Consider the following 60,948-nt stretch of genomic DNA (forward strand, 5'->3'; position numbering starts at 1 on the left):
CTAAAAATTTAACTTTTTAGTTTCACAAAAAGTTATTTTATCTATTTTTCCTACTCATTTTACAAAAAATTAATTTTCCTATAACCCACAGCACAACGATAATCATCCACAACCCATAGCAACCATCAGAACCACCATGATCACCCACTAGTTCACATCACCCATAGCACTATCAAAACCCAGAACCACCATGATCCACCATCGACAACCAATCAAAAATAATAATAATAACCCACTATAATCTACCCAACCAAAAGCCCACTAGATCATCCACAGTTGACAAAAGCCACAGTGATCAACCTAACCAAAAACCCAGATCAAACTCAAACGGATCGGCACCGTGGGTTTGAGCTGATCAGCGGCTTGGGACGGCGGTGAAACAGAGGTGAGAGTTTGAGAGAGTGGGTCGGTGATGTTGAGAGAGTTTGAGATCTTGGGACGGCGTGGGTCTGAGGCTGAGAGGGTTGATCGGTGGTGGGTCTCAGCTGATCGGCAGTAGGTCTCAACTGGTGGGTCTGTGACATTGAAGATGACAATGGCCAGCAACGGTGAGCTTGAGAGAGTGAGCTTGAGAGAGTTGAGAGCTTCAAATGGAGATGAGATGAGAGTGACATTTTGAGAGAGAGAGAGAGAGAGAGAGGTGTGACTAAAAGAATGAAAAGAAATAATCCAGCCTATATTATTTTAATCGGGAGCTGAATAAAAAATTGATTTTTTTTTTTTTAGCTTTCAGCTGCAGTGCTCATGTATCTATACATGTGCACTGTAGCAATTAAGCTAAAAAATTTAGCTATACCTCCACTACCGTAAGGGGATTTTTTGTGTTTTGGTGGAGCTAAAATAGCTATATAGCTATTTAGCTCCACTGCTGCAAGTGCTCTAAATGATTGATGTAACGAAAAGCAACGAAAAGCAGAGCTATTTTTTGGCACAACGGATTCAGTGGCTAAGACACTGGAAAAGCATCGAAAATCAATACCAATGGGGCTCTAAGAAAGACGGACCCAACAGGTTGCTTTCATGTAATTCATAAGGAAATCACCACACCTGCTTCAAAGAAAAATGAGAATGGTTAAAGATTTATCATGCGCTAATACATACTACATTGGGAGAGAGGGATAGAGAGTACATTAATGGAGTAAAGGTTGGATGGATTTCGTGAATCTAAGAGAAAAATATATATTAACTTGTTATGAAACAAGAAATAAACATGCAACATCAATAATGGAAGAACTAAAAAAAAAAAAAAATCAAGCACAAAATTTTCACTAAAAAAAAGGGAAAGCTTTTACTCACCTTTTCTTAGGAGTATGTGTTCTTTGCTTCCTCAATCTACATCGTACATTTGTACTATCTAAAAAAAAAAAAAAAAAAAAACAATTTTACATATTGCAATTATATTTTAAGCCGCTTGGTGGGCTAAGAAATTACATCAAGAAATAATGAGACGAAAACAAACAAACATACCTAATTATATTTATAAATTCTTGGGAGTAGTTTAGAATCTTGTAATTGAAATTGACTTTCAAAACCAACAATACTCGAACTAAAGCAATTAACAACATTAATGGATTAGGAAATCTAAATAAAAATCATAATACTCCGTTGTTTCATACTTAGTCGAAAAGAAAGGGAAAGCGTAACTTTTTTGGATGGACTTTTCGCTCTGGGTTAATACCATTGCTGGAGAAGAGCTTGACTCCAATAGGAAGGGAGTTTTTTGTCTCTTCTTTTGTGGTTCTTGTTCCAAAAGACAAAGACCTCTTTTTTTCATTTAGGCTGGGTTTGGATAGCACGTCTACGTCTGCGTCTGTAAGCTTTCCGCGTTTTTTTTTAAAGACCAGCACCTAGTGCACTGTTCATGGGACATGAACAGTGCACCAAGGCATGTGAACAGTAAAAAAAGAGTAAACAGTAATTTTTTACACATTTAAAAATTATTTTGCTACAGTGTTTTCAGACCTCTTGATGTTTAACTTTTAATGGTAGAGGCAATTAAATGGAAGAATTGGAGAAACGAAGAGTTGTATGGTTAAGAAGGGGAAGAGCCGAAAAAGGGGAGAGAGAGAGAGAGAGAGAGAGAGAGAGAGAGAGAGAGAGAGAGTCATTTAAGAGATTAAAAGAACTTGTCAAGAAAATCCATTTGTATGTCATTTATGGAGTCAATAGACACAGATATTTATGGTGACACTAAAATTAATAAATAATTTAAAATAAATGGTGCAAAATTCAACTCTAATTGAAAGTTCTAACCAGTCCCACTTAAATTTAGATAAATGGAGCAAAATTGGACTTGAATTTTAGATTTGAATTAATTATGGTGTAGTCCCCACATAAATCTAGACACATGGCACAAAATTGGAACTCTAATTTGGAATTTTAATTTGAGTTTCTCTAAGCTTCACCTATTATTATTATTATTATTATTATTATTATTATTATTATTATTATTATATAGATATATAGACTAGTGTGTAGCTTGTGCATATACACGGGTACAATTAAAAATAATCACAATTATACAATTCAAATTATACTTTTTTTTTTATAGAAAATGTTCAATTATACAGGATATTAACATACGCTTTTTTTAAAACCATACGTTTCTAAAATATGTAATAGTTTTTCATTTTATATATATATGGTTTAGAATTTAATTGGTTTTAGACTTTTCTATTTTCGCATCCAATAATTCACTTGCCACAAAAATTAAAAAATTAGATGAACACATGGCGGCAAATTAGACTCTAATTGAAATCCAAGTTAGAATCTAATTAGATTTGGATTCTTTGATTTTTACACTAAATAATTCACTTGCACAAAATTAAAAATTAAATGAGACACGTGGTACAAAATTAAGAATCTGATCTAAATTTAATTGAATTTTCTTTGAGTTTTGGCTATTAATATATACTAGCTTGTAACCTCATGCATATGCAATGATATACTTAAAAGATATACATTAAGATGCATAGTACAATTTTTACATATATAATTTAAATATTATCGATAGTCATTCTTATATATTTTTTAACTATTTAAAAAGTCTTGTAAGAATATTATTAGGTAGAAAATATAAATTGTCTATTTTTTTTTTTAAAATTATGTTGATTAATTTTAAACTCTTTTGTTTTTTTACGTAATAACTTACTTGGACAGATATTTATGGTGTAGTCTTACATTTGACTCTAAAATTAAGAAATAAATTTTTTTCTCTAAAAATAAATAATTTTGGACATATAACCCAAAATTGGACTTCAATTGTAAAATCCAATTGAATTTTCTCTCAATTTTACCTATATATATATATATATATATATATATATATATATATATATATATATATATATATATATATATATGTAGGGACATTGGGCCTAGTAATTTATAAAGGAAGGCCCAAGAATATCTCTTGGGCTAAAAGCCCAATCCGAGAACATCAAAATGATGTGATAGCATATGAATAATTATGTCCGAGGAAGACTTTGTCCTCAGATAGTAAAGCCGAGGTAATAGAAGGAGAGGTTTAATATACCCAGGCTATGTTATAGAAATTCCTATGGTTTAGGGAAGACACGGTACACATGTAGGATAATAGAAAGGGTGGTGGAATATCTAAGGTAAAGCTGCTGCCACTGCCCCCGCATTAAAGACTCTGCAATTGATATACTGGCTGCATTAATGGAGAAATGAGACCTGAGCATGAGGTTTGGAACTTGGCCCATGACCCTAAAAGACTTCAGGGAAATCTGATGGGACAAGTATCTAAAACCAGCGTTATAACCATAAGGTGGAAGTTGAGAAGGAGAGGAAGAGGAAGTATAAATAAGAGAAGTGACCTTCGGAAGGGGAGAGGCTTTTCTTTGGAAAAAGAAAGAATAGTATATGATAATTTGACTATCCACAACTGTAATCTATCTTAAGAAGCAATATTATAAAATATCCTCGGACACGGTCCTAGGAGGAGCTTTCATTCATATTCTTACAGATAATTCCTTATTTGTGTCATTAGGTCCAAAGCCCGTTCTTTCTTTGTTGTTTAAACCACCTTTGGAATCTAAATTTCAAGCCCACTCTCTACAAATTTATTGTAAAAAGACCTTTCAAGCCCTTTCCCTTTTGATTGTGGATCGGGAGTTCAAATTGTGTCCTTACAATTGGCACCGTCTGTGGGAATTTAGTCTTTGAAGCGGTATAAACATCATGGTGGGCTCAGGACCACAACACCGTACAGAGTCTATGGGCTCCCAGCATGAAGATCACTCCTTGCATCTTGAGCACGAAGAGAATCGGGAAGGTAGTGTGCATACTACGCACACTACTAGAAGTAGGAGTCATTCACAAGGGGGAAGCAGAGTTCCTCACGAGGAAAATACCAAGGCCATGCAAAAAGAAATTGACAGCCTAAAAAGAAAATTGCGTCATGAAAGGCGAAGGCGAACTCCTTCGGTCTCCGATCCCTCTTCGGAGGGTTCCGAGGATGACAATTACAGGCAGAGGTCCAGAACTCCCTCAGATGAATCTTTCTCTTACGAGGAAGACAACCTGCATGGGCGGCAGGGTAGAAACTATTCCTCAAGGGGCTTGGAAAATGATGCAATGGGTAAGGCGTTACACCAAATCTCTAAGTCACCCTTCACACGCAAGTTGGAAGAAGGGAGGCTACCTCAGCACTTCACACAACCGGCCTTCACTATTTACAATGGCCGAACGGATCCTGTGGAGCACGTGAGCCATTTCAGCCAAAGGATGGCAGTACATTCCAAGAATGAGACTTTGATATGCAAGATTTTTCCTTCTAGCTTGGGACCCGTGGCCATGAGATGGTTTGATGGCTTAAGGGTGGGCTCGATCAATTCTTTCAAGGAACTTACTAGGGCCTTTGGCTCTCGTTTCATCACATGCAGTAGAGTTCATCGGCCTTTAGATTCATTATTATCCATGGCCATGAGGGAAAGGGAAACCCTGAGAACGTATTCAGACAGGTATTGGGAGATGTTCAATGAAATTAACGGGGACTTCGATGATGTGGCAATAAGGACCTTTAAGGTCGGCCTACATACGGAGCATGACTTGAGGAAATCTTTGACGAAAAAGCCTGTCAGAAGCGTGCGTCGGCTCATGGATCGCATCGATGAGTACAAAAGGGTTGAGGAAGATAAGCAGCAAGGAAAGGATAAGGCGAAGGTTATCCCTCAAGAAAGGAGGGATTTCAGGTCGGACAGATACAACAATAACAGGCCTGCAAGAGATTTTTCTAGATAAGCTAGTCTTACGGCCCCACAGGTGGTCAACACCATTTTCAAGGAACCAGTGCAACAGCTGTTGGAGAAAATCAGGCATGAGTCATACTTCAAATGGCCCAATAAGATGGCAGGGGACCCTTTGAGACACAACCAAAATCTCCATTACCATTATCACTAGGAGATGGGTCATACCACTGAGGATTGTCGAACTCTGTGGAATCATTTGGAGCAATTGGTTAAAAAGAGAAAGTTAAAGCGATTCTTGTATCAGCCTAACGGGCAAAGAAACCACTCAGGGGCGGCAAACCACGGTGGCCCTTCGTCATGGCCTCCTTTAGGTACAATCAATGTTATTTTTGCAGCACTTGGAAGGACTGGCTCAACTCCTTTTAGGGTGATGTCTGTGGCTCGGACCTTGGCCGAGGAATCAAGGGATCAGCCGAAGAGGATTAAGGCGAATATCCTACCAGTTTTGGGTTTCTCAGAAGAGGACAAAATCGGGACTATCCAGCCACACGATGATGCCTTAGTTGTTACCCTAAGAATAGGGAATTATGATGTGAAGAGTGTGATGGTCGATCAAGGCAGTGGCGCAGATATCATGTACCCTAACCTATTTAAAGGGTTAAATTTAAAGCTTGAAGATCTTATGGATTATGACTCTCCCTGGATAAGCTTCGAGGGAAAGGCTGTCATACTAAATGGACAAATTAGGCTGCTTGTACAATCAGGCCCAGAGGTGGTAAACGTAGATTTCATCGTAATGGACGCCTATTCTCCCTATACAGCTATTATGGCAAGACCTTGGTTGCATGCTTTAGGTACCGTTTCCTCAACCTTGCATGTCAAGGTTAAATTTCCTTCTGGAGATTAGGTGGTGGAGCTTCTTGGGAGTCAGTCTGTGGCTTGACAGTGTGTCACGGCTGCAATTCTGCATCAACCTGAACCGCAGTCCTCGGCCTCGGCTAGCGGAAAGTCGTAGCAATCAAAGTCTTTGGCCACAACCAAGGTAGATGAACCTGCATGTGAAGAATTGGAAAGGGTTCTCATAGATGATGACCCTGAAAAGTTCTTTTAGGTGGGGGTTCAACTGCCATAGGAGGAGAAGACAGAGCTGATTTTGTTTTTAAAGAGAAATATGGATGTATTTGCATGGAATGCTTACGAAGCCCCGGGGGTCGATCCGAGTTTTATTTGTCATCATTTAAATGTCAATCCAGCTGTGGTACCGAGTAGGCAACCACCTCGGCGATCCTCCAAAGAGCATTCTGAGGCTGTTAAGGAGGAAGTGCTCAAACTCAAAAAGGCGGGTGCTATCAAAGAAGTTTTTTATCTTGGATGGTTAGCTCATATGGTGGTGGTAAAGAAGAATAATGGAAAGTGGAGAGTTTGTGTGGATTTCACAAATTTAAACAAAGCTCGTCCAAAGGATTCTTTCCTAATGCCTCGAATTGATCAGTTGGTGGATGCTACTGTTGGGCATCCTCAGATGAGTTTTCTTGACGCTTTCCAAGGTTATCACCAAATACCTTTAGCTGTGGAGGACCAGGGAAGGACTGCATTTGTCACTCCTACAGGAAATTATCATTATAAGGTGATGCCTTTTGGTTTGGAAAATGCAAGGGCTACCTATCAAAGGATGATGACGAGGATGTTTGAGCCACAGTTGGGAAAAACTATCGAGGTATATATGGATGACATGGTGGTAAAGAGTAAAGCAGTTTCTACGCATTTGGAAGATCTGAGTAACAATTTTCAAATGTTGAGAAAGTACAAACTGCGGCTGAATGCCTCTAAATGTTCTTTTAGTGTAGGGTCAGGCAAATTTCTAGGCTATATGATAACTCACCGGGGAATTGAGGTCAATCCTGCTCAAGTCAAGGCCATTAGCAACTTACACCCACCACGAAATCCTAAAGAGGTTCAGAGACTAACAGGAATGATTGCTGCCCTCAACCGATTTATTTCTCAGTCTGCGGACAGATGCAGGCCTTTCTTCTAGTTGTTAAATAAATGGAAGGGTTTTGAATGAACCAAGAAGTGTGCGGTGGCTTTTCAACAACTTAAAGAATATCTCTCGCAACCACCCGTTATGTCTCGGCCAGAAATTGATGAAGTTTTGTTCGCATATATTGCAGTAGCTAATCATGCAGTTAGTTTGGTTCTTATACGGGATGATGATAATGTACAGAGGCCAGTTTATTACGTAAGCAAGTCTCTGCATGAAGCCAAGGTGAATTATTTACCACTGGAGAAAGCGATCTTGGCGGTGGTGCATGCTACGTGAAGGCTTCCCCATTACTTTCAGTCTCATATAGTTGTTGTCCTAACACAACTCCCTCTTAAGTCTATACTTCGAAGTGCGGATTATACGGGAAGAATTTTCAAATGGGAAACTGTCCTAGGGGCTTTCGATATCAAGTATATGCCTCGCACCTCTATAAAGAGGTACGTCATTGCGGATCTTGTGGCGGAGTTTGCTGAGCCCTCATTAGAAGAGTATATTAAAGGATCAGACATGGATAAAAAATTAGTAGGCATGATTTCGTATAAAGAGCCTCCGTTATGGAAAGTATATGTTGACGGAGCAGCAAATCAAAGAGGATCTGGGGTAGGGCTAGTTTTGGTATCCCCTGAGGGAATTACTTTTGAGAAATATTTGAGATTGGGGTTCTCGACCACCAACAATGAAGCAGAATATGAAGCCGTCCTCGCTGGAATGAACATGGTTTATAAGATGGGAGGGAAAATGGTACAAATGTTCTCGGATTCACTATTGGTGGTAGGCCAAGTGGAAGGGAAGCTAGAGGCAAGAGATTTAAGAATGCAAGGATACCTAACCCAGGTCAGGTATATGCAATCCAAATTTGAGTCCTTTTCTTTATTGCATGTGTCCAGGTGTGGGAATACTCATGCTGACTCCTTGGCCACACTCGCAACGTCCTTGGCGCAAAGCATACCTTGGGTCATCCTTGTTGAAGATCTGTGGAAATCCACTAGGACGAGTAATAACGCCACTCAAATTCTTCAAATTAGGACAAGGCCTAGTTGGATGGATCCAATTGTGACATTTCTCAAAGATGATATCTTGCCTAAAGAAAAATCTGAAGCAGATAAGGTTCACAGGAAAGCACCTCGGTTCTGGCTGTCCGAGAATCAGAAATTATACAAGCGCTCTTTTTCGGGACCATATTTGTTATGTATGCACCCAGAAGCTACGGAGTTACGTTTGGAAGAGTTGCATGAAGGAATTTGCGGAAGCCACACTAGAGGAAGGTCTTTAGCTCATAGAGCCCTTACTTAGGGCTATTGCTGACCCAATATGCAGAGAGAAGTACAGGATTATACGAAAAAGTGCGACCAATGTCAAAGATTTGCTCCTAACATACATCAACCAGGAGGTGTTCTTAATCCTCTGTCTAGCCCTTGGCCTTTTGCTCAATGGAGCTTGGATTTTGTTGAGCCTTTCCCAAAAGCAGCAGGGAATAGGCAGTGGCACCTCGTTGGAACGGATTATTTCACCAAATGGGTTGAAGCCAAGCCATTATCAAATATTAGTGACATGGAAGCAAAAAAGTTTGTATGGAAGAACATTGTCACCAAGTTTGGAATCCCTCATACTCTCATTTCAGATAATAGTCTACAATTTGATAGTAAAGCCTTTAGGAAATACTGTTGTGATCTAGGCATCACGAATAGATATTCCACTCCAGCTTACCCTCAAGGGAATGGGCAAGCCGAGGCCGTCAATAAAGTGATAGTTAATGGGCTCAAGAAAAGGTTGGGTGATGCTAAGGGAAGATGGGTGGAAGAATTGTTACATGTCTTGTGGACATATCGAACTACACCACGAAGGTCCATAGGAGAAACACCCTTCTCCATGACTTATGGAGCCAAGGCAGTAATACCTCTATAAACTGGATTCCCAACACTAAGGAAGAACTCCTTCACTCCAGACAGCAATGATAATCTATTGGAGAGAAGTCTAGACTTAGTTGAAGAACGACGAGAGGATGCCATGGTTCAACTAGCTTATTATCAACACAAACTCAAGCAGGGGTATGATTCTCATGTCGAACTGCGGCCTCTTGCACCTGGGGACTTGGTACTGAGGAAAGTTTTGGGTACAACAAAGAACCCAGCATGGGGAAAATTGGGGCCCAACTGGGAAGGACCTTATCGTATTACCTCGGTCGCAGGCATAGGGGCTTATAATCGTGAAGATCTAGATGAATATGTTGTACAACGTCCCTGGAATGTAAATAACCTACAAAGGTACTATTATTAAATGTAATACACTTCGGCATTTTTATTGACACTATATTGCGTTCATTATCTTCGTTTACCTAAGTATCAAACTGAAACTTGGTATGCCTGGATCCTCAGACCACATACCTCGTCTAAATTGATATTTTTTTTTATCAAGTGTTAAATAGAACCTTAGTTATGCCTGGTCTTCGGATCATCTACTTTGGGGAAATTAACATTTCAATTCTTTTCACTAGGTGTCAAACTGAAGCTTGGTATGCCTGGATCCTCGGACCACATACCTCGTCTAAATTGATATTTTTTTATCAAATGTTAAACAGAACCTTCGTTATGTCTGGTCCTCGGATCATCTACTTTGGGGAAATTAACATTTCAATTCTTTTCACTAAGTGTCAAACTGAAACTTGGTATGTCTGGATTCTCGGACCACATACCTCGTCTAAATTGATATTTTTAATCAAGTGTTAAACAGAACCTTAGTTATGTCTGGTCCTCGGATCATCTACTTTGGGGAAATTAACATTTCAATTCTTTTTATTAAGTGTCAAACTGAAGCTTGGTATGCTTGGATCCTCGGACCACATACCTCATCTAAATTGATATTTTCTATCAAGTGTTAAACAGAACTTTAGTTATGTCTGGTCCTTAGATCATCTACTTTGGGAAATTAACATTCCATTTCTTTTCACTAAGTATCAAACTAAAGCTTGGTATGCCTAGATCATTGGACCATATGCCTTATCTAAGTATCGAACAAAGCCTAATAAACGTTTTGATCCTTAGACGTGCCCCATCTAAATGAAATTCAACTACGTATATCTTAAAGTCTCCCTGAGATAGTGATAAATGGATAAAAATCCATGAGCATCACTTAATGCATTTACAGACATGTTGAACATGTCTATTGCCTAAATTCAATCCAGGTTGCTGCTTTGACTTTAGTAAACTAATAAGGGTAAAAGGATTACTATTCTAAATATGGCAAAACAAATATGAAGTAGTATGATCAAGGCAAAACAAAAGCAAAAAAGAAAATCAAACAAAGGAAGTAGAACTTATGTTTTCATTAAATTCAAAAATTCTTTGAAATTACAAAAGTACTTGCGAATTATTAGAATTACACTAAGTAGAAATAAAGGAAAGGCTAAAGACGAAAGGAGAATAGTCACTGCTTCAACTTTATCTTCAAAGGGCCTTTAGGGTCTTGAGGAAGCTGAGGCTGCGCCGAAGACCCAACAGCTATTCCTTTACCCTTGGGATCATCCTTCAAGGTTATTGGATTCGCTTGATCACCCTGCTTGTCCTTGGAAAGGTCATTAAGGTCACTTGAGGGCTGTGTGTCCTCTAGTACCTTTCCTTCTATTGGATCAGCTTGCTTGGGGAGTTGATCTTCAGCAAAAGCAGAGTCTTCAGCCAGCTCACTTTCCTTATCCTCAGATTGTGGTAGGGCAGCATCATCATCAACTTGAGGAAGGTCAGAGGCTCGAATGGCTGGAGGGTAGTAGACACTCTCTACTTTCCAAAGAGTAGAAGAAGCCTCAACCCCAGCTAGGGAGAGTGCCTCGTTCCACACATGGAGGCAATAATGCCGGTATACCTCAGGGACTTGGGCCTTGAAGGTTTCTGTGATCTCCTTCACACTAACCTCATAACCTTCCTGTTCGGCTTGGTTTTTTGCATTCTCGGCCTCTTCCCTTGCATTCTCAGCCTCTTCCCTTGCCTTCTCTGCCTCTTCTTTTTCTTGAAGGGCCTTCTCTTTGCTCTTGATAGCCTCCTCTTTTACCCTCTCAGACTCCTTCAGATCTTTTTTAAGGTCCTCAACTAGCTTTCGCGCTGCAGCAAGATTCTCATCAGTTTTTCTAAGTAGCAATCGTTGGTCCTCGGTCTGTTTCACAGTTGTTTTAAGAGCAGCCTCCAAACCGAACTTCTCACTCTCTGCCTTAACCAATTTATCTGAGACCTCTTGTAGTTTTTTCTTTTGTAGGTCCGAGATCCTTTGGGCGTTTTCGCGCCTTGATTCTTCGGCCTTCAAAGATTTGTATGAGCTGATGGCGATCTCTTCTACCCTATGGGCAGACTGAACAGCCTATGAACGAAAGACAACAGTACAAAAAAGACAAAGTTATAAGTTTTATGAAATAATAGGAATAGAAATGGACAAGGTTTAGAAGAGATGCTTACCAGGGCAAGTTCCTTCTTCTGAATCATAAAAACATTCTGGTCTCTCTTTTTTCTGAGCTCACCCATATCCTCGGGGAGCAGCAAAGCTTGCTCCAATGCGTCTGCTACGCAAGTAGTAGTCCCCTTATCAAAATTTCTAATGGATGAGTCAACAGTGACTGCATGGTCATCCATAGTCATATCAGGGAGCCAGAGTGGAGCGTGTATGGCCACATGAGATTCAGTCCGTCTATCTGACCTCGTCTGCACGGTGTGGGCCTATTTTCCTCCTTTTTCGATCTAAGGCTCTTTAGGAAGAGATCCCTTTCCTACCTCCATCACTTCTTTCCCTTTTTGCTGGTCCCGTTTTCTTTTAAGGTCAGCCGGATTGGTACGCTGAGGTTGGGAAGGAGGAGGAGGAGGAGGGAGCCTAGATTCAGGGCCTTTTTCAGCACCTTTATCTTCGACCCTAGGGCGAGGTTCCTTAGGAAACTCTTGAGGCCCCGCTTGAGCCTCCAATACATCTTTTAAACTCGGCTTGGCCTTGTGCTGGATACCCATAGGATCAGACTATTGGATGATGTCTTGTGAGACTTGAGAGGATGTGCCGAGGATAGAAATTCGGTCTTCGGGAAAGTGGGGTTGATTAAAAACCTCGAACTCGTCCTCAGAATCTGATACTTCGACAATCTCTTCTTCTTCCTTTATGCTGGGTTGGGAAGAGGTTGCTTCACCAAGTATGTGTTGTGTTGAAATAGGGATTAAGGGAATCCCAACCGGAACGGGTTGTGGGGGCTGTACGGGTTGGGTAACCAGGGTACCCTAAGGAATAGGAGCCCCCTCGGGTAGCAGGAAACCTTCAACGGCAACGCTGATCCGGGGAAGACGTGGGTCCTTGACTTTGATCACACACTTCGGCACCTGGAAAGCTTTGGAAATGAGATCATAGCCGAGGATTAAATGAGCCGCTCGGAGTTGGCCGTCTGTATGCACGAAAACTTCGGCTTGTAAAATTTTGTCCAATCTCCCAAAATCAACAAGGAGAGGGTGACGATCCGCTGCGTGTGGGTTTGCAGAATTGTCCAAAAAAAAGAAAAAAAAAAGGTAAAAATAGATTAAAAAAAAAAGATAAAAAGGAGTGGTTTTTAAGGATTTTAGATAAATCCAAAACTTCACTTGGGGTCCCCTCCTTTGTCGGACAGGGTAAGCCGTCGTGCCAATCTCCTGATATGATCAAGAAGTCGTTTTTTAGACCCTTATTGGATTCGGGCAGACACTGAATTAACCTAATTGCTGGATGTCTAGATTTTAGATAATATTCATCTTTTCTTGTTAGGTAGTGGAGGTTATAAACCCAGTTCACATCGTGATGAGTGAGCCCTAGGTTCATCTTTTCATTTAGGGTATCTATGGAACCTAGGATCCTAAAAACATTTTGGGCGCACTGGGTAAGAGCTAGTCTAAAAACCCTAAGATAAACCCTAGTTACAGTCCCCATTGGGATTCTCATCCCTCCTTCGATGAATGCAATCATCGGGATTACTACCTCTCCCATTTTTCTTTTTACAAAATACTCATCTTCTGTACAGTACCTATTAGATACCCTTGAGGAAATTCGGTAGTTAGCCTTAAATTGCTCTATTTTTTCATTTGAATCCACTAGGGATGCAAATCTACCCTTTTTAAAAAAAAAAAAAAAAAAGGGTGTAGGTATGTTAAAGAAACTAAATAGACTAAGCCGAGGACAACGGAGTACAGAGAAAAAGAAAAGGAAATGAAGAAAAACAAAAAGAACAAGAGCTGATAAGAAATGGAGAGAGTATGGGATAACTTACTTTAAAAAAAAAAAAAAGGCACGGTCACCTCGGACGGGGTATTTGGTAAAAAGAGAAAGCACATGGAGATGGCAAATGTGGCAGGTACGTTATAGGAGCATTGTGGTGTGTGAGAAGATTTGAAAGAAATTAGTATTTATATATCAATAGGAATTATGAAGCGGGAGAATTCCCGCCTCTGCCCAAGAGCAATTCTCAACCGTTGGATATGTGTCACATCGCTGAACGTGGGGAACATAAAGACGCCAGAATTTAATTTAGGGACGCTTCGCATGCCGAAGCATCGGGAACATGTGATGGGCAGTTCAAAAATCATTATCCCTGTCAGCAATATTGCCAAATATCTGCAGGACAAAAGGAGATAGATGTCGAGATCCTCTTTTCATCCCAGATTGGAGAAATAAGAATCTCGAGGGGCTATTGTAGGGACATTGGGCCCAGTAATTTATAAAGAACAGCCCAAGAATATCTCTTGGGCTAAAAGCCCAATCCGAGGACATCAAAATAATGTGATAGTGTATGAATAATTATGTCCGAGGAAGACTTTGTCCTCGGATAGTAAAGCCGAGGTAATAGAAGGAGAGGTTTAATATCTCCAGGCTATGTTATAGAAATTCTTATGGTTTCGGGAAGACACGGTACACGTGGAAGATAATAAAAAGGGCGGTGGAATATCTAAGGTAAAGCTGCTACCACCGTCCCGCATTAAAGACTCTGCAATTGATATACTGGCTGCATTAATGGAGAAATAGGACCTGAGCATGAGGTTTGGAATTTGACCCCTGACCCTAGAAGACTTCAGGAAAATCTGATGGGACAAGTATCTAAAACCAGCATTATAACCATGAGGTGGAAGATAAGAATGAGAGAAAGAGGAAGTATAAATAAGAGAAGTGACATTTGGAAGGGGGAGAGGCTTTTCTTTGGAAAAAGAAAGAATAGTATATGATAATCTGACTATCCTCGGATTGTATTCGAGAAGGAGCTTTCATTCATATTCTTACAGATAATTCCTTATTTGTGCCATTGGGCCCAAAGCCCGTTTTTTATTTGTTGTTTAAACCACCTTTGGAATTTAGATTTCAAGCTCACTCTCTACAAATTTATTGTAAAATGGCCTTTCAAGCCCTTTCCCTTTTGATTATGGATCGGGAGTTCGAATTGTGTCCTTACAATATATATATTGTTAGCATAACTTGATCCTTACCCTATATATTTCACACTAATTAATACTCTTGAAAGATACCCTTGCCCTTTAGAAGAAAAAATATGAAGTGACCAGGAAATTGCACTGGTGGGCTGGGGTTTAAGAAAAGTGGAAAAGGTAGTAGCAGACACCCGTATTGACTACTTTTTAATTGAATTTAAAATTTAAAAAAAAATTAAAAAAAAAAGAGAGAGGATTGGACTCTGCCTTTGGGAAGTGTATATGGGTATATATATCACACAAGTAATGTTTGAAGTATGAATTGGTGTCTCTTCCATTCAAAATGGATGCCAAGATTTCCATGAGGATTATCATGATCGCGATGCTTCTCTTTTTGTTTCTCTCATCTGCCACTGCGAGGGTGTTTGCTGAGCCGAACAACGTCGCCTCTGAAGCTAGTGAGTTCATTATTTGGTAGCCTTATTGTTGTACAGGTTTTTAGATCTATGCAATTAATTAATCTCTTGTTATGTTTGCAGAGAAGAAGAGTAGCCTGCATCGTATTATTGTTCAGATGAAAACTATTGGAGCAATGAAGTTAATAAAACCTGGCCCCGTTTGCACAAATGAGTGCAAGCGGCAAACAAATCCGTAACACATTTAAAGTCACTGCCAGCAAGCTGCCCTTCGAAGTGCGCAGACACCTTTCTCGTTGTGTAGAACACCTTTGAAATTTCCAATGTTAATCCCTGAAATTTCATTTTGTTTGTTTATTTTTTCTTTTTTTTTTTCATGCTTGTCTGCCTTCTAGTTGAAAAAAATGAAGCTTAATTGAAGAGCCCTATCTGGCAGACCAGAAGCTTTTATCCTCTAGGTTTTTGCTTTTTTTATTTATTTTTTGTTTTTTTTATTAAACTGTTAGCAAATAAGCTTCTGAAAAGTACATGATGATGTTAAACTGTAAACATTCCATTTTGCAACATTTATTTAACATCGTCTTTGCAAAAAGGGTAAAATCATTATTTTGACCATTACATCTCCAAATACTTAATTGTAAACAAATCTAGAAGCACTGACCATCAAAATGTTATACCGTGTTCTTAAATCTAATCAACAAATGTCTTCAAAAAAAAAATTCAATCAACAAATTAAAAGTTATATCCAAAGCAAAATTTGGGTGGTTAATTTGCATTCTCATGATTAAGGTTGATCACGTGTGATTGTGATTTATTGATTATAATTGCTTCTTTAAAAAATAATTTTGATTAATTATTTATCATAAGCTAATTGGATAAAACTAATAATAATCATGAAGATGCATACTGTTTAGCAAAAAAAAAAAATGAAGATGCATACACCAGATAATTTTAAAGTAACTAATAATCTCACCAAGCAGTGGAGTGAATTTAAATATCTAGTTAATTATCTTTAATTTAAGATAATTAATTAGTATTTAAAATCCATAAATGACCCCTTACAATATCTAACTTTAAAATGGCCAAAAAAAAAAACAGGTTCAAAGTCGGATTTCTCTCAAAGGATAATCAGAAAAACGTCCAAATCTGGCATCAGATCAAATAAAGACTTGGTGCTTATTTCCGATCTAGAACCTTAGTGCTTTGCAGTACATTGTCCCAGGCCAATATGGTCCATGGCTTTGCATGGTAGAAGTTGCTCATTCATATCGAGGAAACTCCTCCTTAGTGGATGGAGCCAGGATTTGACTTCTGAGACAAAAGTTTTTATATAACATATGCACATTTATGCACAAGAGGCAGTATAATGCATATTTGTTGTACCCTATTTATCTATTAGGGGTTTTTTGACTTTTTCACATGAATAGTCACTTTTTGTGGTTCTTTTTCAAAACCAAAATTCCATCTATGAACTAAAAGATTTTTAGTAATTAATAAATATCAATAGCAATTTATGTAAATTTATGTTGTTCTGGGTAACATAGATTCCTAAAATGTTCGAATTATAATACTTTCATTAATCTATATTATAAATATTTATATACTTGAAAATTATGACTTTAGCCTAAAGAATCTTTTTTTTTTAAATGCCTAAAGAAAAATATCACATTTAGAAGTTTATTATTACCTAATTACCATCTTACTATTATTCTTTACATAGAACTTTTTATGAAGGATTATAAACTATTATACAAAGAATTGGGAAAATGCCAACAGCCCCCTCCCCCAACTTTGGGGTAGTGGTTATTATGCCTTCTAAAATTTTATTTTAGCCAATTTACTCTATGAACTTCACACATATACCAAATTAAAGTAACTTACATCACTCATGCGACACACAATAACAACAGCCTAGTGTAAAACTTGAACTTTGGAAAACATTTGTAAGAATAAAGCTCGAATTTTGATTGACTTTAACCTATCTTTCCCAAATTTCACTTAAGCAAATACACATTAAAAGCACCATGTGGAATATAAGACTAGTCTATATATTAATAATCAAAGCTCAAAGAAAATCCAAATAGATTTTAATTGGATTCTCAATTTTGTGTCATGTGTCCTATTTAATTTTTAATTTTGTGCTAAGTGAATTATTGAGTATAAAAATCAAAGAATTCAAATTCAATTATATTCAAATTTGGATTTTAATTAAAAAAATCCAATTTTTCGCCACATGTCCATCTAAGTTTTTAATTTTTATGGCAAGTGGATTATTGAGTGCAAAAACCGAAGGGTTTAAAACCTGCTAAATTCTAAATCATATATATACATATATACATACATATATATATATACATACATATATATATATATATATATATATATATATATATATATATATATGAGAAATCATTACAAATTATAGCTAAAAATGTATGGTTTTTAAGAAAAAAATGTAAGCTATTACCATGTATAATTTGAACATATTCTAAAAAAAATGTATAATTTGAACCGTATAATTGTGATTATTTTTTATTGTATTGTGCATAGGCACGGGGCTACACGCTAGTATATAACTGAAGCCTAAGCTGTGAGAAATTTCAATTAGATTCTAAATTTGATTCCAATTGTTGTCTACTTTTGCGTCACGTGTTTTATTTAAGTTTTTTTAATTTTCATTCTAGGTGAGTTAATGCTGTGCAAAAGATAAAGAGTCTAATATAATTAAACCATCAAAAACCCTATAAATAAATTTTTTTTTTTTTTTTAAAAAAAGAGTAAACTCATGTGTATATAAAAAAAAAAAAAAACTAAGATAAAAGAATAAGAGAGAGAGAGAGAGAGAGAGAGAGAGAGAGAGAGAGTAAAAGTCATCTATGACTTAAAAAATATGTAACACTTACACCAAGTATAATTTGAACACATATATATATATATGTGTAATTGTGATTATTTTTAATTGTATCATGCATATACACAGGTTATATACTAGCATATATAAAGCTACTCAAAAGAATGTAAAACGCATTTGAAAAGAATGATACCAATTAATAAGTAAGGCGTCTGAAGCAGTTAATAATTAAGGCATGTGAGACAAATAGACAAAAAGAAGATATTTCAATATATCTCACGTGTATAAAAAAATTGTTACAAAAACCAAGGAACAACTAGGATATAATCAACAAAGTACATGTTTCATTCTTGTATTGTTAGGGTCAATTGTGTTTTTTTTTTTTTCTTGATAAGTAGGGTCAATTATGTTAGTGTTGGAAAATCCGTATTTAAAACCATTTTTATTGTAATTGAGTTATAAGTTTGTGGTGTCTAGATAGTGATTGAAGTTATACATTGAAGACATAAAGAAACGACTCAAGAAATTTCTTAAAAAGAAGAAGGTTTTGTTTCGTTGACAGAAACTCAACTGATCGAGCTTCAAAGTATTAGTTTTTCAGTCTATCTTTTTAAGATGATCTAAAGATATAATTAAAGACCTATTAGGTCAAGTCATCATAAATATAAATTTTCAAAGGCGGAGATCTTGTTGCGAAGACTATTTGCCTATGGTTCTTGGTGAAGTCAGAAAAGAATTGGGTATTCATGCATCGAAGAGATTCACAAAGTAGAGAACTCTAACTGGGTTGGAGCTACGTGAGGTCATATGAGTAAGTCCTACTGTAGGTAACAATATTAGAATTGGGTACTATGCTTGTATTGTTTACTCCAGGCCCAAAAATCTTTTTTGAGTCAAGTATTTTTCTTTGGGTGCTAATCAAGTTATCAAGATTGGATCCAATTTTGCTAAGTCTAAATGTACTCTCCAAACCTTATTCCTTTTGAAAATATAACTTCTGAAAATATATAAAAATTGAAGTGAAGCAAATGCATTCCACATCGATAATAGATTTCCTAAATTAAGGATTTTGTTCTATTGGGATTATTTTTGGAAACCCTCCAAATAGAAAGGTGATGCCCCGTAAGACCAAATACATGTATAATTTTTTTAGTTAAAAAAAAATGGACAAAGTTTAGCTACAAAATTGATTGTAGCCTAAGGCTACAAACTTACTCAATATCTTTTTATTGGAAATGAATTTTGAGAAATCCACCATTAGATTACATCTTCTTCTTATATCCTCCATACTTGCAAAATTTCTAAAAAATTAAAGATCAATAACTATGTCATCAATAAATTGTTTAAATTATATATAAACTTATAGATCATATAATAAATAATATCTGATTGACACAAAATTTGGCATGTGTAATAAGAGTATATAGAACATGCAATTCAATATTTAGATGTTCAAAATATGTAGTAACATTTATTTTATTTAATAAAGTTGTAGCCTTAAGCTAGCTACAATAAGTTTTGTAACTAAACTTTATCCAAAAAAAATTTTGCTAAGTCTTTTAAAAATAGACAGCATTATTCTGTTAGACACGTAGGTGAGAAAAGTAATAAAAGTTAATGAAGTGACTAATATTGCACATTTTATAAAATTCACCAAACAATAATACTCATTTAAAATTTAAAGGACTAAACGTGTTTGGTAAGTAAATTTTAGAAAACAATAATTTCCCCCTTTTTAAAACCATATTTTCATGAACTTTTTTACCATTTTTTGTTTATTTATTTTTATTTTAATGAACTTGTTAGGTTCTCAGACTTTAGGAACTAAATGTATTACAATTTCAATTTGTATTGTGTTAGCAAACCATGATCAAAACTTAGAGTCTAGATTTAGGCTGTTCAAAGTGTGTTTATTTGTAAAATTGGAATCAAGTGATTGCAGGATTTATTGGACTAAATCTGCAAGGCTCGATCAATCAAAAATTAGACTCAATCAATTGAATCTTGTGTAGATTTATTTTTCTGAAGAATTTCCAGTCTAGCCCAAGCATGTTTGATGTGTAGGGTTTTATGTTTGATTCCAAGTATAAAAGGAAAAAACTCTAGCCATGTTTTACAGGTCTTTGATGTGCTATGTGTTGAATCTCTTGTGAGATCTAGAGGTGCTTACATTCATACACACTTAGGGTTATCAAGATTGATGTCAAAAACTTGGTAATCGCTTTAATTGTTGCATAAAGAATTTAAAGAAGATCTGAAACTTATGAGTGGAATCTCAAAGTCACAAGTAGGAGAACTTGTGATTGTTGTAAATCAAGGAAAGAAGTAGTATGTGGATTTGAAGCTGTCACGTGGTCGTGATAGCAAGTTTTCTACTCGAGATAGCAATAAGATGTTAGTGGTCTAAGTCTTATTGTACAAACTTCAATTCCTTCATAGTGGATCTATTTTACCTTGAGGATAGTTAGGTTAAATCCTCCCTAGGTTTTTTACCGGTTTGGTTTTTCTAGGTCACTAGATCTTTGTGTTATTTATTTTCCGCTGCTTTATTGTTTATTTGTGTTTAACCTAATCTTGAATAAAAATCTTGTTAATCAACTTAGTATAATATTAGGTTAAACATATTCTGGTAAGGGATTTAAAAACAAACAAGTGGTATCAGAGCGGGTTAGCTCTTGTGTTAGATCTTTTGATCTAAGAGTTGATCATTGATCCCTGCTATCATGGATAATTTAAAGTGTCTTTCTACTCATGTTTGGGATAATTTGAATAAAAAAGATGCTATTGCTTTTGTTGATCTTATTGATGCTTTTGAAACTCTTCGTAACAAATTGTCTAAATCGTTGAAAATTACTAAGAAATTTAAGAGTTAAAATTGGCTAATCTTGAAAAATAGGAACTGATTATGAGATTAGATGAGTCTAATAAAAGGAATGAATTTTGGAGAAATCAAATTTCCTCTCAAGATGAGAAGATGAAAAGCTTGGAATAAGAGTTAGTTGAGTCTAAAGCTAAACTTGAAAATTTGACTAGTACCGAGCCTGCTGTTGATAAAAAAAGTATTTCTGTTTCTCTTAAGTCTAAAACTGAAAAAGTTTATATCCCTCATTTCAAGAGGAATAATAAAGAAAATGCTTATTTTGCCTAGTTAGACAAAGGTAAAAGTTCTGATGTAGACGCTGAAGTTTCTAAACCTATGTCTAAACCTACTGTTAAAGAGCATAATAAATTTGTTTTTGCACCTACCTATCATTTTTTGGGTGTTATTAGTCATATTAGACCAAATTGTTCTTTGCTGAGGCAAGGACCAAAGCCTGTCACCAGAAACCCCACTAGGAATACTGATGTTCCTAAATTTATTCATGTTTGTCACTTTTGTGGTGTTCGTGGTCACATTCGTCCTAATTGTCATAAATTAAAATTTAAAAATTCTGTATTTCAATCTAGGATTTGTGATGATATTTCTCCTTCCATAAGTCCAAACAAATTGTTTCATATTCTTTTGAAAAATTTAAGCTCTCGGCTTGTGAAAAGAATTTGCAAGATTTCAATCTTTCTTAGAAGATTGATGTAATCCCTCAAATACACTCTCATTTTCATGGATCTTCACCTACAAAGCCGAAGACTCGTGCTATATGGGTGAGAAAAGATTCTCTAAGGTGAGTGTTGTTTACTTGTTCATGGTTTAATTCTTTCAATTATTTGTGGACATGTTTACTTTTAGTTTTTGGTTATTTTATTTTCTTAGGTTGTTTGGATTATTCAAAAATTCAAAAACATTGAAAATTTTCAAAAAGACAAAAATATTTTATTTTGTGTCTAGTTTTATTTTTCTTGAGGATTACATGAATTATAATATCTCTCTCTTGATTTAGAACATGCTTGATATTGTGGAGAAACTTAAATAGTATGTGTTATATTAGTGCAAAGCTATTTCTGATTTTGTGTGAGTATGTACTAGTTTGTTTATGTACTCAAGGATTAATTAAGAAATTGATATTTCTTGTTTGTGTACCCTTTATAACTTAGTTTAGCACTGTCATGCATTATTTTTACATTTTATTCATTAAGCATAATGTGTGCTTTTAGTTTTAGTCATAAAAAATTTTTTAACCAAAAAGATTTTTATGTGTTTTGTATTACATATCATGGATGTGTAGTTAAGGTTGGCTATATTATCTTTACATAACATGCTTGTGTACCTTGTTTAGCTTGGATGAGCTTACTTTTTCTGCACTTTTGCTAGTTTTAGCTATGTAGTGCATGTTGTGTGGGAGTTGTTTATAGTTTTGATCACATGATCTTGATTTTGAAGTCACATGCTTTTTATTGTAAGGACTAAAAAATCCTAAGAGAAATGCATAAATAACCATCTCACCACTGTTTACTAGCCAATCATGAACACCTAGTGCATATCGTAAAATTTTGTGATCGAGAAAGTGTAGCACATGTACAAAAAGAACATAAGGTGTAGCCTCGAATTAATAATAAAATTGGTATATTCATTATTAGGTTATAATAAAGATGACACAATGAAATAAAATTGGTGTGTACATTATCTGGCTAATCTAATAATTTCACAATGAAATAAAAATGGTGTGTACATTATGAGGCAAAAAAAAAAATTACATGATTGCCAGCTTATTTTCTAGGAGATGTGAGAGTTATATGATGTAACTCTTTAGGTGATAGTCACTTTCAAATTTATGTGATGAATAATGTAAAAATTGTGCTTGATTATTATCTACAAATCACCTCACATGTATCTCATGCTTTAACTAGTTGCACACACTTCACAAGTTATTCTTCACTAAGCTTTGTACATGGAACTTGTGTGAATCTAGTTTGGTCATCCAAGATTATGTTTTCTGTGGTGTTTGATGCAAAATATGGTTAAGAGTTTGAAAATCTTTGTTTTGAAGTTCTAGGCTGAAAACTCATGTTTTTGAAATACTTTTAAACTCATACTCATGCATTTCATTCATGAAATCAATTGTTTTGAGTGTTTTCTGCATAATCTTCTGCAATTTTTCAAAAAATTCAGTTTTCCAGAATTTCGATTAATCGAGTGTGATTTTCGATCAATCGAAAAATTCCAAAATTTTCAAGTGTAGCTTTTGCCTGACTCGATTGATGTTCGATCGATTCTCGCTCAATCGAAACTGAAAAATTTCAGTTTTTAAGTATTTGACCAAAATTTTTTATGCATCATTTGTGTTTAGGATTCACATGCATTACATTGTTTTCTATATCCATCTTGCAGTTTTGCAATCATTTCTCTCATTGTTTTCTTACATAACATGCATACACTTTGCTAAATTAGGTACTCAACTTGATTTAAAAATTGATTAATTAATTTTTTAATCCTTTGTACATTTTAGTATATGTTTTTTTTTTTTTTTTGAACTGTAGAAAACATTTTTCTTAAGAGATATGATGGATAATCAATGTGCAAATACTTTCTCTTAAATACATTGCATGCATATGTTTGAGTCACATAGTGTCAAGTTTGCATTTATTGAAAGAGAGAATATATTTTTTCATGTGTATCCTCAACTTAGTTTTTAAGTTTGGTTTATGTCTTTTTATTTATCCCCACCTCCTAAAAGTTTCCCCAAAACTTGTTTTGTTTTTCCTATTTTTATAGGGGGAGAAATCTATTTTTAAAACCTAACAATTGTTCATAAAGGGAGTTGATGCTCTTTATTTGTTTCCTTGATTCTCTATTTTCTCTTGACTTTTTTGTGTATGTTTTTTATTTACTCTTTGTTTAAGTTGTCTTTGTCAATACGTGACAAAAAGGGGGAGATTTAGATGAAATGTGAGAATATGTAGGAATCATGTTTGTTTTGTTTAGGGGGAGTTGAAATTTTTTTTGAAAAGGGGAGAAAATAAAAAAAATTTATGTATCTAACTTAGAGGGAGAGTTAGTTTACTTTTGTTTTTATATTTGTGTTTCATATTGTTTTACTTGTATTTTCCACACATGCGTTTATGTGTTTGTTGAGTGTTTCAGGAATTTACAGGTTAATTCAATCGTGGCTGCTGTCTACAGTGACAACTGATGGATAGTAGTTAGGTTGAATTGTATTTAGGGCATTTTAAATTTAAATGGGCTGTTTGTAACTTTGAGAATTTTATTTTTGTGATGTGTTTTGTCACGGATTGCCAAAGGAGGAGTTTGTTAGGTTCTAAAACCTTAAGAACTAAATTTATTAGAATTTCAATTTGTATTGTATTGGCAAACCATGATCAAAACTTAGAGTCTAGATTTAGGCTGCTCAAAGTGTGTTTATTTGTAAAATTGGAATCGAGTAATTACAGGATTTATTAGACTAAATCTGCAAGGCTAGATCAATCAAAAATTAGACTCGATCGATTGAATCTCATGCAAATTTATTTTTCTACAGAATTTACAATCCAGCCCAAGCTCGTTTAATGTGTAGGGTTTTATGTTTTACTCCAAGTATAAAAGGAAAAACCCTAGCCACGTTTTACAGGTTTTTAACGTGCTGTGTGTTGAATCTCTTATGAGATCCAGAGGTGCTTACCTTCATACACACTTAAGGTTATCAAGATTCATGTCAAGAACTTGATGGTTACTTCAGTTGCTGCATAAAGAATTTAAAAAAGGTCTGAAACTTTTGAATGAAGTCTCAAAGTCACAAGTAGGAGAACTTATGGTTGCTGTAAATCAAGGAAAGAAGTAGTCTGTGGACTTGGAGCTGTCACGTGATCGTGGTAGTAGGTTTTCTACTCGAGATAGCAATAGGATGTTAGTGATCCAAGTCTTATTATACAAACTTCAATTCTTTCATAATAGATTTATTTTACCTTGAGGATAGCTAAATTAAATCCTCCCAGTTTTTTTACCGGTTTGGTTTTCCTGGGTCATCAGATCATTGTGTTATTTCCGCAACTTTATTGTTTATTTGTGTTTAATCTAATCTTGAATAAAAATCTTGTTAATAAACTTAATATAATATTAGGTTAAACATATTCTGGTAAGGGGTCTAAAAACGTACAGAACTAACTGTTTGACCAGCTTAAAACAAATTAGTGACAATAATTTCTGTACAATTACATTTTAAGCGTAAAGAGTGAAGACTTAATAGTCAAATTCAGTGATCCAAATTAATCAAATTCCTTTTTTATCGTGAAAATTGATTGCAAGAAAGGAGACATCCAAATCTTAGACCTGTTCGCCCCCCCAACCCCCCCCCCCCTTTTTTTTGATTGGTTGGCAGTTTAGAATATGTCTTACCAAGTTTTTTACTGGATTTTTCTTGTATGAATTAACTTTTGACCAACTTGAAACAACACAAGTGAAAATATTTTCAGGTTGTTTTTATTATACATACCTTATTACATACAAGTTTACACTAAAATCATGATTTCAAATTAAGATTAAGTAACAATTTCAATGCATTTTATGGTTGAGTGTAAACTTGTGTGAAACAAGATGCATGTATGCTTCGTTTTTTTTAGGGTAAAATAATTTTTAGAAAATGATTTTCTAATTTTAATTTTTCATGTAAAATGTGGTTAAGCTTGTAAAATATTTTCCATTGATGGTAAAATCTTTTATAAAAGTTGTAAAACATTTTACCTTTAAAAATTTGATAAAAAAATTTACAAAAACACACAGTGACTTCCCTCACCCCATATGTGGGTAGATCATCAGTTCGATGGGCTGAGTAGCTAGTGCTGGTAGTCCAGTGGTTGAAGCCGCCACTTTAGCGACCAGTGCCGAGTTTGATCACTAGAGATACCATTCAACCACCAATACTAGCGGTTCGGTCATTGAAGACACCACTCCAACAGTAGTTATTAGAGCCACAATTACGGTTGCTAGTTTCAACAGTCCAAACACTGGACCTCTGCACCAGTGACTCCAATGATTGAGCCATCGATTTTGGTAGTTTGCTTGAAAAAATTTACTTGTCATGCCAAACACCTAAAAATATTTTATTACAAATGTTTTACATGTAAAGATTTTACATGTAAAATGTTTTAAGTTTGAAAGTATATCAGTTCAAAACAAACAACGTGGTAGTAATATTTACCCTAGAAAAATGCTTCGTAAGAACAAATACACATGCAATTTTTTTAGTAAAAAAAAATGCTACATCTTTTCAAAATAAACATCATTTTTATGTTAGTCACGTAAGGAAATTGATATAATTTTTTTTTTTTAGAGAAAGGGTTTCAACCTATAGCATCCACTTCTGGTGATAGCTCTTTTATCATCAAACCAAGACACCAATTGATTTTTGATGTAGGTAGGGATTGAACATCAGATCTCTTATTCAACTATCAGAGACTTTACGGGTTAAGCTAACTGAAACTCACAACTAATATAAGTTAATAGAGAGCCTAATAATGCATATTTTTTTATAATTCACCAATTAATAGAGCTCATTTAAAACTTAAATGACTAAAAGTGTAACTAATGGCACATTTGGAACACTGAATATAAATTATATTAGGAATAGTAATCTTTATTACTACGAATAGAAGACATTATAATAGAATAATTATTACTATCCATAAGTTTGGTTGTTACATATGGAAAGCAAGTAAAAGATGACGTATAAGGAAAATTTATATTTTTGGAAATATATTAATTTTAAAACCTATTATATGCTCTAAGAAATAACTATTACATCAATTTTACGCTCTGTTTGTTTTGCTGGAAAACTTTCTGTAAAGATAGTTTTCCACATTTTCCAGTGTTTGGTAGCACAAAAAAAAACTGGTCAACAGAAAACTATCTTTAGTTAATGGAAAATCCTAATAAAAATAAGGCTTGTTTTTTATAGCTTGTTTTCCAAAAAAAAAATTTGGAAAACAATCTCTATCTCACAGTACGCTCTCTCACTCTCACTCTTTCTCTTTTCCCTTTTCTTTTTCATTTCTCACACCCTCACTATCACTCACTCTGGTCTCTCCTCTTCCATAGATCTCTCTCCCTCACTCTCTCTCCATATTTCTCTTCCCCTTTTATAACACAGTTCTTTGAGTAGATTTTTTTTTCCCTCATTGCTCAGTAATTATTTCATTCCTTTCTACCAACTTGCAAAAGAAAACATATTTGCAGCGGTAATTATTCATTCCTCTCTACCAAAATCTCAATTTTTTACTTTGAAATTCAAACTTGATTTTATTTTTTTCTCTAAGAAACTTTTGGTTTGATGGATTCCATGTATAAGTTTATTTTTTTGCACATAAAAGTGCTAAAAAAATATATAAAAAATAAATAAGAAGAAAGAATGAATGAATGAATGAAGTAAAAGACGAAAATTTTAAACATAGTGCCTATATGACTCTAAATTACTTTTACATAGCATAATTTTTTTTTGTTGATAGATACATTATGCAGATATTATGTAGTGATGATATATTATGTAGATACCTTATATAAATACATAATTTTGAGTAATATTAAAGACTTTTGGTTGACCATAGTAGACAATTAGTGTACTAGCAAAAAGAGTAGACAATGAAAAGTTATTGTTATTTTGTACTTATTAAAGATGTATTCTCCTGTCAATTTTATGTATATAGACAAATAGTTAATATATATATATATAAATGTGTATGTGTGTGTGTGGACGTTTATGTCCATATATATAAGTAAAATGAGTGGTAGAGATTATGAAAATTTGACAACTAATTTTTATTGTATCTATTGTCAAAATTTTAGTATGAAAACCAAATTCATCCTTGGTTTTTTTTTTTAATATTGATTACATTAGTTTGTTTACATAATACGCATGTTTTAAATTACACAAGAAATATAAAAAATAAAAATAAAAATTTGCATACCAAACACCAGAAAACATTCTCAAGCTCATTTTCAAGGTCATTACCAAATACTGGAAAATGATATAGTTTTCTAGAAAAAAAATTTTGGAAAATGAACCATTTTCTAAAAAATGTTGATGCTGAAACAAACAGAGCGTTAAAGAGGAATAACTATTTTTCAATTTAAAGAATAGTTATTCTTGTATAATAAATAATCCATGTGATAAAGATGTAACTAAATGACCGAATTGCTATTACACGTGAATAGCTATTCCATTGCAGAAGTTATTATAGCATACCAAACATACCCTAAGTAAATTTTAGAAACCAATAATTTCCACCCTTTTTAAACTATCTTCCTCACTAACTTTTTGACTGGTTTTTTTTTTAATTTAAATGAACAATCTTTTGGACTAGCTTAAAACAAATTAGTGATGGTAATCTTCGTGTAATTATATTTTTAGTGTGAAGAGTGAAGAGTAAAATACAGTCAAATTCAATGATCCAATTAATCAAATTCTTTTTTTCTCTTTCCCACCATCGTGAAAACTAATTGCAGGAGACTCATCCAAATCTTGAATGGATAAGGTTTCTCTCCAGATTTTTAAAAATCTAATTGTTGGATTGCATGTTCTTTGTGTTCTTAACACACATCAAATTTCTTTTAATTTAGATGTTATTTACTTTTCGATCAATAAACTATTTTATGCATAATTTTGTACCTTAAAATCTTGAAATTTAAACATGTCATTGACGAAATAGTTATTGTTCTTTGATCTTCTTGAAATTTCACAAGCATGTGAGATATAATAAGATTATGCAATTTAACAGTTAGATTTCAAAATTCACATTCAATAAAAAAAATATATAGTGGGAATTTGAAGGATTTATCGTCAAACTAGTTTCAGGAGAAATCTTTTGAGTGAGTCTAATACCAAAACTATTTCCACAACTTGTCCACATGGCGACTTATGAGTGGTAAAATTTTAAACCCACATGGACTTACCATTTTATCTATTACTTATAACTCGCCACATAGGCAAATTGTAGAAATTGTTGTGGTAGTAGACATACTCAAACATTTTCATCTTTAAACTTGTTTTTTCATGGTTTTAAAAACCGGTACGGTCAAAGAACCAAATTAGGAAATAGTTCTCGGTTTTATGGTCGGACCTAGGTCAGATTGACGACGTCATAATTAATAAATTAATCATTTTAAATTATAAAAATATATAATAAGTTTAAAATTAAATATATTTACTTTTGAATACATAACAATTAAAAAAAAAAAACATATGTGAGTTTAGTTATCATATCATATATTTAGAAAATTAAAATAACAAACCCACACCTTAAATATGATATTATAACTATTTAGTATGAAATTAGAAATGCATAATAAATTAATAATTATTTTTAAAAATAAATAATAATAAAATTGTACTATTATTTATTATTTAATTTATATGAATCATTATTGTACATATAGAATATATTACATTTTTTTAGAAAGATATAATATTACATTAATTATTAATTACTATTATTTATTTATATGTAAGGTGTCTTATTTTCTTTACGTCAAAGTTGAAAGTAGCCCAAAGGTGACCAATAGCCCAAAAGCACATACACACTACAGAAAAAGTGAACAACGACTCTTTTACATATATATATATATATATATATATATTTTAATCTCTATTAAATAGCCATTAAATACCCCACCACCAGCTAACCACACCGTCCATTTGTTTCTCTTCTTGTTCTTTTTGCCACCTACCTCATCTCCGTCATTCATCCCCCACTTTTTCTAAGCCACCCTAGCTGACTCTTTCATTGCCTTGCTTGCTTGTGGATGATGGCTCGTTGTTCTGCTGCGTTTTGCTGTTTTAAGCGAACCGCTCTATAACCGGTTGAACCGTCCCGGTCCGATTTTTAAACCCATTGTTTTTTTTTCCTTTTTTCTTTTTTCTTTTTTTTGATTGGTTGGCTGTTTTGCTTTTAAAATATGTGTCACCAACTAATCAAATTCAATGATGCTTTTAAGTGTGAAGACTGAAAGAATAGTCATATTCAATGATCCAATTAGTCAATTCCCTTTTTCTCTTTCACATCACCGTGAAAACAGACCAAATCTTAGACTTATAAATGCTGTGGGGAGAGCTCAGACATTTTAGATGGAATTCTGAATCAGTTTGCAACTTGTAAAAGAAAGACCCATGGCATTGACTAGCTTCAAAAAAGTGTTTTCCCTCGTTTCTCTGTTCGCGTTGGTCATGTTACATTCCTCATTCAATGTTGCTTCTGATTCTGTGAAAGGAGAGGTAGAGGCAGAAATAGATGCTCTACTCAAATGGAAAGCCAGTCTTCAAAATGAAACACAGTCACAGCCACCCCTGCCTTCATGGACTCTCCTTCCTAATAATGCAACCAATTCTTCCAACAATCAAAACACCAGCTCAACCCCATGCAGTTGGTTTGGCGTTTCTTGCAACCATGCAGAAAGTGTTACTAGAGTAAACCTGACGAACTCAGGCCTAAAAGGTACACTTCACAAATTTCCATTCTCATCTCTCCCCAGTCTTGCTTATGTTGATCTTAGCATGAATGAGCTCTTTGGTACAGTCCCTTTTGAAATTAGTCACCTCTCCAAACTCGTACATATTAATCTGTCCTTTAATAACTTTTCGGGGGAAATCCCACCACAGATTGGCCTACTGACCCACCTTAAGGTGTTGGACCTTAGTGAAAATCAGTTAAACGGCTCAATTCCCATAGAAGTAGGTAATTTGAGCAACCTGGCTTACTTGTATCTCAATAATAATCAACTGTCTGCCTCCATTCCACCAGAAATTGGAAACCTTACTAATTTACTTATTCTTGAAATAAGTCACAACAATCTAAAAGGTTCCATCCCTCCTAGTATTGGAAAATTTGAAAAGCTAATATGGTTGCACATGTATGAAAATCAGCTCTCTGGCACCATCCCCATAGAAATAGGGAATTTGAAGTCTCTTGTATCTATAGGCCTTTATACAAATTATCTTTCTGGCTCCATACCCAAGTCGTTAGGAACTCTGAGCAACATATCTATCTTATATTTATATGAAAATCAACTTTCTGGCACCATTCCAGAAGAGTTAGGAAACTTGAAGTCCATAATTGAACTTGATCTCAGCATAAATCAATTAAATGGTACCGTTCCAATTTGCTTGGGCAATTTGAGCAACTTAGAATGGTTATCTCTCCGCGATAATCTATTTTCTGGTCCCATTCCTCAACAGATAGGAAATCTAACGAAGTTGGCTGTGCTACAGCTGGATACAAACAACTTCACTGGTTTTTTGCCTCAAAACTTATGCCAAAGTGGTTCTCTTCAAAAAATTTCCGCAAACAACAATCATCTCATAGGTCCGATTCCAAAAACTTTGAGGAATTGCATGAGCTTAGTAAGAATCCGCCTTCAAGACAACCAATTCTTTGGAAATATATCTGACGATTTTGGTGTTTATAGTAACCTTGAGTTCGTAGACCTAAGCTACAATAGATTTTATGGTGAAATCTCACACAATTGGGGTAGGTGTCCACAACTAACTACCCTACGGATTGCTGGGAACAATATTAGTGGTGGCATACCACCTAATATTGGAAACATCACTCAACTCCAGGAACTTGATCTTTCTTATAATGGGTTAGTTGGGAAGCCTCCAAAGGAATTTGGGAAGTTGACTTCTTTGGGGAAGTTAAAGTTGAATGGAAATCAACTTTCTGGCGATATACCTTTGGAGTTTGGATCATTAACAAATCTTGACTATCTAGATCTATCCAATAATAGATTTGGTAAGTCAATCCCTAGAAATATAGGGAACCTTTTGAAACTAAACTATTTGAATATGAGCAACAACAAGTTTAGCCATGACATTCCTGTTCAAATGTGTGTTTTATCCCATTTGTCCAAGCTAGATATAAGTCATAACTCGCTCGAAGGAGAGATACCTTCACAAATTGGCAATCTTCAGAGCTTGGAGATGTTGAATGTCTCCCACAATAACTTATCTGGTGTTATTCCAATTGCTTTTGAAAAAATGCATGGCATTTCTTATGTGGACATATCCTATAATAAGTTGGAGGGTCATCTTCCCAATAGCAAAGCATTTCAAGATGCTTCCATAGAAGCACTACAAGGTAATAAAGGGTTGTGTGGAAATGTTACCGGATTGCAACCATGTATGGCAAGAAGACAAGTTTCAAAGAAGGGGCACAAAATCATTTTCTTAATCATTTTTCCTCTTTTGGGAACACTTTCACTTGTAATGATGTTTCTTGGAATTTTCTTCATTTATCAAAAAAAAAGGAAGCACCCTTGTACAAACCAAGCAAATAACATGCACGATGAAAAGGTGTTTTCGATAGCAACTTTCGATGGAAGAGCAATGTACGAGGAAATCATTGAAGCTACCCATGGTTTTGATGCTATGTTTTGCATTGGAAAGGGAGGACAAGGCACCGTCTATAAAGCAAATCTACCATCAGGAAACATAGTGGCAGTAAAGAAACTCCAATCATTGGGTGATGGTGAGATTGCACAACAAAAAGAGTTCTTCAATGAGATAAGAGCGTTAACAGAAATTCGACATCGAAATATTGTTAAATTTCATGGCTTTTGTTCACATTCACAATACTCATTTTTGATTTATGAGTACCTTGAAAAGGGTAGCTTGGACACAATTTTGAGGAATGATGGAGAAGCTAAAGAATTGGACTGGAATAAAAGGGTGAACATCATCAAAGGTGTGGCTCTTGCTTTGTTTTACATGCACCATGATTGCTCCTTGCCAATTGTTCATAGGGACATATCAAGCAAAAATATTTTGCTGGACTCTCAATACGAGGCTCATATTTCAGACTTTGGCATAGCTAAGCTTCTTAATTCAGACTCATCCAATTGGACGTCACTTGCCGGCACATACGGATATATTGCACCAGGTAATATACCTATTTTAAAATTAATGTAGAACATAGAGTATATGAATACATTGGCATGATATTCTGTTTGTTTGCAGAGCTTGCTCATACAATGAAGATAACTGAGAAATGTGATGTTTATAGCTTTGGAGTTTTGGCTATTGAAGTGATCAAAGGAAGACATCCAGATGAAATGATCCCCATTCTATCTGCTTCAATTGTGGGGCAGAATTTATTGTTGAAAGATTTGTTAGACATACGCCTTCCACCTCCCACACTTCAGGTTGAGAGTCAACTGATGGTCATCACAAAGCAGGCAATTGCATGCTTGCATGCTAATCCTGAATGTAGACCAACTATGCACATGGTTTCTCAACTGTTATCAACTCCAAATCCACTTTCCTAGGGTCACACAGTCTCACCAGGAAAGCAAGGATATAGTGAATTGTTTGGAATGCTATATAATCTATCAAATTTACGCTGCTGTAGGCGATTGCTTGTTCAAGATTATGTAATGCCTCTCGAGTACTACTAGCACTTTCACTGCAAGTATCTACAATGTGATGATATGTTTTATTGCCTTTTTGGTATGCATTAAAAAGATTTCAAATGTAAAATAAAGATTAGGGACGTATTGTAGTGATCTTTGGTTTTAGTCATCTATATTCCAACTGATTTAGTTAAGAAATATTAAAAAGAGAAGAAGAAGAAGAAAGATGTAGTTTCAACATGCTCTGTATATCCCTGTTGCGAAGATCACATATTTGGATGCAAGATCCTTCCAGACCAATGGTAGTAACATTCATATCTTGACTGCAAGATTTCATTAAGGAATTTAAGCAATCCCATACCTAGAACTAACCTTTCACCCTAAAAAAAATATAAATAAATAATAATAAAAAGCTAACTTTTCACCTTTTAGTGACGAAATTAGACCAAAAAAAGAAAGACAAAGAGATGCCATCTGCTTGTTGAAGCTGCAAATCAGTCTTCCTGATGTCAACTTTCAAAATCCACCATCAATTTGTTTAGTTTCTTGTTGCTTATCCTTTGCTGGTACACTCTTGTGTCCTCCAATCTACCCGCAAAAAAAAAAAAAAAAAAGTAATAATAATCAAATAAATATGTTGCTGTAGTCTATACATAGAGTAGAGCTTAAATGGTAAAAAAGATTTAAGGTCGTAGCACATAGCTAGATGCAATACATGAATACAATTAGAGAGGAAGGGAGGATTTAAATGGGAGTCGTATCAATTTCCTTAATTTTATTTAATTATTAATAATATATTTTTCGTCTATTGAATTATCTTTTATCAACTTCATTAGACAGTATGAATTGATGTTCAAGGCTCACAGTCACTAATAATACTAAACTATTTGAGTTATGGAGTAACTTAATTGGTTGACACCTTCTAATATTTTCAAAACATCAGTTTCAAATCCCCAATTAACCGATGTAAATATAGCGTACCAAGGTTATTCATGACACCCTATGATTGCAAAATGTCCCACTAGAAGTTACTTAAGATTTTGAAACAACTTTTGAGATGACCAAAACCATACAAACCTTTCAGGAGAACAGGCTTCAGAGGGTGGCAATAAAATGTGAGCAAGCTTAGTGGCATCTTTGTTGCAACTGATGACATGGTTGAAGCAGAGATATCGGCCATAAGATGAGACATTTTCAAAGATGCAGATGTGAGAGTCCACAATGAAGTTGAGATCCACAGTAACAAATACACCATCTTCGTACATCTCAGCTGCTCCTTTCAAATATGGGTTTTTGATTGTTAGATGAGGAGGAGCCATCAGGAACCCTCCGTTTATGGACACCATGTTCACTCCTCGATCCATGGCTAAGGCCCATGCTGTCTTCTCAGCCAGGGTCTTTGATAAAGCGTGCCACAACTAATCAAATGCAAAATTTTGTCAATTCAATTGCATGTGAAATCTAATTTAAACTGCAATATGTTATTGTTTACATTGTGATTAATAAGTGCTAAAACGTAATTGAAATTGTCGTTGAAGTGATAAATTGTTAATCAAAATGTGACTATAGATCCAATCCAATTTCAAAATGTGTGATAAATTGTTAATCAAAAATTGAAATTCTAAAGCATTCAACCGGTTGCATCTTTATGTCCACCCATAATAAGTCAACCACTCTTTAATAGTTTGTCATGCTGTTAATTATCTTATAGATCCAATCCAACTATAAGGCAACTGCTCTTTAATTGTTTGTCCAATCCTATACAAACTAAATCAGGATTATTATCTTCTTTTTTTAAGTTGTGTTAATATAAAAATATTAAAAATTTAAAAATTTTAATATTACACCTATTATAATTACTTTTTATTATCAGATTAAAACATCAACTAACTTTTTTTTTTTTGTATATACAAGATTTGAACACAAATTCCTTTTTTTTCTTTTTCTTGCTAAACTCACTAATTCTTTATCCAATAAAAAATATTTTACCGGTTCATTAACTAGAACCCATGTAAATTCATAAAGATTGCCCAATCTTATAGTTCCAGCCATAAGGCAACAAATCTTTAATAATTTGTCCAATTCTATACAATCTACACCATTAAAGTCTAGGAAACCTACTCCAAATCCATTTCAAATGAAATTCAGACATACATTTAAATCATCTCTTTCAATGTGAAATTATACTATTACACAAGAAGCAAAATAAATTGATAAAATGGTCATGTTAATAGGTGCCTTTAGGGCAATCATTAATAAACCATTTTAAAAAAGTTTTGACCTCACTTTAATTAGAAATATAAAAAGCCATAAAAAATTTAGAAAAGATGTTAGAGATACAAATTTTTTTACAAAATTTTTTACAAACCGCTAATATTGTGAATGATTATTGGTAAATGAAAAGGTAATATTTTGGTGGGCCCAGATGAAAACCAGTAAGAAATTGGCCACAACAATAATCTGTAAAAATATTATAAAATAATTTATGACTATAGCATTACTCAAAATTTTAATTATTTTTTCTGTTCCTCTAAAATATTTCTTAAAATATTTCATAAACCAATATTTTTATGGCATCTATTAACTCTATCATTGATATTAAAATAAGTTCATTCAAACCACAAACAAACTAAGTATAAAAGTTAGGAAGCAAGCACCCTAGGAAGGTTGGAAAAGTTATAAACTAATTATAATAGTAAACAAAATCTAAATTGGCATATTGAATATATTTATACACACATCATATTACACATGCATTTGAATATTAATTTAAACAATTTTTTGCAGCATGGTTAATGCATTGGTACCTTGAATTTTCTACAAAGATTAATGTCGCTCCAATGCCTCTCATCAATATCAGACGACATCGTATTACGGTCATCTCTCCATATAACGGCGGTAGCAGATGATGTAAAGACAACTTTATCTATAGTGTCTGTTCTTGCACAAGCTTCCAGCACATTGTGAGCTGCCCTGACCTCAACCTCCGCCATAAATTCCTGCACCAAACACGCCCTTATTATTAATTACATGCATGGAGCACCCACAGCTACTTCATCTTGCAGAATCATCCTTTAAATTACATGCCCACCCTAGCTGTCATAGTACTGGACCAATTCGTACATAGTATTGGTTGGGAGTTTTAATGAAATGATGCAAGTTACGTTAATTCTACATCGGATTTAATTTTAGATGTACATATGTTAGGAAGTGGCCCTAAAACTAAAAGACATTATCATTAAGTAAGATATGGTGTCCTTGGGTTTGTTTGTGTTCTTGAATAATTTTGAATTTATAATCATATACAAATTCAAGAGTCTATTTTAGGTCTCAAGGTCTTGGAGAATCCTTTTTTATTTGTAATATTTATTTGAAACTAAGAGACTGTTTAGAATTCGCTTATTTTGCTGAAATTAAAATTTTTTTACTGAAAGTACTATAAATAAATGTAAAAGTGAGCTAAAATAGTACAGTGAAACTCATAAATAGTCTCAAAAAGTACAATAGAGCTCATAAAGAATAGTAAAAACAAATTAAATAGTAAAATAAGTTGGCTTTTTAATTTTTGCTAAACACACTAATTAAGAAGAAAAAAAAGAAGTTGGACAAGGCATCTTTTCTCTCCCTCTCAAGTGGGTAAGGGTGAGGTGCGATTCAAGTTTAAACCATAGTCGTTGAGTATTAAAAGATAACAGTACCATTGGATTATCACTTAAACTCCGAATTGTTTAACTTTATTTTGTTAATTATTAAAATTTATGTTATCTAACACCAAAGAAATCCGAAATTTTCTGGTACAATAGTTATTCCATTCACTATTTTGATATTCTACCCTTTATCTATGGGCTTAAATCTGGGGTCAATTCACCTGAATTTTTACTAAACAAAAAAGAATTTATAATAGATATATGAAAACATGAAGAGTACTATCGGAAGTAGTAGGCATACATCATAAGTGGGCTGATCTGAAGAAGGCTCGAAGGAGTAGAATAAGCCAGAGCATCCCTTCAAGGCATCCATAATGCTATGGTAGTCCAAAGGGTCTGAATGAAAAACCCTCAATTTCTCATTATCATAATGCTCCCCTTCAAAACATTGTAATTCACCTGATTCCCATAAAACATATGGGGCAAAATTATAAGTCTTTGTAAACATAATTAGTAATCGGCTGTGGCATTGTAAACAAAAGTATCACATACAATAAACTCTAAAAATTATAATAGTATAATTGGACAGCAAACCCAATAAGGGCCGGTTGCAGTTGCACTCTTATCAGTTCAACCGTCTGGAAAATGATGTGAATGTGCAAAATAAACTATAATTTCTCCCATGTTATTTGTAACGAAATGGGCAAATTGTTTGTGGATTTTTTAAGATGGTTTTCTAGAAAATACACACAAAACTGTACTCACATCGATCTAACATGTTTCTTAAAGATTGTCAATGGCAACAGTGTGGATGGGTTGCTTCTAGTGATTCAAACAACTATAGTTTCAAACAAAAAAAGTACCTTATTATGCAACAAAGAGCTAGATAAAACAATATTGATTATTTTGAGGAAGGAAATGATTAAGTAAATAATTAAAATGAAGAAAAGCAATAGCAAACCATGGTTTTGGACAGCAGCGTGGACTGTGTAGCCTTTATGCAAGAGCCGCTCCACAAGGGTGGAGCCTAGGCTGCCAGAAGCGTCCATTACACAAACTGTCTTTGAGTTCTGAGTGAAAGAAGCTGGAGCCATGGGAGATAGCTAGATAGATAGCTAATTAAGGCTACTGAGGAAGATGAGGAGGAAGTGTCTTCAATATGAAGAAAACAAATGGGATGAAGTAGTATTTAAAACAGAGAAAATAACATTAAAAATAAATAAATAATAAATAAATAAATAAACTATTGAAGTAATGTACTAGTTAGTTGATGGTTGGGGAAGGTGGAAGTTGAAGAAATGAGAAAGAAGAACGTAAGGACAGAACGATTGGTAGTATTAATATTAATGGGGTTTATGAAAGAGATTGGTTTGAAAGGACTGAAGCTCTTGCAAAGTTGCATTTGCTCACTTTCGTGGGGCTAATAATTAATGGTGAGAGATAGAGAAAGATGGCAATCAGTCAATGACAGTGCATATATATAGCAGGATGGGTATATGCTAGCTAATAATTAATGGTGAGAGATAAGAGAGAGATGGCAATCAGTCAATGACAGTGCATATATATAGCAGGATGGGGATATGCTAGCTAAGCCAATTGATGATGTATAATTAAACAGATAAGGACATAAAGACTACGTTCTAAGGTCAACCTTATGGCCCTTGCAATTAAGGGTGAGTTTGGTTGGGCTTTTTAAAAAAGTGCATAATGAAAAAGTTGAGTTTTGAAAAAGTGCATAATGAAAAAGTGATTTTTCAAAAAGCTGAGTGTTTGGTAAAAGCTGTTAAAAAGTGTTTTTTGAAAAAGCTGAGTGTTGGGCTAAAACTATAAAAGTTGCAGTTTGAGGGACAAATTACCAAAAAGGACAATGTATATATAAGGGAGTTTATTTCATACTTATAATTCAACTACTTCATATACTTACTAAATAATAATAATAATAATAAATTTATGGTGTCTATAAACTTCAACTACTTGCTCAACGGTAGTCCAGTGGTTAAACACAAAAAAGGTCCAGCAATATACGAATTAGACTAGTTCTGATCATGTCTTCCTTCTTTTTTTTGGGTTTAATACACAGTCATGTCATGTAATTTCATATTCCAATAGTAAATCCATACTAGAGACAAACTCAATAATAAAAAATACATCATATCCATCTATAGGAAAATATTAATGCATAAATATTGGTCTTAGCTAAAGATAGTAACTTCATTTCCCTCAAGCTATTTGGTCTTTTTTTTCTTCTATTTGTTAAGGTGTGCAAACTATTGGACAAAATGCATTGTGTTTAGCATTTAACAGACACATGCAGAGTTTCATAAACATTAAAAAAAAAAAAATCAATAAATCATAATATGGTTTCAAACAAAGTTAGATCAAATACACCCAATCAACAAACAAATTTCAAAACCCAATCAACTAAAGAACCAAACGGGTCATCATTAAATCTCCAAACCCTCAAAAACTCAAAAAGGTACAAATAAAGTTAGATCAAATACACCATGTTTCAGATCTTAAAAAAAAAAAAAAAATTTCGGATCACTGTTGGTACCTGGTGGATTTTGGTAGCAGATCAGTCTTGGTTGGTGCCTTTTTGATCAAATGCGTACCTTCAAGATTCCTGTCTCAGATCAGAAAAAAAAAATTAAAACAAAAAAATTACACTTCAGAGAAAACGAAGAAAGCAGAAGAGGAAGAAGAAGAAGAAGTCACAGATGACTTACCACAGGGAGATCGGTAGCAGCACGGAGAATCAAGAGCAGAGAAGAGATGAGAGGAATTATTACACAGCAATTTCAGCGAAGCAGGAAATGAGATGAGAGGGTGATTCGGTAATTTTAGGTCTCAGCTCAACGGATAGCTGAAAACGTTGATGCGCGTTTTCATTATGGACCTTCAGACCACCATTTCTGATTTCAGCGTTTTTGCCTTTGCCTTAAAACGCAACTTTTATCTAAAATTTGCGTTTAGGCTTCACCAAACGCCCAGCCACTGCCAGCTTTATGTAAAAGCTACATTTTGGGTCCTAAAAGCCCAACCAAACGGACACTAATTAATAATAGTCCAAAGTTTTAAGTTAAATCTTTTGTATCTCAGAGTCTTAGATTGTTAGACTAAACCTTATGCTCTCACAAAATTTTATTTGATCTTCTTTTGTTATGGGGTCAGGGGAACAACAACAAAAAATATTTATGTATCATTTTGACAAATCTGATCTTATTTTTAGCCAACTAAAAAATAAGAGAGGATGGAATTTATGGATTTTTTTATATATATATACGCATCAATATTTGGGACTTGCCGAGTAAGGGACACAATCCTTCAAGAGTATTTTTTTTTAATATTATTATTATTATTATTATTATTATTATTATTATTATTATTATTATTATTATTATTATTATTATTATTATTAAAGGCTTTTCAGATAGCAATAAGTACAATATTGATTATGGATATTGTAGGGATAAAAAGCCCAGAAATGTATATTGAGTCATGGGCCTTGTCCAAGGACGCTTAGTAGTCTGAGAACAATGAAACGTTGGTGAAGGGGTAAGAATCAGTGGGCTATGAAAAGATTATGTCTATAAGAATTGGGGAAGGTAGTCCAAAGAGGAATGCCTCATCGGCTAAGTAAAGCAGGGGTTAGAATGTGTGGCCTGCAATTAAGAACAACACTCCGGAGGTCTATTGATAAGAATAAATATCAAGAAAGCATAGGAAAAAGGGAAGCTAAGAAATATCTAAGAGAAAGTTGCTACCACGGCATTGAATGCTCTGCAGTTAACTCTCTGACCGCATTAATGTGGAGGTGATACCAGAACAGTAATATTCAGCCTTATAGCTACTCCTAGAGGCTTCAAGAAGGTGCTAATGAGACAATGATCAAAACTAACAACTTGACCTACACGTGAAGGGTGGAGATAAAAGAAATAGGATAATATAAGAGAGAAAGAAGCCCTTTAGAAGGGATCTATCTAAGAATCAATAGAAAAAACATAGTAGCAACAAGAACAGAAACTGTAATCAAGTCTAACAAAAATATATCCAAGAGTTGTTCTCCTCAGACTTTGCCGAGGAAGGGTTTTTCTGCATAAAGCTTGTTTTTCTTTGCTTCCTTATCAGCTTTAGTCCTTGGTGAGCCTTGTTCAATTCATTAAAGTCTAGTTTTTAGTTCACTCTCTACAAATTCATTGTGTTAGGCTTTTTGAACCTTAATCCTGTTACCTTTTGGGCTTAGGACTCAAATCGCCCCCCTACAAATATTTTTTATTTAATTATTTTTTGTGTAAGCAGCATTTTGGATTAAATTTGCATTTTTAATGATAACAGGTCTTGCATTGACAAATCACAAATGGGTGGATAAGGAATATGCTAGCTATACCAATGAAGTAAAAGCCTATAATAAGATATGTCAAATCTTAGAGTGATGTAAATAGAAAATATCGATTTGTAGGCATCATAAATAATTGACATGTCATAATGGTTCTCCTTAAATATACTCTTAATTAAACTACAGTAATATATATTTGACATTTATAAAGTTTATTTCTTAATATTTGTTTTAATTCAAGTGTGAATGGGTTTTATTAAATTAATTCAATTATTTAATCTTTTTTAATAATAAAAAAATGACACTAAATATGTTAAGTTTTATGTTTTTCCTCTTTAACCAAAAGAAGAAAAAATTATGTTTCTCCCTATAAACATGTAAAAATATATATTGCATTACTAAATGTTATATATGATGAAGCATGTTTAAATTTAACGGTATTACAATTAAGAAAGAATCCTAAAAGTCAATTTAAAAATGTATAGCTTTTCCATTACAAGGTTTTACCACTGCACATCCTTGGTACGATAGTCACTCCACAAGTATAAATGTTTGTGAGGTGTGGGGGTCAAGGGTCGGGATTCAAATCTCCAAGAGGGAGTTTCACACTATACATATACACTTAAATTTTGTTAAAGTAAAAATTCTATCTTGTATAAAAAAAAACTTACAAGGTTTTGAAATTGTATGTATATATAAAAAAAATAATTAATTAATATATCAAGAGTAATGCTAGAGATACAAACTTTTTTACAAAAATTTTTACAAATTGCTAATGTGGTAAGTGATTTTTGGTAAATGAAAAAGTAACGTTCATGATGAATTTATATGAAAACCAATGAAAAGTTTGTCACATTAATAGTTTGTAAAAAAGTTGTAAAATAATTTCTGACTGTAGCATTACTCATATATCAATATTGCATTATCGTAACATCTAGTTATTACCAAATTTTTAGATAAACATGACACAAAATTTAATGCTATCTATATTTTTGACTCAAAAAATTAAGGGTAGATGCCTTATAGGATTTTCCATCACCCACTATGACACAAAATAAAATACAATTGATATTAAATGTATCATAAACTCACATAAATTAAGAAGCCAAAATCTTCTTTAAAAAAAATAAAGAAAGAAGCCAAAAGTGGGGTTTTTTACATATAAAATAAATAAAATAATTTTTTAAATAAATAAATAAAATAATTTTTTTTCATTAGGTTTGGCTCCACTCCCATTAAAAATCCTCTCATTTGCTCCCATTAAAAATCCTCTCATTTGCTCCCATTTTTAGTTAGATGAAAGACATATGGCATATAAAGAATCTAACAATAGGAATCATGCCTTACATCATAAAATAATTTATTTCCCTTTTACCCACAATCTTTTGCAATCTCTTATTAATTCACCAACCCATACCATACACCACCACCATTAGCGACATACGACAAGGAGTCATTAGAAGTGGAACTAATGCCAATAGAGTAATTAGAGTTTAAGAAGCATCATCATCATTGTTGAAATTGTAAATGTCTCTACTTTATTAGATATGTTCTTTTTTTACCCTTATTATATTATCACCCCTCAAAATACTCATCTCTCTTTTATCGCCGCATCTCCAATTTCTCTCTCATCTCATCTCTATGTTATGTTGCTTCATTTGTTTTAGCGGAAAACCTTCTTTGAATTTTTCAATATTTGGTAATATCAAAAAATGTGGGTCAAAGGACAATAAAAAATTGGTCAAAGAAAAACAATCTTATTCTCATGTTGGACTTCACTGGTAAGCGTCCCCCCCCCCCCCCTCTCTCTCTCTCCCTTTGTCTCTATCTCTCTTCTCTTTATAAGCCTCTCACCCCCTCCCACTTTCACTCTCTTAAAGCCCTAAATCTAAATCCTAGCTCTTTGACAATCATAGGAATCTGGCTACTCGAAAATCACAATAAGTTTACTTGCAGTTATTTTGATTTCTTTTGCAAATTTGCTATCATTTTTCTACAAAATTAGTGAATCTAAGGTTTCGAATTTTGTGCGATTTTTTTTTCTTTAATTTTCATTTTGTTTGATCGAAAAGTGAGGGCGTCATTGAATTAGTGGAGTTTGGGTTCTTTATTAGTGTGTTGGATATTTGGGTTCTTTATCTATATTTGAATGAGTTAGAAGTTGTGAAGTGGCTGGTTGGGAATTATCTGTACGTGTTGCAGATTTGGGAATTACTCGTAACCATTTGGTGTATTATTACAGAAATGGTATACATGATTTTGAATTGCACCAAAAAAAAAAATGATACTACTTCTTTGAGTGTACCAAATACCGACAAATGTTTTCCTATATGTTAATAAACACACAAAAATGAGAAAAATTCTCTTCTTTTTTTTTTTTTTTATAAATGACTCATTTTTTAGAAGAGTTTTTGGTCTACTACGTAAGTATTAGAACCACCCCGCTAGGAATAACTAGATACGTTCACCTCTATCTACACACTACACTACTACCTGTGTAAAGAGAGGATGGGACAAGAGAGGATGGGACGAGAGGCCCATGATTCCTTTTTTTTTTCTTTTTTTTTTTGATGAATAGAGGTCCATGGTTCCTATTGCATTTATGGAAGTACATTATATATGTAATGTACTTATTTCAAAATGTGTATCGAATCGAAGCGAAATAAAATCGCCCATATGCAATGATACACTCAACATTGATGAATGACCCGGCCCATTTGTACCGTCCATTTTGTCAACTTCAACCCTATTCTGTTGCTCACTCTCCCTACACGTCCCTTGGTATCAAGCTTCTTGTCTTGCCCCTTGCTTTATTTCTCAAACTTTTTTTTTTTTTTTTAAGAAAATTTTGAATAGAACTGGTTTTTAAAAAAGTAAGGAGCCGTTCGGTAATATTGTTCTAATAATGTTATTTGTATTTTTTAAAAATATGTATGGGTGAAAAAATGTGTGAAAATATGTGTAATGTCGTTTAAACACTAAAAACTGTTGCTCAAAACACCTTACCAAACAGCTCCTAAATTACTAGTTTTTAGGTCATTTTCACACATTTAACATAAAACCTAGTAAAGTAAAAACTAGAAAAATTATAAGGTACTTCAATAAGGACAAAACTTAGGTACAGTACTTTAGGTGCTACTCCCTAAATTCCCCTCTTAGGATTTAGTCATATGGCTACTTAATTAAAAAATACATTTTCATCCCATGAAAAAAAAATCCACATGACAGAATTTTAAAAACAGAACCTAAGAAATAACACTTAAGTAATGTGCCTAAGTTTTGCCCATTTGGTAATGCTCATTTCTCTCACATTTATGATCAGTCTTATTATGAATTTAATTAGTGAAATACATCGTAATTGTGAGAAAAATAAGTATCATGTCACTATATATATATTCCGAAAATATCTAATCATTTCTATATAAAAAACACTATATATTTGTGTCAACCATTATTGAAGGGCAACATGTTTTTACTTTAGCATTAACCACTCACCACCCAAGTAATGTTAGAACAACATGAAATTGCACAAATTTTGCTACAACTTGCTACGGAGTCCAAATCTTCTGTCCCACTTTTCCTACTCTACTCTATACTCCACCAATAAAAACTTAACACGTGTTCACCTAATTAATTAAATACTATCATTATTGACTTATTAATGCTACCGTTATTAATTAATAGTAGTATTTAATTAATTAGGTGAACACGTATCAAGTTTTTATTGGAGTATAGAGTGGAGCAGGAAAAGTGGGACAGAAGATTTGGACTCCTTGCTACGTGGCAAATTGTAAGCGATAGAAGTGAGACAAAAGTTGTACAACTTTACTTGTTCCTAGCCACCCCCAACAAGTTTGTAAAAATGTTGGGGATATTTGGGGACTAGCATAGTAAGGGGATAGAATATAGTAAATTAACACATGTTTGAAAGGTTTTAGCAAACTAGCGTCTCGAGTTTTAGAAACTCGAGATCTATATAAAAACTCGATACTTAAAGACTCGTTTTGTACTTGATGAGTTGGACACTATTGTGCCACATAGATCTCAAGTCTTAAAGACTCGATTTCTACAAAGCGAAACCAATTCTTTAAGACTCGATTTGCTTCAGGAAATATGGTTATGTCACATAGATCTCGAGTCTATAAGACTCGATATTTAATTAAAATATACTTGGATCTCGAGTCTTATAGACTTGATTTTTGTTGGGCAAAATTGTATAAAATACAGATACGCATCTACACTCACACATAACTCTCACCCATAACACTCACACTTCTCACACCACATTGTCTTTGATCTCACACCACATTGCCACTCTCTGTCACTGCTCCTCCCTCTCAACAAATTTACATCTCAGGTAAGGGTTTTGATTTGATTGTCATTGTAGTTGGGTATTATTTGTGGGGTGTGGGTTAAAGAGTTTGACTATTTAGATACTTGAGAAAATATTTAATGGCATTTCTGGGATAACTAATTTAGGTTGAGGATTTTGTTGTAAATGGTTTGTGTTTTCATCAAATTGTTCTTGTGTGAGTAACTCTTGTGACTCACTACAATTAGTGAGTGTTTCTTGCTTCAAGATTGACATAGTGAAAAAGAACAAATATTTGACTATGTGAAAGTGAAATATATTGATCTTTGTAATGCAAACAGTTTTCTGCATTCAAGTTTATTATAGTTGCTCACCCTATAGAGGGAGTTGGTGGGTTGAACCAGAGCTTGAGCTCGCCCTATTAGTGGAGGGCCAGAGGGGCCACCAGGCTAAGAGGCCTTTGGCATAGATGAGATGATTCTTAATCTTTGATAGGCTTGATATTTGGTGAGCATGGTGGTTATGGGAAAAACAAATAAATTGAAAGGGGATTAGATGACATATTTCTCCAATTAGAAAATAATAGGTGGTGTAATGTTAACCGAAAAACACATCAAATGTAACTTGAATTTAAGCATATGATAAATAAGAAAAGTTGGGTTTAATTCCTAGGAGTGGGTCCAAAGGGCTCTGCCTAGATGAGGATCCACTTCATCAAAAAACTATAATAAAAGTTGGGTCTTAGAAGCCGTGGTTACACCAAGTGACTATATTCTCTCTATAGCTATGGCAAGTGGTTACAATTTCCTTGCGCTAACTAACTGTCCTTTATTAAAGACTTGAACAAATTATATAGTTTTGATGTTGTTTTTTTTTTCTTGTATTATTTGGGAGGGGGGAGTGTGTTCACATTAAACCCTATTTTTAAAATGTGTTACTATCAACTAAAAATAACAAATGTTAACATAAGTTGTGAGTAAAATCTCTCTTAAAAAAATCCATGTGAAATTATAAGGCTTCTAATATGTAATGTATTTGTTTTGTACTTTGTGTAGTTTGACTAGATAAAATGTTTTTTAACTAACATAGTAACTTGACTCTAATAGGTTCACAATGATTGTAATTGATATAATCTTATACTACAGCGGTCCGCTTAAGAATGCCAATGTGAACAAGGGATTGCCATTTGAAGGGCCAAGTATAAAGTACAATTATACCCAAATTGATCGTAGGTTGAAAACCCTTGATGAATTGAAGATGATAGTTATGGAAAAATTGTGTGTGAATCCTACTGTGCGCAACCTACAAATTACTTATCATATGCCACATGCAGTCCTGAAGCACCGAATTTATTATAAGTACATGGCGATAGAAGCAGACAGACATATAAAGATCATGTTTGACAAGTTGGAGAGAATACCTAAAATAAGTGGTATTGAGTTGTACATACAGTTGGAACCACGTGCAGAAGTTAGTATCGAGGAAATCCAACAAACAACCACATGTTTACAAGTTACAGTTCCGGATGCTCAATATGAGTATTCTATACATCCAGAGGATGATGATGATGATGATAATGATGATGATGACGACTATGTTGATGAGACTGCCATTAACGATGAAGATTTCTAGATAGAGATGAGTATGAAGAGAGGATTGAACGAGGGGACTTTAAGAGGGACATTGAGGGAGACACTGATGACGATGAGATATTTAACCGTAGTGAACCTGATGCAAACAATGTTATTAGTGTCCAAAACATTACGAACACAATCTGCTACTCACTTCCTGCCTTGTTTTTAGCAAATACTTGGGCAAATATGATTGATCCTTCAAATATTGAGATACCATTTGTGTCTACTTGGAGAGAGGGGATGAATTTGTGCAAATAGTTGACTTTTGCCAATAAAGTGGAGGTGAAGCACACATTAACAATTTGTGCCCTCAAGAAAAACAAACATTTTCTAATAAGTAGGTCGACGAAGGTCAAACTTTGTGCAAAATGCGTGGATGAGTCCTGCAAGTAATATGTCGCGGCAGTCATGGAGCCCAATCTCCATGGACAATGGATGGTCATCGTATATGTGGGTCCTCACATGTGTATACCGCTTGGGTTGTAAAATGATGGTAGAATGATGAATTGTAATTTTATTGCATCAGACATCCTGGGCTGCCTACAGGTAGCAGCTTCAACAACACTAAATGGCTTTCAATCTGAAATAAAAAGGAACTAGTACAATCAAATTTGAGACATTTATATATCAATTACAGAATGTATATATTAGTACTTATTAATTGCTAATATTGGTAATATTCCAAATCCAAAGAAAGAAATCAATTGATTCTACGTTCATACATCTACTGAAGAAAAAAAAAAACAGGCAATAAAATCTAATTAGAACACATTACCATTATATCTAATTTAGCACTGTTGTGGTCAACATATTTTTGAGTGATTGGACGGTACAACGGTAATAGGCATGATTGCAGAGCATCTCACCAATCTGGGGAGGTGCATGACAAACTCGTTGTTGTCGAGTATCCCATTCTCGGATATACGATGCGTGTTCCTCCCTCCAATTTTTGTCCACCTTCCCATGCAAGTCTATTGTATGCAGTCTTGCACCGGTGTCAACATGGGCGGGCTCCTCCTGCGCCAACCCAAACTATCGAAGGACACGATTTGAGTGGTGTGTCTCTACTATGCAAAAACACACATGTGGCACCCTTGTCGTCCACATATCCCTCCCTGCAACGCAAAAGGCAGGAAGGTGGCCTAAGTCTGTCTTATATGGCTGTCACATAATCTACAATAGAAACAAAAAACAATTATGATAAAATCTTAAAATGTAAAACAAAATTCAATAACAAAATATGACTGTGAACATGCTCTAAAAAGTCAAGATGACAGTGAACATGGTCTAAAATGTGACAGTGAGGTCAAAATCTTTTTAATCACAAAAGTGAACATGGCCAAACAAAATTCACTCTCTTCAAATTGTGGTAAAATTGTAAATAATTTGTAGTTGATTGGAAAATAAGCCCCCTTAAGCCCTCACACCACCCACCCACCCCCCCCCCCCAAACATCACTAGACCCAAAGTAGACTTTCCAAAATGACAAGGACAAAGTTCAATTCTCAAAGCAGCTAATCTGGGAGCAAGATATTGTATAGCCGAGGTAGGGAAGTCCCAATTCTATCATTAAGCCAAAATTTTCTCCCCCTCCTCCCTTTTCATATTTGTCTGGAATTTAAATTTTGTTTGGAATTACAATTTTCCCAGAGCACTCATCTTAATCTAAGGTGATCCAGTTAAAGACTTGGGCAGGAATTGAGGTGCCTAGAATATTAATAAGTGGAAGAAGTTGTGTGCTAATATTAAATTCCGTGGAAGCTTGTTCTTGGTAGCCAAGGAGTCGAATATTTTTATTGTCTACTTCCCATCAGAATGCCTTTGGACTATCAATCTAGGGTGGAACTACATACTCTACGTAGGAAGAGATGACTATGGCTCTTAATTTGGGTTACAAGATGCTTTGTTTAGGAGTTGGGCCACTACATGTCTTTGACTCTTTGACAACGGATAATTTTTTTCATAGTAATAAATGATTCCTATAATTTTGAATTTGTATTTTTTTTTCTCTTTCACAAATGGTTTGACAGTTTGAGATATAAATATATTAATATATTATAGCAACAATTGGCAGGAAAATTTTCAAGTAAGCAATATTGATCGTGTAGTTAAAAAAATATGTAAAGGGGTAATGACATAGTATATATATTTTTTAATGATATGGAAACTTTTTTATTATTATCATTTTAAACAACTTTTTTCTGGATAATATGGTAGTTACAATGGTGAGTGGCACTCTTGATTTTCTTGATCAATTGAATTTGACTTCCTTTTTTTTCGAAACAAATAACAACAACAACAACAATAATAATAATAATGGTTATTGAGCATAACCAAACAGAATTTTTTTGTATATTATTGCCTGGCCCTGTTGTATTCTAACTAATTGCTCACGATAGTAAACCAACGCCATGTTGAATGGCCTATTCTTCGGGCTTGGCACCCACACCCACCTACAGTTACGAGCGAATAACATAAGATAAGATAATACCACTTAGTTACTAAGAAGAGTATTGTATGACACACTGAATATCATGAAAATACTTACTTAAATGCAAGTGGAGCTTTTGGTCATGGGCCATAATCACATCCAGGTGAGGGCTCTATCTTCGGGCACAAGAATGGGAACCTCGCCCATGCCCAATACTGGACCAATTGCAACGCCCCACCAATTTGCGAATGATCTTTATGGCTTGCCCAACACAACTCTCTGTACAACCATATTAGGCAAGCACTACACCAACTATACTGTGGCAAATCACGAAGGTTTCGCAAGAATTCCAAGAAAATCAGATGCACCTTATCTCCCGACTTGTCCACAAAAATCGTATCCCCTAGTAGCGCTAAAATATAGCACCGAGCATACTGATGTATCTAAATTTTCGTTGTATCATGAGGCAGTGGCTCTGCAATGCGCTTAACAATGCGGCTGATGAGAATTCTTTGCCCCACCAAAGTTTTCTTGTCATTCTCTAGAACTTGAAAACCAAGCAACTCCGCTCATGGAATCCTCCAATCACCCCCACCAGTCGACCCAACCAAGACCTCACCATTTATAAGAAGTCCCAAAATGACCTCCACATCTTGCAGGGTGATTGACATCTTACTATGTGGAACAGGAAACGTATAGGTCTCTGGCCGCCATCGCTCAACTAGAGCTGATATTAGGCCATGATTGATCTCTCTAGACGGGGCCCTAAACAATTCTTCTAGCCCCACCAACTTGATAATGTCTATCACCCAATTGTCCAGCATCGATATCTTTGCCATCTCCTTAGAGCGACCACGGCAATCAAGTGGGCCTGGGTCCTACAAAATCAATAAAAATTATAGTAGTTGTTAGAACTAGATATAAAACTTTGAAGAACTTGCTAAAAGTCAAAGATAACGTAAAAATTAAAGTGGTTGTTAGAACTAGATATTTCACCCCGCCACACCAAATGTCAGTTGATCGATGATTTGGTTGTTGCGTCAACACTAGAGTATTTATGAGATCAAGGCGCACGATCTCTGGCTCCTCACCGATCCAAGGGTCCATACTGCAATGAGTGCTGCTGTGAGATCATTAATATTGTGAGGGCAAATAACTTGTTGTCATTATGTAACACTAGTCATAGACATAGACTGAAAAATAAATAAAAAAATAAAAAAACTTGGCTTTATGTTTTTTGGAAAAAAATAAAAAATAAACTTGGCTTTATATGTACACATAATACAGTACATATACAGGAGTACCTAACAAATGTAGACTTCTAAGTTGCATGATACTCTCTTCTTGAAAGCAATTAGGTTGGCGATGAATTTCGCTAACACATGGTTCTGTATCTACTTCATCATATAGAATATGCAATTTCTAGCTAATTGCTAAATGTGAGACAAAACAATCACAGCATACTTTCTGATTCCCTCACTTTTCAGCGATGACCACCGACAGACTTAACCAAGAGAAGGTAAATTCTTGTAAGCAAATACTATCTTGCAATTTTCAGATGAAATGCATGATGATTCTACTTCATGCCTTTTAAAACAGCATATGACATAAATAACCTCTTTTGTCCAAACAGGAAATTGGTTTCAGATTTATGTTCCTATAGCTTACATCACTTCAGAATCCCCACAATTGTATCCCAGGTGAACATTATGTGCCGACGCTACTTGCAGCAAGCAATTCGTTTTCTTCTTTAATTTAATCCACATTTACAATTTCACAAAAAAAGAAAAAAAAAAATGTAGTACATAGATAAATATTGTGTTCCCTATTTTTCTTTAGTGTCCCTCAGATAAAATTTTTTTTTCCTTCTTTAATTGGGAACAATCAAGATCGTTCTAGAATATAATTTTTCATTATGGGCATTTCATTCAAAATCTTTTGTTTGTGTTTTATATAAGATGAGTGAACTTGAAGACAAACTTGAACGAAGATCATTGACAATACCTTAAAGGAGGATTTTGACTGAGGGTCTTCGGGCCGTCAATGAGAGGAGCATCTTTGTTAAAGTGAGTGAGCGTCTCCGGTGAAACAATGTTTGAATGTGTGACTGCCGGTGTCTGAAGGACGTTTGAAGAATGAGTGTTTAAGGGTGAGAGTGAGCGATTTGGGTGGGTTTCGGTGTCTAAAGGAGGATAGATTTGGGTGTCTGCTAGTGAGTGGGAGAGTGACAGATTTGCGTGTGTGAGAGGGAGTTTGGGTTTGAAAGCTTAAGAGTGACAAGCTTGAGAGTGACGAGTGTCTGAGAGTGAGAGTGAGAGTGAGGAGTGTCTGAGAGTGAGTGTTTGAAAGGGAGAGTGACGAGTGAGGTCTAGATTTTAGGTTTTAAGTGGTCAGAAAACGAGTTTATGTAACTCAAGTTTTAAAGTGAGTTTTATATACTTGATATCTACGTGGAAAATTTTGGAAAAATTTGTCCACGCCCTAAATCGAGTATTAGAAGCTTGAATTTTACATTGATCTCAAGTTTTTAAAATTTGAGATGTTAGTTTTTCACATTGTTTCTAACAAAATTGTTAGCAACGTAAGATTAAATGGAAAAAAAAAATTCAAAAATGTTTCTAAGCATTTTCCTTCGAAATGTGCTACGTCCATAACATTTTTACAACAAATCATAGGTGGTTAGTTGTTATTGGTTCAAATTTGAACCTAACACTAAGATTACTTTTTTGCCCCAATAATAACAACCAGTAACATCCTGCCACTTAAGATTTGTTGTAAAAATATTGTGGACATATCATTTCTCTTTTCGTTTTCCTTTTGTGTCATATTTCTTTGGTTCATGCAGAGGGTGTGACGTGATATTCATTTGCTTCGTTCGCATCACTGATCGTAAGCTATAAAAGACTGAGATAAAGGGAAGGATGATGAGGAATCTAGTTCTTAAACGATTCCTCCATAGCTCAACCTCACTCACTCGCTCCTCCTCCTCAACATCCAACCCTTTCTTGCCCTCCTCCCGATGCGTCAGCTCCTCTCTCTCTCTCTCTCTCTCTCTCTCTCTCTCTTTTAGTTTGTTATTATTATTATTATTATATGTACACCTGTGTGTTATATGAATTTTATTCCATTTCATCTGTCTCTGGAAATGTTGTTTTTCTTTTTGTTATTTGATAATTGTTGTTTTTTTTTTTCGATATTATTGCAAGATTTCATGTTGGAAGCTGAAATTTGTACATGATAGATGATTCTTTATTGATTCTGTTGATTTTTTTTTTTTCCTGGTTTCTGGGATATGGGTCTGCTGTACTGAGCTGTATAAATACGTATTTGTTTGGTTGGATTGATGTGAGTGAGTGAGATTATAGAAATGTAAGTTTAGGGTCTTGTGTTGTTTAGTTAGATTAATGTGAATGGGTTTGCAATTGAGTGAAATAAAAATGGTTTCTTTATGAAAATATTAGCATAGAGAAGGAAACTGTGAAGCTACAGTTATTTACAATACAATATGAGTAATGGGCATAGTTCCCATAAGGAGATTAAAGAGTCTCGTGCAGTGGATTTTTGGAGAAAATAGATTATGAGTGTTTTGGAAGGGTTTTTTGAAAGTGGATAAGGTTATAAATGCTGTGGGATTGGAGACAGTTAAGGTTTCAAACAAATGTTTGATATGATGTCTTGAAGATTAGATGTAATAAAATGGCAATACTGACAGGCACTTAAATGTTGCATCGCACATGTTTGACTGATGTTCTTGATATTTTATCCCGATTTTCTTTTATTTTTTGTCGACCAAACATAAATAGAACTAGTACTAGACATCATCTGACAATCTCTTTACTATTGGGGTTTTGCAGAATGCAGTTTCTGCCCCACTTGCTGAGGAGAAAGCTGAAACAGTTGTGTTTCCAAGGTGATCCTTAGCCTGATGACCTTAAGATTATAATAGATACTCTGCTGAAATTAGCCTTGAGTTTGTATTTTTTGCAAAAGACAAGTGCCAATGTGGTATGCCATGTGTGTTTGTGCTACCTTGTGTGTGCACCTTTGTTTGTAAACCCTTGTTAGAGTACTTATATAATACTGTGTTGGGATCATTAGCTGTGACACACGATAATTTAGAGGGTGAAGTGTGGAGAGGGTTTAGCTGATAGACCATCAATGACTTGTAACATTTGCCTGAAATTCCTGCTTGACAGAAAGAGCTTACCCGATATAATTTATTTATAACTGTCAGTGAATCCTACCTAATATGATTGCTCTTTTACTGCATCATTCATTTGGCTGATAGACCATCTATGACTATCATCTGTCTGGAACTCCTGATTGATAGACAAACCTAGTCTAATGTAATTGCTTTTATAGCAGTCATTGAATCCTCATCTTATCCATTGTGATGAGCTTTGCAAGCATCAACCTGAATAAGATAGCATTTTACCATATAAGATCAATTTTTTTCTAATATTGTTGAATATTTTGAGGCTTGATGCAATTCCTAATCTTTTTGTTAATGTCATGGATCCCATCTTTCTTGATAGCATTAGATTGGTTTGGTTGGATTCTCCACATTAAAAAAAAAAAAAAGGGTTCTGTTGGTATTGTAACTTGTAAGTTTTGGCAGCAAAATCCCTTCTTGAGTATATGAGGGAATTTGCAATTACTCATTTTGGTCTTTAGAAGGACCTCTGAGAAAATTGGTTACCATATCAGTAAAAGATGCACAAAAATTTGAAAGCACAAACATAAATTGAGATCAACGTGTATGGAAGAAAATTTAATTAAGATTTTTTGTTGGTAATTACACATGCACCCAGTGAGTTTTGATCCCACCAACTCACCCTACATCTTGCATTTTACAAGGGGAGGAGGCGTCATTTGAACTAGATCTCATTGACAATAATTTTATTATGATTAATAATCAGAAATGCTGTAGAACAAGATCATTCCTCGCTGTAGCGACTTAGAGGAAAGTGAAGGCGCATATATCAACCAGATTAGGGTGACATTGATATTTGCATTGGGATGGAATTAGTGAAATACCTTGAGGAGGTTTTAACTATTTATAGAACATTCTCACTATGTTTCCTCTTTCTTTGTTGACATGGAGTGTCATAGGCTTTTTGGTTAATGGGTGTGTTAGACTTTTAGCTATGTGATTTCACTTGTGTAGTTAAATTGTTAGGTAACAAACTCTATGGTGTGTAAACACTGTCAGATACACTATGTAGGTTATGGGATTTGCAATCTTTGTATATGTTCCTCAAGCCTTCTTAAATGCAGGGTGGGCCCTGGATTTTCTTATGGTCTTAACTGGGCTTTGGCCAGAAAAGGCGTAATTGTGAAGGATAAAGCTTTTCTAAATTTGAACTATTCTGAACTACAAAAAAGGGGTGCAACCATTGCAGGTTGTATTTTCACATATTAATTTCTAAAACTGTTTATTTTATTCCTTTATATTGACTGCTATGATTTTCCCCATTTTTCTTGTTAGAGTCCTTGTCAGGATTTCCTGTTTATGTTAGAGGAAGTGTTGTTGGAGGATCTTCAGAAATTTCCAAGGCAGATTTTAGCAAACTTTTGAAACAGGCATGTTTTAGCTTTTGACATTGATGTCCTCTTTTCTTTCTTGTCACACTCTATCATTAAGTTTATGTTGTTTATACTTACATTTATATGACATGGACATAATTTTGAAGAATATCAAGAAGTTGTATAAGTTTGTTAGAATGTGATTTTTTTCTTGTTGCATATTATTCAATTTGCAAGGAATTGCTACCTTGAAAATAATATTCTTAGAGAATTTTCAACTTCAGTTCTTTAAATATTTATAGTGGTATCCACCAAGGAATATGCCCACTCAAAACTGTTTCTCTCTCTCTCTCTCTTTCCCTCTCTCTCTCTGAGGAGGAGGAGGTATCCAAAGTTGATTTTTCCAAGTTTGTTATAGGTAATTTGTGATAACTGCATTTATAATTTCTGAATAATTCCAGAGAGATTGCATCTCATTTGAACAATAAGTTTGGGTTCATTTACTAATGATCAATGGATCATCACTTTATTTCTGAAGTACCAAGAAGTGCAATCACCTTGCAGAATTTTTCTTTTTTGTACTCTTCTATCCTGTAATGTACTGGTGATTTGGCAATAGAAGTCTCCATGGTTTTTTGTAAGAATTGTTCTTCTATATGGAAGAAAGATATTTATAGCACTGCCTATTTAATTATAATCAGTCTAGCACCATTTGCACCTTCCTGGTTTACTCTAGTCTCGGATGATAGTGTACAGAAAAAGTGTATTCTCCATATCATGCATGCTCCTTCTCAGAATAGTGCTCAATATTTATCTGATTTCCCTTTTATTACTTGGTTTTAGCAGGTTACAAGTCACATATCATCCATCTCAGATGTTTTTGTTCATGATGGGGCTATTGGCTCATCACCAAAATGTGATGCAAAAGTTCGTGTAATAAGTGATAGTCCTGCTGCTGTATTATCACTGTCAAATGTTCTTTGGAAGACTACAATACGTGCGGTTTCACATGATTCTTGTCCTTTGACTGTTTATGTTGCCTCCGCTATAAGGTACTTACTACCACTTTCTATTCATGCTTTATCTAACTCTAATAGGTCTCAAATGCCTAAAAGTATAAGCCCTATACTTTAAGCTTTGTAATGCAAAATGCATGATCTTGCCTAGGAGAATGCTTGGGTATGCCTAGTCTGATTTTTGAAACAGAGTTAATGGGAATCTAAATCTTATTGATTTTAAGTGCTTCCTTAGTAATTGAAAATATTTTGATATTTTGATATTCTGAAGTCTGAAATTGAATTTTCATTTTACATATTGCATGCCTATTTTTTTTATATAAATAAAATGTGTTTGGTAAATTAGGTAGAAACATATTGCATGCCTATTTAAAGGCTCCAGAAACTTATTTTCCAAGTAAAAATATTCCTAAATTGATCTTACACTACCTTAATATGACTCTAATTTGACTAGGAAAGCATTAAATTCACCAAAAATCAAAGAGTAATAGCCCTAAACCTAAAATAAAGAAAATTACATAAAAATGAAAACTCATATCTTGTATTACATCAGGAATCTATTGACTGTCAAGTCTTACAACTCTTCTTTTTTTCAACCTTTAGTAAACGTCCTTTTTAAAAATTATAAAAAAATAAAAAATCTTCCATGTGTCACTACTGGTGATGCAGGAGGCCATGGGAATTGTGCTTCATCCACTGTTCTTCTTGTTGACAAATTCATGGTCCCAACATACATGGGATATGATAGCTTCCCAGTTGTGTTAATCCAAAGCTCACCAATATTGATTTTGACTATTCAGCTTCATTAGTAATTTTCATCTAATAAATGTTGTTAACTTATCAAAAACACCTACCTACTTTTGTTAATCCAATTTTGGTGTTTGACCATGCAGTGCAGGGGTGGGGGACACTATTGGTCTGGGATCTCAAGGAACTAGGGGATTTATAGCTGCTGATATTGAGCGATCATCACTCGTTTTATGTGGTAAAGCATTCTCAGATACAAATGGAATTAAAGAAGCACTAGCTGCCTTGTCTGGACCAGTAATATCTGCACGGGGAGGCCTTCCTCTATCTGCAAGGCAATGTTCTCCAATCTTTACACATTATTATAATTCTAGTTTTATGCATTCCTATTTACATCTGCAGTTGACAAATTTCAGGCTTCTAGTATCTGGTGATTCAGTGATTCTTTTGTTTGCATCCGAAGAAACCATTCAGAGGTGCACAGATTCCTTGGTGTCTGCAGATGCTGGTGTAATTCTTTCTTCTCAAGGTGTTGCACCATTTTTTCAAAGTGGAAAATCTAGTGGCTCGAATTTATTCAAGCTGCCAGCTGCTGTTATCCTTGGATCTTCTGATAGGTAACAAAACCATGTAAAGGTTCTTTAGTCCCTTTACTTAATGATATGGATAGGTCTATGAAATTCTTAATGGCTCCTGTCCAAATGATTTTTGCACAGTGCATATGTAACAAGGTAGTACATGATCAATAGCTGTGATGCAAAAGTTGTGGACCAGTTATGTAGAATGTGGGTCAGCTTAGACCAGTCATTATAATGGTTGTGTTCAACTGAAAATCAAAATTTGTAAAACTGATAGCACTAATGAAAGCTAGTTGGTCAAATTGAGCAGGCCGGGGCAGAGAACCATTTTCTATGTAAATAGAGCAAATACTATTACACACACTGCACTTGAGCAGTGGCGTTTAGCTAGGTGGTAAAGCATCATTGGTGTTGAGCTAGAGGCCTTAGTTGAAAATCTGCTTTCCTGCTAATTCACTAACGCTGGTTTTTACCCATTAAGGAAAAGGCATGTGGAAACACATGGCATGTGTTTCAAATTATTTTCTTCCTGCTGTTTTGTTGAAGAAGTACTGTTGATTGGATGGCATGGCTGTTTTTAACATGCACTCTTTAGATTTTTTGGTTTCCAGGGAACATTTTAAGGAAATCAATAACTACTTGGATAATTATAGTGAAACAACATCAATATCTGTGATTGTTGTCTCCTCTCCTCCAATTTATTACTAAAATGGAATGTGAGATTCAATCCCAGATCTCTAGAACAACCATCTAGAAAGGTTACTAGCATTTTATTTCATAATATCCTCTTCCCTGGAACAATTTTAATATTGCCAAATAACCCGTCTTCCCTACCATTAATCCAAATCATAGAGCCTTAAACCATAATCCCTACATCTATTATGATTGAAACCCACCTTTTAAAGGTCTAGATATTCTATATATGAGAAAGCCAATTTTTATCATTGATCTATGTCACTTCAGAAGAAATGATGTTAAAATCCCTAGCTTGTGTTTGTTAAGTCCAAATAAAGGATTGTGGAACTCTTGCTCGAGAAGATACTTGGTCCTCCTCTGATCCTAACGTCAATCATTCTTTGTTGGGTTAGAGGGCAGCCTAAAGGTGAATTACCCTTATTTGATAATGCTGAAGAAGAAGAATGAGGAAAAGTATGGGTGATTGGAGAAAGAAGAATGCAATATGCATGACCGGAAGTTCATCCAAATTGGAAATTCATCCAAATTTTCTGAAGTTATTGGAAATTCATCCAAATTTTCTTTCATGTTACTCCTCTTCCCTACCATACATTGGCCCATGTGTAATACCTCCTTTCTATTGAAGCAGTTCTGGAATCATCCCTTCTGTATCAAAGCTCTCTCCTGGCCAAGCAGCTTATCACTTCCTAGCAGGCTATCAAGACGGGAAGTTCACTCCTGCATACAGCAACGGTCCTTCATCTAGTGACCCGTTAGAACTTGCAAAGGCTCTTTTGTCCAAGGCAAATTCATTTAATGCATGCATATTGCCCAACTTAAATTAATATAATTGTATTTGCTTATGTTTATTTGGTCTAATTTATCTTTTAAAATCTTTCTCCAGTTGCAAGAGAACCAAATCTCATCCTTCCTGATTAATGTTAACGAGGGGGAAAAGAGTGTAAATGGTAAGTAAAGAACTGGCATTAATTCAACTGTTTCATTGATAGGAGTCAACCTTTTGAGAGTAACTGTCTAATCATCTTTGTAAACAACACCCCCCCTTTTTTTCCTGTTTCTCTTCTCTCCTAATATGATTACTGGTTCTAAGTGGTTTAGGTTTTTTTGTTTTTGTTTTCTGGGTCTTTGCCATCTGCCACCTTTCTAAGCAAAGTACAGATTCTTTTATTGTGGGAAGGGAAGGATATTGCATCTGTTGAAAGAAATAAGAGATGCAAATACTTTATACATTCCGTTTACAGTTATAAATGCCAAAACAAAAAGGAAAGATTATTTATCAAGGGGGGAAAAGAAGAATACAAGGACAGGCATGTGGCTATACTGTAATTTTGTACAGCGCCTCAGAAATATTATTGTCTAACTTCCCATCTTTCTTGTTGTGGTCAGACATCCCCAAGGGATTAGATAGTTGTAGGTTTGTATCAATTAATGCTGTCTGCTCCAAGATCTTTATTATTTTTAACATAGCATGATTCTCTTACCCTTTTAATACATAAAGAACATTATGACATTGTTACTACAAAATGAATATAGACCCTGCTTTGCTGAAGTCCTTACCTTTTCTTCTCTTTCGTTTTCCATTCAACCAACTTTCTGGTAATCGATTTTACTTGAATTAGATTATTTAGCACAGGTACTTGTTTTAATGTGGTGTCATTTGTTAAATTTTCAGGCAAGGATCTTGTTAAGTTAGTGGAATCAACTCTGTCCAAGAACATCCCCCCATTTGAAGTGAAAGGTAGCTCTTTGTTGCTTCTCTTCCCCTCCCTTTAAATTGTTAGGGAACTCTTACTTGATGGATTAATTCATAATATCTTTATCAGGTGGAGATCTTCAAGGCAAGTACAAGAGCTTTTTATCTGGCAAATTTCAAGAAATACCTGAGGAATTCTCATTCTGATAAAGTAACCCTTTTGTCTGTGTATCTCTTGCTTTTGTCATTACACTGAACACAGTATAACAATGTAACCTCTTGTCATGTAGATATTATACCTCTGATCATGTATATGAGTTTGTGCTCTCACATAGTTTGAGAAATTCTCTTTCTTTCCCTCCTGAACGTACTTTCAACGACTGAAGAATGTAAAAAACTTTCCTTCCACGACTCATTTCCAATGCGAACTCTCTTTTTTTCTTTTTCTTTTTTTTTCCCTATCTTGTTATAACTTAATTCAAAAAACTTTATTTACTACATTTCCTTCAATTTGGACTAAATTGAATTAACGGATTATATATTTTATGGACACATTTATCCCTCAATTCATTGTTTCTTTTCTTGGTAATCAAACACAGGTACACAACCTAACTTCAATTTTCATATTCAAATCCCTATACTCTTATCACTTACCAAGAGCAGTGGCGGCTCTATAGAAATTTAGAAATTTTATCTAGAGGGTTCATTAAGGAATATAAGTTAAAACAAAATTTAATTAAAATAAAACTTGACTATATCAAGTTACTAACCAAAAAAAAAAAAAATACAAATGCATAAAGTTTTACAATTTCTTTCTACACCACCACACACCCTTGGTGCAATGGTACTCTATAAGTATAAGTGTTTGTGAGGTGTGAAAGGTAAGGGTCAGGGTTCAAGTCTCCAGGAGTGAACTATCTTTACACTTAGATTAAAATAAAGTAGAATTTCTATCTTGCATATAAAATATAGAAGAAGAAAAAAACAATTTCTTTCTACAAGTTTTAATATTTTGAATCATTACAAACCTTCTGTATTTCCTAAAAATTAAATTATATAAAGTTTATCATATTTATACAATTCATGCATATATTCGCACACATCACAATTCATACAAAAAAATTATTAAAAAAAATGTTCATAATC

The 60,948-nt window shown here is 34.5% G+C and overlaps 3 protein-coding genes across 5 annotated transcripts; 2 read left to right on the plus strand and 1 right to left on the minus strand.

Moving 5' to 3' along the window:
- Positions 1-29,896: 29,896 nt before the first annotated feature.
- Positions 29,897-33,127, plus strand: LOC142619922 (uncharacterized). Its single transcript, XM_075793302.1, has 2 exons — positions 29,897-32,717; positions 32,795-33,127. Exons 1-2 carry the CDS (start codon positions 29,951-29,953, stop codon positions 33,100-33,102), a joined length of 3,075 nt encoding a protein of 1,024 aa, XP_075649417.1. The 5' UTR covers positions 29,897-29,950; the 3' UTR covers positions 33,103-33,127.
- A 288-nt stretch (positions 33,128-33,415) lies between these two features.
- Positions 33,416-38,024, minus strand: LOC142619923 (cinnamoyl-CoA reductase-like SNL6). Of its 2 annotated transcripts, XR_012841615.1 has the most exons (6): positions 37,795-38,005; positions 37,135-37,292; positions 35,994-36,185; positions 34,264-34,604; positions 33,612-33,774; positions 33,416-33,509 (listed from the first exon to the last, which is right to left on the minus strand). XR_012841615.1 is itself a non-coding variant. In XM_075793303.1 (5 exons), exons 1-5 carry the CDS (start codon positions 37,925-37,927, stop codon positions 33,696-33,698), a joined length of 903 nt encoding a protein of 300 aa, XP_075649418.1. In that variant the 5' UTR covers positions 37,928-38,024; the 3' UTR covers positions 33,416-33,695. The 2 variants fall into 2 exon arrangements, 1 of the variants encoding a protein (XP_075649418.1); XM_075793303.1 differs by having other exon boundaries at positions 33,416-33,774; positions 37,795-38,024.
- Positions 38,025-52,397: 14,373 nt separating this feature from the next.
- On the plus strand, positions 52,398-60,249 carry LOC142619132 (uncharacterized). 2 transcript variants are annotated; one of them, XM_075792201.1, is made up of 11 exons: positions 52,398-52,569; positions 53,401-53,456; positions 54,824-54,948; positions 55,035-55,129; positions 55,919-56,124; positions 56,982-57,170; positions 57,252-57,452; positions 58,738-58,891; positions 58,993-59,056; positions 59,782-59,847; positions 59,933-60,249. In XM_075792201.1, exons 1-11 carry the CDS (start codon positions 52,468-52,470, stop codon positions 60,007-60,009), a joined length of 1,335 nt encoding a protein of 444 aa, XP_075648316.1. In that variant the 5' UTR covers positions 52,398-52,467; the 3' UTR covers positions 60,010-60,249. The 2 variants fall into 2 exon arrangements, with proteins under 2 accessions (XP_075648316.1, XP_075648317.1); XM_075792202.1 differs by having other exon boundaries at positions 52,430-52,569; positions 54,874-54,948.
- The last annotated feature ends 699 nt before the right edge of the window (positions 60,250-60,948 follow it).

Source organism: Castanea sativa, chromosome 12 (genome assembly GCF_040712315.1).
Source record: "Castanea sativa cultivar Marrone di Chiusa Pesio chromosome 12, ASM4071231v1".
NCBI classification, from domain to species: domain Eukaryota; kingdom Viridiplantae; phylum Streptophyta; class Magnoliopsida; order Fagales; family Fagaceae; genus Castanea; species Castanea sativa.

Coding starts and splice junctions, on each gene's coding strand:
- LOC142619922 (XM_075793302.1), top strand. CDS start 29,951: ATGGCATTGACTAGCTTCAAAAAAGTGTTTTCCCTCGTTTCTCTGTTC. Junction 32,718..32,794: donor ATACGGATATATTGCACCAG/GTAATATACCTA, acceptor GTTTGTTTGCAG/AGCTTGCTCATACAATGAAG.
- LOC142619923 (XM_075793303.1), bottom strand. CDS start 37,927: ATGGCTCCAGCTTCTTTCACTCAGAACTCAAAGACAGTTTGTGTAATG. Junction 37,293..37,794: donor CGCTGCTGTCCAAAACCATG/GTTTGCTATTGC, acceptor TATGGGAATCAG/GTGAATTACAATGTTTTGAA. Junction 36,186..37,134: donor CAGATCAGCCCACTTATGAT/GTATGCCTACTA, acceptor TGTTTGGTGCAG/GAATTTATGGCGGAGGTTGA.
- LOC142619132 (XM_075792201.1), top strand. CDS start 52,468: ATGATGAGGAATCTAGTTCTTAAACGATTCCTCCATAGCTCAACCTCA. Junction 57,171..57,251: donor GGCCTTCCTCTATCTGCAAG/GCAATGTTCTCC, acceptor GACAAATTTCAG/GCTTCTAGTATCTGGTGATT. Junction 57,453..58,737: donor ATCCTTGGATCTTCTGATAG/GTAACAAAACCA, acceptor CTATTGAAGCAG/TTCTGGAATCATCCCTTCTG.